The following is a 53,052-nucleotide window of genomic DNA, read 5'->3' as shown; positions in this document are numbered from 1 at the left end:
CTGGTGGTACACTGACTGATAAATAGTATCGCTCAAAAAGATGACTTGACACCATACCTTTGGCCTATACTCGAGTCGATGGCGATACTTTTTGATATTTAACACATATCAGTGAGAGAATAAGGATCAAAGTCAAATGGCGTTCTAAAAGTTTTAATCATCTGTCGAAAGATGGCAGTGAATTGACTGTGACTACAATTGACTTTGGTAATACGCCTCTATTTTTGGTATTTGCTATAAAAAGGGACCATATTGTCGATGGCGCTTACGCCATTATTAACGATGCTCCGGTATATAGTTGGTCAAGCTAATCTTGTCAGTAAATAAGAACAAAAAATATTATACTCATCCTTTTCTTTTGGGTGCTGGTACTAGTGTAAGACAAAGATAGTATGATTCTCTCTGTCTATGTTTGAAATGAGACAGTCCTTTGACAAACTATAAATACAATGCCGCGCGGCGCTGTGCGGCGTAAGCGCCATCGACAATAAGGTCCCTTTTCATAGAAAATGTCCCATTTAAAAATCTCTGCTACGCGTTACGCCGTAGCACTCGTAGCAAGCTACGCGCGCTACATAAGCGAGCGTAGCGAAAAGTGTGCATACGGACATCCTACGGACCGAAATATTGCAAGAATTCAGTTCAAATATGACATTGATTTGATATGAACCTCAGTGTATCTCTTTCGCACTGATGTACCCTTATACAGGGAGTGATGAACGAGATTAATTACAAATTAGTATAAACTTTTTCAAATCTGAAAGTGCCTAAAAATAGGACGAATTGAGAAGTGAATTTTATTTTATTTGTTGATATAAAGATAAAATATAAAATTGAGAAGTTGACTATTAGGTACTTACACATCAAAATAACGATCTATTCCCATTTGGGGCCCTACATAAGGCGGGGACAAATGGGAATAATTTATATGAAGCGCCCATTCCTACCTGTGCCTGGCAGGGAAAAATGGAAAAATACACCAAAAAAACGTTGTGAAGTCACATTAAAAAAGAATGGAGTCAAAATAACTAATTATTTCCATAGTCGGTTAAAAAGCTAAAACGTACCACGGTTCAAATCCCTAGTACGTTAAGCACCCTTAGAAAAAACCAGAGCATACGGCGGCCCAAAATCAAAATGTCACAATTCCATATGAATCTGTAAGCGACTTACATCCTTTCGACATAGGAAGGAGAACAAGGATCCCTTTAAAAACTTCTAGTGCCCTGCACTGGAAACTCGGAAGTAAAGGTCGTAACTACACATGTGTGGTTTTGAAGGAAGAGGGACCTTATTGAGTTTGGCGCTTAGTGGCCTTACAGACGTCACCGACGATACCTAATTGTATTTGTGTGTTTATGTTTTCGAGTGAAGGTAAAGAATTTTAGTAAAGTATCTTATTTGGAAAGTAATTTAGCTAGGTACATATGTATATACTACGTTCTAGCATAGAGTAACTTATACTAGAGCGGTACTGTCATAGTAAATTTTGTAACCCCAGTAAATTCACTGCCATCTATCGACACACTTTAAAACTAAAAATGAAGATTTATAAAAATACGATAAAATGTATTTAAATATGGATAAATGATTTTTTTTATTTGCATTAATTATTTTTATGATTTTGACCCATGTTCTTTCACTGATATGCGTTAAAATTGTTAAATAACAAACGAAACCGTCAACGCCATCTATACGACAGTAGGCCAAAGCTAGTAGCGCTCTCTGAACGAGAATCAAATTTTCTTGATTTTCGAGGCACGTTTTTTCCTTAGACTGTATCCATCTATTACGGAGTTATATCTATCTTTGGTACATATGTATATACTACGTTCTAGTTTATAAACGCCGACAATCTTTGTCAATCTTTGGTACATAGCAATATCTGCGTCAAAGATATTCGCTATATTATGTGTCATTTCCAAGCAAAAAGTCCCACTTTGTCGCTTGCCATAAAGACACTGACAGGTTATTCGTATAAACTTACAAGCAAATCTCGTCCTTCTGGTAACTGACAAAGTGGTACCTTTGACTAGACTTCGACACAAAATGTTGCCGAAGCGAACTGAAATTTAAGCACTATATGCGGCCACGACGAACCTTTTTCCTTAAGACCGACACAACTGCCGGTTAAGGCCTTTATTTAGGGGCTGTAAAAACACTCTCTATGTTTCAGTTAAAGATACTCTATAAAATATTATTATTATTTCATTTTAGACAGGCAGCTGATGCTGGTACGTCTAAATCATAGTTCACTTAGCACAGTTAGCATAGTTTGTCTAGTCTATTTTTTTTTTTAATATGCATGGTAAATTATAATATAATCTTTACTGAAGCGAACTGCAAACCCTTGATCCCTTTTTACTAATACCGACACAAATGTCGGTTAATACCTTTAGTTAGGGGATGTAAAACATCATCCCCTACTGCTCCAGTTTCGGATGCAGGGAAAACAGTCATTCAGCGAGTTACTACGTCATCCCGAGTGAGATAAATTCGAGAAATTAGTGAGTTTATTATTCAGTACTAGCCGCCCCGACTTTTGACGGGTAGTACAAAACCTTAACAAATTATGCACCTAAACCTTCCTCGAGAATCACTCTATTGATAGGTATGTGAAAACAGATGAAAATCTGTTCAGTTTTTGAGTTTATCGTGAACATACAGACAGATAGACGCGGCGGCAGACTTTGTTTTGTAGATATAACTCCGTAATAGATGGATACAGTTTAAGGAAAAAACGTGCCTCGAAAATCAAGAAAATTTGATTCTCGTTCAGAGGGCGCTACTAGTTTTGGCCTACAGTCGTATAGATGGCGTTGACGGTTTCGTTTGTTATTTAACAATTTTAACGCATATCAGTGAAAGAACATGGGTCAAAATCATAAAAATAATTAATGCAAATAAAAAAAAAACATTTATCTATATTTAAATACATTCTATCGTATTTTTATAAATCTTTATTTTTAGTTTTAAAGTGTGTCGACAGATGGCAGTGAATTTACTGGGGTTACAAAATTTACTATGACAGTACCGCTCTAGTATAAGTTACTCTATGGTAGCGATCAAAACGCCACTGTCACTGTCGCACCAATATGGAAGAGTGATAGAGAGACATAAAACGTTTCGTTGTCGCAGCGATAGCGATTGTTACCTTGGCTAGGCAGGCTGTTCAGTTTTCAGTCCGACAAACGCGGCGGGTGACTTTGTTTTATAAGGTGTAGTGATATTGCCTTCCATATCGACCACCGAGACTGGGAGAGGCTCGCAGAACAGCGGACGGAATGGCGCAAACATGTTGTGGAAGGTCGCAAGTTTTGCAATGAGACCTGGTTCGCCGCACTTGCTGACAAGAGGAAAAAACGACAAGGCGTCTCAGTACCGTTTTCAGCAATTCTCTCTTGTCAGGCCTGTGGTAGACCTTGTCGGTCTCGCATCGGTCTATTCAGCCACCAAAAACGGTGTCTCTCCGGTGTTACACCATAAATCGTCTGCAATATACGCAAAGGCCAATGATGAGTGATATTCACTATAATATAGAATAGAATAGAATAGAATAGAACATTTTTATTCAACATCACATGAAATGGCAGAGTTAACAGATAGCGTAGTACATTTTTTACAGATAAACCTTAAATTTAGACTTACAAAACTAAGAAATTGAGTTGCACATCAGAGAAAAATATTCATGCGTGTTAAATAGGAGCTTGCCTCAGCATAATGTTGCAGTGTATTTACTACAACGCTGGTTTTCAGGCAGACCCTTGATACATTATCCCTTACTCGCTGTTAGTCGAAAACTAAATGGCTTAGAATTATGTTAACATGTATGTATGAGTGTAAACTATGTTTTAGAAATTGGACAGAACAATTGCTGGTATAGTGTGTAAGCAGAATTTAATAGTTACATATGTATTAAATGAAGTATATAAGCTTATGATAGATAGATATGAGTGCAAAAATACTTAATATAGATAAGAATAAATAAAGACATAAGGTGCATAGATATAATCATTTTATATATGACGGCGTGGGTCTAGTACCAAGAGAGGTAGCGAGTTTTGTATTGCTAAAAGATATTGTTTAAACCGCAATTTAAAACTACTTATTGTATTTAAGTTTTTGAGGGGTGGAGGTATATTATTCCAGCATTTCGTTGCTGTATATTTGAAGCTACCTCGAAATGCAGCAGTATGGTGACGTGGTAATACCAACTCGTCACAAATATAGTGAATTATACATCCCACTGCCGGGCACAGGCGTCCACTCATGCGCAAGAGGGCTTGGACTATAGACCCCACGCTAGCCCAATGCGGATTGGGGACTTCACATACACCTTTAAATTTGCAGATGTATGCAGGTTTCCTCACGATGTTTTCTTTTACTAAAAAAGCTAGTGGTAAATATTAAATGATATTCCGTTGGTAGGTACATCAATTCAGAAATATCCGTAGCAAGGGTTCAAACCCGTGACCTCCGAGTTGAAAGGCGGACGTCAGATCCACTCAGCCTTATTGCTCTAAAAGTTTAGTAATTCTAAAGTTAACGTAAGTGAGGAATACCTTAATCGTTTTTTCTTTCAAATGAGGCTTAAATCTTTGTAGCCTATTCCAATTTTTTATAAATATTTTTTTGGCGTAGGTAACTTTTCATATTAACACCAACTAACACCAAATGATGCGTTTGAACCATAGAGTAACTTATACTAGAGCGGTACTGTCATAGTAAATTTTGTAACCCCAGTAAATTCACTGCCATCTGTCGACACACTTTAAAACTAAAAATGAAGATTATAAAAATACGATAAAATTTATTTAAATATAGATAAATGATTTTTTTTATTTGCATTAATTATTTTTATGATTTTGACCCATGTTCTTTCACTGATATGCGTTAAAATTGTTAAATAACAAACGTAACAAACGAAACCGTCAACGCCATCTATACGACAGTTGGCCAAAACTAGTAGCGCCCTCTTAACGAGAATCAAATTTTCTTGATTTTCGAGGCACGTTTTTTCCTTAGACTGTATCCATCTATTACGGAGTTATATCTATCTTTGGTTTGAACATTACGCAGTGTTGAAATAAAACTATGAAAACGGATTATATCGCGTATATTGAATTTATAATCCGTTTTCATAGTTTTATTTAATGAGTAACTATCACGGTAACCGAAGACAATATTATTACGCAGTGTTATTAAATTTTTAATTGCTATTTAGTAAATTAGTATTAACCACGCAAGGTACGTTATTTATGTTACTTACACACATATAATGATTTTGTAAAATACATAGGAATAAACTTGAATTTACAAAAAAACTCGCAAATACCACTACCGTCCACAACACAAACACCCTTAGTAACACTTCATCAGTCAACCCTACCAAGGGGTGGCTGCCCCTCGGATCCTTCCCCTGTCTCCCTCGCACCCTCTACCGCCCCATCTACCCGTCTCCCTTTAAAACCCGACGGACACGAACGAAACCGGAAAATCGATTTCCCGACATTTTCAGTTTTCACTGTTAACCCCGCGTGCTAGACATCCACATGTTTTTTATATAAAAACAAATGCTTGAAATTATTTCGTAAGTAAAAACAGTGAAAAGTGTGTGTGTGAATTTGGGATTGACTTAGCGAATCGGAGCAGTAAGTATTTAAAAAATAATTGTTTTGAGTAGCGATATAAGTAAAAATACTGCGAATAAATATAATAACGAGAACTTATCAAAGGCAAAATTGCGAAAATACGTCTAGAATAATCATTGCAAGGGAATTCTTAAAATTAGTAACAATAGTAGAAATATAATTAAGTTAAAACCAAAATTATATGCGCAATAGGCGCGATACGCATTATAAGAGTGAAATCTATAAATATACTCATCGTGACCTTATGAAGATAACATAGGTACATTTCAGAAAATATTTATGGCATTGTATTTCCGTGTAACGAAAATGCTTGGTAGACAGTACGTACAATACTTCGTATTTAGCGCTGAATGGATTAATGGGTGAACCTTTAAAAAAACCCTCTCAGCGGTTTCCCATTTACCTATATGAAGCTTGTTGTTTTTACACGACTGTCAAAAAAAGGAGTATCGTTTTGAGCGTTCATATTTGTATGATGATGTTAGTTTCTTTATTTATCTCCTCGCAGAAAGGTGCATTATTTCGATTTTAAGATAAAAGGTGAATAGGTTCTTTCTTTTCTTGATGGACTTGAGGGCGGTGTTGCCCGTAGCCAATGCCACGTAAAAGGGTAGGAACAAAATAAATGCTCTTAGAGCACGACGCTGTTCGGTGGTTGTTGTAGTTGTCTCGTAAAACCGATAGCTGGATTTTACGAGAAGCACGTGGACTACCGGCCGTTGACTCCAAAATGGTGGTTAAACACGCTTTGAGATTAATTCTCCATTCACTGCACACTACCACATTAGATTATTGTATAATAAAGCTATCGATATTACACTTTAAACAATAATAATGAGCAAAAAACAAAGGAATTAATCACGAGGTTACTATCAAGATGGCGTTCGAACCGGAAATCCGGTGAATAGGTTGAGTTCTATCCTGTACATATCCCTAACAATATGTGTGTAGTTCCTATGTATTTTGTATCATGTACCTACTTTTGTATTATATTTTTCTTGAAATGAAATATTCTGTTAGGTTAAGTTTCTCGGCGCATTGGTATTTGCTGTAATGCCGTTTAACCATAATTGTATTGTATTCAAATATAAGCGCAATTTCATCGTATGTCTTAAAAATCTTCCACTGAGTTACGAAAAAGTATGGTACTTATTTTCGGAACAGCGTAACATTGTGATTTCGTACCTATTTATTCCGCCCAGAATGAGCAGCATTTCAAACAAGCCATCAGTCTTCTAAGGGGGCAAAGTTGTTGTTTAATTCCTCGTGCTAAATATTGATACACGAGCAAGCGAGATTCTAAAATTGAACTATGAGCGTAGTGAGTGGTTCGAAAAGTGGAATCTTAAGCGTTACTAGGGTTTCAAGGCACGAGTTAAACAGACTTTGCTCCCGACTGAAACACAATGAAAATAATAACTAAAACAATACGGATCATATTTAAATGGACGTTATTAAATAAGTATTTATCATGCAAAATCATCCCTTAAAAGTACACAAATTTTATTTAGATCAGTACGGTTTCACTCACTATTATTTTTAGAAATATGAAATATATCTCACGATAGTTTAATTTCGATTAAATAAATTATATCAGCCAACTTGAGCAAACAACTCAAAATATGCATCAGATTACTTTGCCACACATGTGGATAAAATGCAACTTTCTCATCAGTCTTTAAACAATCAAGATAACCTCTACTAGCTGGTGTGTGGAAAAAAACCGGACAAGTGCAAGTCGGACTCGCCCACAGAGGGCTCCGTACTTTTTAGTATTTGTTATAGCGGCAACAGAAATACATCATTTGTGAAAATTTCAACTGTCTAGGTATCACAGTTCATGAGATACTGCCTGGTGACAGACAGACGGACAGACAGACAGAGGAGTCTTAGTAATATGGTCCCGTTTTTACCCTTTGGGTACGGAACCCTAATAAAATTGGCCCTTACAGCAACATGTAACACCCACTCGCTCATTTAAAAATAGGCAGATGACTCGGATATGAGCCGCAGATAGGCAATATCCGTTTACTGAACTTGTAAGACTACAGAAAATTAGTCTTCCTATAGCTTTCGTTGTATCTAGTTCTTTAATTTTAATGTTTATGATCTAAATACGTAACCACACGGGGGTTTCTTTCTTTGTTTGCTAGTTATAATTCTGAAACCGTTAACTTTTCAGGATTTTCGTAAGGTTATCCTATAGATTAGGTTAGGTTTGTTTTATGGCAATCCTGAAAAGTTACTCGTTTCTGAGAAAAACCAAATTATGACTAACGAAAATGTGGACAAATTATGACTTAAAACTTTATGGGAAACAATTATAGAGACCCAACCACAAGACACTTAGACATTAACTGCGTGTTTCTTTAAGTGTGGTTTAAGACCTTTCCGGGTTATGGCTAAAAAGTTTGAGTGGCATCAACGTGAGGCACTTCATTCGGTTCTTGTCTGTTTGTCTGATTTAATATCTTGTCTTTTTATTAATTATATAACAATTCAAGTCTTGGAGACCCTTTACATCTCTGGATAATTTGATGATCTTTTTTATTATTATATACATTTTATCTCTGACACCTAGAGACTTTTACATCTCTAAACAATTTTAGTACTTCTGTTATTTGTATAGCTTTTATTAGATTTTTTTTTCTTGTGTAATTTAACATTTATATTTAGAATAAGAATAAGAATAAGAAATATTTATTAGCACAAAAAAAACAACTAAAAACAACATAAAATAACATTCATTTAGAATATAAACTAACAGAATTGTGCTAAAAGGTCCTCACTCAGCTTAATGTCCCGAAGTGAATCATAGGACTCACTACGTGACGCTGATTTTCAGTGAGGCCTGATAAAACTAAAACTAAAACTAGAACTAAAACTAACTAGGTGGCAGAAATAAGTATAAAATTAAGTATGTAACAAATTAATGAATTGCCTGTTAATTGGTGTTAGCAATTAAGCATATTCTAAAAATTATTGTCATTACATTTTATCCAGCCGCTATACATAGTCTAACTGTTGGAACTTATTTCCACGCAGACGAAGTCGCGGGAAAAAGCTAGTCAATTAATAAAAGTTAGAAAAAAGAAATCTAAAGAACACGTCGAACACGAACGGGTGTGTATGTGTTTGTGTGTGTGCGAGTGTGACTGAGTGTGTGAGAGTGTGAGTTGTGTGTGAGTGTGCACGGTTGCATAAGTGCTACAATTTTTGTTTGTTTAGTAGAAAATTCCGGAGTTTAACTTTAAAAGAGGTGACCGATAAACAATTTCGTACTGGTGGTGGCAAGTCGTTCCAGCACTTTGTGGCAGCAAAACGGAAGCTGCCACGAAAGGCAGCCGTGCAATGTGTTGTGCGGTGTATAAGGCGTGTTGCATCTCTCATAGGACGCTGAGAAAAATTTATTTTGTCATAAAGATAAGAGGGTTGTCTATTTTTTATAATACCAAAAAGTAAGGTCGCAAAATGGAGAGATCTACGGGAGGCCATATTCATCAGATTGTATCGATTTAAAAAAGGAGTGATGTGAGCACGTCGAGGAATGGGAAAACAGAAACGGGCACAAGCATTTTGAATTCGTTGCAGCATTTTCTTAGTCCGACCCAGTAAGCGTCCACTGAGGACTACATCTGCGTAATTAAGTTTTGACAGTATGAGTGCCTCACTCAACTTAATGCGCATGTCAACAGAGAGACACTCACGGATTTTGTACAGCACCTTGAGACGGTAAAAACAGTTGCGCATTGTTTGCGAGATATGTTTCTCAAATCTCAAAGACTCATCCATTAATACACCTAAATTACGAGCCTCAACAACTCTCTCTAAAAGCGATCCATTTATTGCAACCTGTGGGTTATGTCCTGCAACTAATTCAATCTGTTTGTTTGTACCTAACAACATGAATTTAGATTTAGAAGAGTTTAATTGCAAATTATTCTGGAGACACCAGTTGACAATATTGGATAAATCATCGTTAAGTTTATTTACAGCTATACTTGTGTCATTAGTTTTGAAAGATATATATAACTGAGTGTCATCCGCGTATATGTGATACTTACAATTTTGTATGTTACTAATTACATCTGCACTATACAAACTAAATAGGATGGGTCCTAGAATCGAACCCTGTGGAACACCTCTAGTAACAGGTAATGTGTTTGAAACTAACTCAGTGCCATCCTCATGACAAATTTTGACATACTGCGTGCGATCGCTAAGGTAACTATGAAACCATCTCAGAGCCAAGGTGTCAAAACCATAGAAGGCTAGTTTAGATAAAAGTAGAGTCGTGTCAATCGTATCAAATGCGCGAGAGAAGTCAAGTAACACCAGTATTGTTGCTTCACCAGCGTCTTGTGCAACTAGAACATCATCAACCACATCTATAAGCGCAGTGGTAGTGCTGCGGAGCTTTCTGAATCCTGATTGTTTTTTTGGCAGGATGTTATTTGCCTCAAGAAACGCCGTCATTTGAACGCAAACAATTTTTTCTAATACTTTTGATATCACGGGAAGTATGCTGATAGGACGAAGTTCTTTGAATTCACTAGGATTTGAGGTTTTAGGAATGGGTTTAACCACCGCGACTTTCCACTCGTCAGGGAATATACCAGTCTCTAGAGATTTGTTGACTATAGCAGTTATTGTAGAAAGTGTTGTTGGAAGAGTCATTGAAACCATATTTATATTGAGTCCATCGTTGCCCTGTGCATGGGTTGTAATGGATTTTATTATATTAAATACTGTTAATTCATTAACGGGCTCTAATTTAAAAATATTATTGCTAAATTTGTGAAATTCAAAGTATGTCAGAATAGATATGCTAATGCAGTTAGTAATAGGGAGCTTCAAGAAGTATTCGTTTATTTTATCAGCATTACACAGGGATTTAGGTAATTGAAAATCAGATTTCTTAAAGTTAGCCACGTTTCGTTTAATGTTTTTCCATAGATTGCGGGGATTTTTTATAAGATTGATGTTACGATTGAAATAGGCGGTTTTTTCATGTTGCAATGCTGTGTTGACTATATTTTTCAGATCCTTATAGTACGTTTTATGAGAGTCAAGTTTGGTCAGTCTATATCTGGAATAAGCTTCATCGCGTATTTTCATCATTTCCTTAATGGTGTAAGTGATCCATGGGTACGAGCAGTCTTTTACGTAAGTCTGTCTGACAGGTGCATGAATGTTGAATAACATGATTAAGCCATGGTTAAATTGCTTAACCATGTCATTCACATTTCCGGTCAAGAAATTATGTAACGCCAAGGAATGTATGTCGCTATTTAAATTATCCTGTACTATATCCTTGAGTGGCCTGTAAGTCAGAAGTTTGCGAGGAATTCGTTGTTTCTTTACGTGTATTTCACACGTGAGGAACGCGTGACTACTTAGAGTCGGGATATGATTTACTTTAATATTGCTTACGGGCATGTTGGAACAGATAACATCAATTAATGTTTCACTGTGATCAGTGAAGTGAGTTGGCTGAGCTACATGTTGTGTAAGATTCATATAGTTTAAGAACTCTAACATTTTCTTAGAGCTAGCATTATGGACGTCCAAAATATTGATATTAAAATCGCCAAGTAGTATCAAGTTGTCAATCTCACCAATGGAAGCAATACTTTCGGTCAGGGTATCAAAAAATAAGTCAGGGTTGAGCCACGGTGGTCGGTAGGCGGTGCCAATAGCGAACTTAGTACCATTGATGCTAAAGCTTAACCACATTTGTTCTACTGAATGTGCTGGCGGGTGAGAAATGACTCGCGTAGTAACTCGGTTGCGGATATAGAATCCAACTCCCCCTCCACGCGTTCGTACGTCCGCAGGGCGCGGGATGTGGCGCAGGCGGTAGCCGGGGGGCGCTGGCGCGCGGCCTTCCTCGCCCGTGCGCAGCCATGTTTCGTTAATCGCCATTATATCGACATTATACCTCGACATAGCAATAAGAAACTCATCATGACGCGTGCCAAGAGAACCTGGGTTAAGCAGTCCAATAATCATGTTTTTGTTTTTAACGAATTGAATTTTGAAAGAAAAAGTAATATGGATGTGCTTGCTATTATTTAGCAGCTTACAGAGTAATGTCACGTGGCGCCTGCCTAAGGTAATTATCGTGTTGTGCGAGTAAGATATTGTGAAATGAGATGCAAGTTTATAAATTAGTTTTGAGTAGTAAGTTTCACATGAGCGGTCGTTTGGTATGAGTTTGTCGTACCATAACATATTTTGGTATACGAGTACTAGAAAGAGTAAACTGTTTTTACACACATTGAGATAAAATATGTAAATAGGAGTAGCTGAAGAACTGATTGGCTTATAAAACAATATAGAAAGAATTTTAAAATTTGCATAATACACTACATCATGAATTTTTAAAATAGCTAAGTGAACAAACAATATCAGTAACCAAAAAATTTCGAGATATCCGCCTCAATGCGCAACCGCCGCCGTGGGGCTCCTTCTTCCTTGCGCACGTAAATACACCCATCGCGCGTCCATACGAACTTCCAGTGGCAACGCGAGGCCTCGGCGCGTGCTTTATAAAAAAGCTGGCGATTGTGACGCGTCAATCTTTCGTTGACATAAAAGGTCTTTACAGATGACAACAAACCCATGTAAGCCGTGGTGACGCCTCGCCGGGTCCGTGCCGCAGCCAATAACTGGTCACGCAGCGAGCGGCGTGCCAGCCGCACGACGATCGGACGGGGCCGAGGAGTTCTGCCGTCCTGCGTTTCGCTGCGGTGCGCTACTCCGGCGCGCTCTGCATTTACAATATCACGCTCTTCCAGTTGTACACCTAATTTTTTAGACACGATGTGAGCAAGATGTAACGTACTCTCGTTGTCTTCCTCCGGGATGCCGACTACTTCGACGTCGTTACACAGCATTTCCTGATCACGGTCATTGAGATCCATCTTCAGACTGGCGATCGTTTCTTCAAGGTGGTTGTTTTTAATGCTTATATTATCCCGCTGGACGGGCTCAACAGCGTCCATACGGGCTGAAAGCTCTTCAACTCTTTTATTGCTCATTGCAAGGTCAGCTGAAAGCTCGTCAACTCTTTTATTGCTCATTGCAAGGTCAGCTGAAAGCTCTTCAACTCTTTTATTGCTCATTGCTAGGTCAGCAGTAAGCCTCGATACGGAAGTTCTAAATTCCTGCATTTCCGTTCGCGAAGCTTTGATTTCTTCTCGAAGTAGTCGGATTTCTATTATTAGTTCGGAGGACATTACCGCCGCTTCACCAGTGTGCTCAGGCGGTGAAGATACTTGCGGTGATAGTTGAGATTTAGGTAAAGCCTTGTTTCGTAAGGTCACATTTGAACTCCTCAGATCGTCAACTAAATCTGTTTTGACCGGGGTCTCAGTGTTGTCAGACTTGTGTTTTTTGGTTACACAATCATAACATTTCCAGTTCTTTTTGCTTTGAGCCGACATTATATTGTACCGTTTTTCAGCATTAGTGCAAGCAAGGTCATAGCACTTCGAACACATGCTGCATTTCAGATAATGCCTCGAATTTATTCTTTCCAAACATTTTCCACAGTGTAAATATATTGGTGTCGCCATCTTTTAAAGAAGTAAATGCACTTTTAATTTATATTTATTATCCTTTGATTTAATTTTAATTATCTACGCTGATTCCGAGTCAAAAATATAGTCTAGAAATCACCAACTCGTTATGTTTGATATCTACACTTTTTCGCACACATTTTACGTAGATAGCATTTATACAACGTTATTGAAAATTCCGAAACTGATCCATGATAAAATTAGCACTAAAACTGTAATATTACATTGATTTTTATCAAAATATTATGTGATAGAAAATAAATATGTTTGACGTTGACGTAGTATATAGTATATAGTATATAGTATAGTATATTATATATTTATGTAATTGTTTTTTGAAATTTTGGATTAATTTTATTGTTTGTAAAAATTGACATGTAAAAGTGCCCCTGTGGCCTATTTGCTGAATAAATGTTTGATGTTTCGAAATTATAGACTAACTTAATCCGTAATAATTTTTGGGCATTTATAATTAGGTAAAAAATTGATTTTCTATTGTATGTATAAATAACACTTTCCAAAAAGTTGAAATTTCAAGAATATTTCACAGGAAACAAAGGAAACTTTAATTCTGGAAATAGAAAATTTCAATTCTCATACAAAAATATGAGCAATTTCCGAAAAGTTTCCATGTGGTGATTTTGCAGTTTTGGACACTTTCCGCCTCATCAGTGTTGCCAAAGATAGATATAACTCCGTAATAGATGGAGACAGTCTAAGGAGAAAACGTGCCTCGAAAATCACGAAAATTTGATTCTCGATCAGATGGCGCCACTACCTTTTGCCTACTCGCGTATAGAGGGCGTTGACGGTTTCGTTTGTTATTTAACAATTTTAACACATATCAGTGAAAGAACATTGGTCAAATTCATATAAAAATAATTAATGCAAATATATAAAAAACATTTATCCATATTTAAATACATTTTATCGTATTTTATACATCTTCATTTTTAGTTTTAAAGTGTGCCGATAGATGGCAGTGAATAAACTGTGGTTACAAAATTTACTATGACAGTACCGCTCTATTCTATTATATCCTCTTTGGTGTTGCTGACTGTACATTATAGTTATCGAGACTGACTAAACCAGCCTGACGTTACGAATGTAAGCAGTCTGGTTTAGGGGTCCCTCGCTATCAAAACATTTACCGCTCCCCTCGCGAAATTAAAGGAATCAACCCCTAGGGGCGCAATCCCCAAGACTTATCATAGCCTGCGGGATTACTTTGTATGGTGGTCGCGCTTTATCGTGTCTTTATACCCGTCACGTTCTAAATGTAAGTGCAAGAGCGAGTCAGACTGACTAAAAACGCGCCATCACATCCTTATTGGAGTTGCATTACGCTGACAAGATATTCCCTATTTAGGTAGGATCAAAATTCTTTTCGTGGTCTTGTTTTTCGTCCACATTCGCGGACACGAATACTAATAGCATTCGCGTGGTTTTTTGTTTCCTTTGGCCTATGACACATGACGTCATTAACCGTCCGCGACGAACGTGTTAAAAAACCGGCCAAGTGCGAGTCGGACTCGCGCACGAAGGGTTCCGTACCATTACGCAAAAAAATGACAAAAAAATCACGTTTGTTGTATGGGAGCCGCACTAAAATATTTATTCTATTCTGTTTTTAGTATTTGTTGTTATAGCGGCAACAGAAATACATCTGTGAAAATTTTCGAATTTATAGGTAAGTTCACTACTTGTTCAAAAAGTTAGCCGGCACCTATAAGTATGGCAAAAGAGAATTAAGAAGACATAGAGTACTCACTCTATACATAGGTTTTGTTACCAAACAGACTGTTATTTTCGTAATCTCAGCGGAACTCTCAGTACTGCTACTTGACAATAGATGTCGCGGCAAAGTAAAACTCTCTTTAGTCCTTCCTTTAGCCCCCTTATGTCACCCTCGTCGGGAAAAGCACAGTCTCAGTTTCAACTGTATAAACACAAAGACAACAAAGCAACGATTATACCATTGCAAACAGCATGATGACACAGAATAAACAGCACATTTCAGACAGCATAAAGAGTTTATGCTGTCTGCAATTACGACGCGAAATTGAACCCTATCAGTCAGAAATAAAGTTCAAAATTATTGTGGGAAATATATTTCCTCTGCCTCGTCATCTTCGTCGCGTTATCCCGGCATTTTGCCACGGCTCATGGGAGCCTGGGAGCTTGACAACTAATTCTAAGAATTGACGTAGGCACTAGTTTTTACGAAAGTGACTGACATGTGACCTTCTAACCCAGGGGGAACTAGGCCTTGTTAGGATTAGTCCGGTTTCCTCACGATGTTTTCCTTCACCAAAAAGCGAGCGACTGGTAAATATCAACTCAAAAACACGAGATGTAAAATAACTTTGCTCTCGTGTTGCACACATAATTTTTCACCTCAGTAGTGAGAACATATTAAAGGTTAAAATGTATTTCGAATTACACAGAATAAACAGAAAAAAAAAAGTATTATAATATGTACGATACGATAAGATACGATATACCGTACCGTACCGTACCGTAGTATGAAGTTCATGGCCTTCACTAAATTAAAAAGCTACATTGTTTCACTCCCTGGAGTGAGGAACGTCGCACTTTCCTCACTCCAGGGAGTGACGAAAGTAGGCTTGTTCGAGCTGCTGAGGTGAAAATGATATTTCGTACATAAGTTCCTAAAAACTCATTGGTACGAGCCGGGGTTTGAACCCGCGACCTCCGGATTGAAAGTCACACGCTCTTACCGCTAGGCCACCAGCGCTTCATATAGGGAATAGATGACTCTAATATAAAGATTTAGCTGAACCGATTTCCAATAGGGAATATCACGCGAAACTCTGCTCAGGGGGCTCCACTACCACAATCCATCACAATCTGAGGGTCTACCGCGAAACAAGAAAATCGAAGTTTCGTTATCTAACCTCTCTATCACTATTGCACGAGCGATAAAGAGGCAGATAACTAAATTTCGATTTTCGCGTTACCCGGAAGGCCCTTTGTAAACAAACCGCTTTGATGCATCAATGTCATATTTTATTGTCTGTGAAAATGTTTAAGGCACTGTTAAGGCATGGTATGTATAAGTTACTCTATACTTTACTAAACGGGCTTGTGATGCACTCTGGCGGCAGAACATTGCATTAATACCCCCTATTACTTGAACATGTATTTAAGGTTTCCGTAGTCAACAAGGATATTTTATAGTTTCGCTCGCTCTGTCCGTCTGTTTGCAAAACTCCTGAAAAATATGTTTTTATTTTACATTTTTATCTATTTCTAAAAAGTTTGCCAACCCACCTAAGATGACCGTTTACTACGCGGTCAATGTTTGCATAGAAAAAACACATAAACACGCGTTGATCGTTTTTCCCGAAGTCATTATCCTGCTCATACCTACATTGTGCGCTCCATTCTCATTAAAAAATTTCAAAAGCGCGTCGCTTTATATTTTCCCTGCGTTTCCCTTTGACACGCATCCCTGCTGCCCCATTGAGCGGCGAGAGGGTTAAAGGAGGCTTAACCCGTGCGATGCTACACTCAAAGGTAAAGCGAGTGGAAATGTAAGTAATGGGATTTGTTGGTACACATTTATTACGAGTGACACTTGGTTGTATTTTTCTCGTACAGGGGCCCGTTTCTCAAAAGCTTGTAACTTGTAATACAAGCGGATGTCACTTTTTGACAGCTTTTGTTAGAAAGGGACTTCCACTTGTATTACAAGCTATGGATGGTATAGAAAGGATGCCAATCTCTTATGGCAGAATTGTTGCAAAAGTGACCGCTTTCAGCTTTAAATAATAGTTCCTAATCTCTCCGGTGGCGCTAGTTAGGCTCTGGGACATGAGTATAACATGAACCATATAAGGCAACAAATAACCCGACCAAGTTACGTAGGTTGTTTTTGGTAGTATTTCGGTGTATGGTGGCGCCGCCTAATTACTGTTTTTTGATGGACACTTTTCATACATAAAGATTTGTCTCCTTTATATAGTCTCCATGCTACAAGCTTTTGAGAAACGGGCCCTGTAGCTGTGTCTTGCTATTTCAGTCAGTCTCGGTACAAACAGTACTGACATTGGCTGAACTAGCATGACAAATACGAACGTTTCCGACTTCCGTGAAAATACGATGGAAATCAATTATGCACTAAAGCTTGACCAGGATTACCAGGAATATGATCACGCACCATGTTGCGGAATTTCACTGGAACTAATTTTTTAATACTATACTGAACTGGCACCCTATACATGAAAATAACAGCGCCCTCTTGACAATGATCATATATATTACTGGCCAGGCTTTATTATATCTGTATCAATTCATGATGTTTTCTGATAGACTTTATTTTTAACAATATTGATGAAAGTCATGTTGAATTGTATTGTATAATAAAATCTGGTTCGATAGATAGAAAATTAGCAAATATCACAGTAAATTGGATACAACCGAAATAGGGAAATTATAAAAAAATATAAGACCTATAAATGTTAAACATTTCAGTTATTTTTTGACTTCCAAAATTGGCACCTGTGGAAGAGCGATGCTCTCACGAGTAACTTAAAAACAGGCACCAGCACAGCTATTATTGCAAACTCTATCTTGGTATCTGAATGCCTCTACGTTTGACTTTTCTCGATTTTTTTAATATTGTAAAACTTAGGAACGAGAAACAGTTTTCATACAAATTTTTAAATGCTCCTAACTACGTTTGTATGTAAAGGCGATTTCACGCGGGTCCTCTACGTGTGTCCTCGTTCCAGGTTGCGGTAGGCATGCCGGTCCCGGCGTGAGATGGACGGCATTCAGATGGAGCCCGTCGGCAAATACAAGCCCGACCGCAACGGCTCAGCGAAGGGTATGTGTCAGCCTTTATACCAGCCTTCAACGTACCCTGCCATGGTCGCCATGTGACGGGCGACAGATGGAGTCGGTAACAAGCCCGACCGCAACGGCTCAGCGAAGGGTATGTGTCAGCCTTTATACCAGCCTTCAACGTACGCTGTCATGGTCGCCATGTGACGGGCGGCAGATGGAGTCGGTAACAAGCCCGACCGCAACGGCTCAGCGAAGGGTATGTGTCAGCCTTTATACCAGCCTTCAACGTACGCTGCCATGGTCGCCATGTGACGGGCGACAGATGGAGTCGGTAACAAGCCTGACCGCAACGGCTCAGCGAAGGGTATGTGTCAGCCTTTATACTAGCCTTCAACGTACGCTGCCATGGTCGCCATGTGACGGGCGACAGATGGAGTCGGTAACAATCCCGACCGCAACGGCTCAGCGAAGGGTATGTGTGAGCCTTTATACTAGCCTTCAACGTACGCTGCCATGGTCGCCATGTGACGGGCGACAGATGGAGTCGGTAACAAGCCCGACCGCATCGGCTCAGCGAAGGGTATGTGTCAGCCTTTATAACAGCCTTCAAAGTGCGCTGCCATGGTCGCCATGTGACGGGCGACCGCAAGGGTTCCACTTAAGGCAGATATCACCAGTTTTACCTTATCTTATCATAAGTTAGTGTTCACGTCGGAAGATTTTCTTATCTTATCTTGATTAGATATTCTCAGGGTCCATGTGGAGCTACCCAGACTTTGTAATATCTATAATACCATCGTTGCAATAAAGAAATATGAATATGAAGAAGGATGGAGAACTATAGTCCGACAAGAAATTATAGAAAATAAATGAGAGCGCCACTTATGCTTAAACATGGCAACAATTTAGTATGGAAATTTGTTAGTTCTATTTTATTTAAATTCTACTATTTTGTGTCGCACTATAATCACAAGATGCAATCATCAGTAAAATAGTCTGAAAAAATAAATAGGTAAATTATGAATATTCGCCTCGTACTTATTGGCACGGGGTAATCTGCTGCTGACTGTCAAAGTTATGTCAAAATGAGCTCTACAACCATGGAGACTACATAAAGGAGCCAAATCTCTATGTATGAAAAGTATCCATCAAAAAACAGTAATTAGGCGGCGCCACCATACACCGAAATACTACCAAAACAACCTACGTAATTTGGTCGGGTTATTTGTTGCCTTATGTCCCAGAGCCTAACTAGCGCCACCGGAGAGATTAGGAACTATTATTTAAAGCTAAAAGCGATCACTTTTGCAACAATTCTGCCTTAAGAGATTGGCATCCTTTCTATACCATCCATATCTACAACTACTGAAAGTTCAGTATATATGTAAGTTCCTTGTCTAATTACAAAATATGTTGCTTTCAGCAGCTGCCTGGCGAAACATGGTGGATCAAGACTTAGACGATGTCGCGTTCCTGGCCGGTAAGTTTCAATTAATATTAACGGTCTTTATTTAACAAGTGTGTCATGAAACGAGCCACCCTGTGGCCTCCCTTACATTACCGACTACTAAGGTAAACTGCATTCAAAATTTTGATTAGATACCGCAATGAAAATTGCATGCAAGTTCTTTGCTAGTCTAAACCTCGCTATAAGCGAGTATGCGGTATCTGATCGAACTTTTGAATGTAGTTTATTTACCTCAGTAGTCGGCAATGTAACGTAAATTGCATGCAAGTTCTTGCTAGTCTAAACCTAAACCTCGCTAAGGAATTTAAAAGACCCTGCAACAAATCGCAAGCCAGTTACACTACATTGCGGCATTTGATCGATCAATTGAATTCGTTGGATCTACACGTAGTTGGCAATGTGTCGAAAATCGCATGCAATTAGTTGCAAGGTAACCTAGATTCCTCTAGATATTTTGTATATTTGCGTACATAATCTCCAAATTAAGCTTTTTAATAAAACTAGTGGCGTAAATGTCGCGAATTTTAAATATTATCCGATTTATTATCGAACCTGGGCAAATTTCCAGGCAAAAATTCGCAAATTGCGGGCATTTTTCTCTGTACCTATGCCTTAATTGGAGTAAAAAAAGAAAGATGCCCACAATTTGCGAACTTCGGTGTTCGCGGTAGGCCCTCTGCTCACAAAATTTTACGGTTATCGATTGAATCGAACAGCCGGATATGTCAAAACCAAGCTGAAATCAATTACTTTAAGATACGTATTACAAACATTAGTATTTGTTCAATTAATTCCAGATACAGACAAAGCGCGCGAAGCACGCGAGCTGCGCGAGGCACCTGTCGCGGTGTGTTCACAGCGGCGCGCGCTTTGCCTCGCAGCCGTTGTGCTAGGGGCTATGTTCGCAAGCGCTCTGATTGTTGTATACGCTAGCCCCCAACCAGGTAAGTCTTTAGGTAGATACAGAACGACCACTTCGAATCTAAATTCGAAGAAAGTCTGTATACTTCTATCATTCTCGCAATATTCTGTTATATGGACGCAGGTAGACATCTTTTTTATTTTCTCGCGACCGTCGTGCTCGGAGCCATGTTAGCGAGCGCTCTGATTGGTGAGTCTCTAATGAGGCATCGCTCTGATTGGACGAACCAAGCTTCGTGAGGCAATGTGCGATCTGCCTCACGGCCGTTGTCCTCGGAGCTATGGAAGCGAGGCGAGTCCTCAGCCGGGTCCTCATAGCTTTGCGTTTATTGCAGATTATCAGTGGTCGTTGTTATGGGACCTATCTTTTTTTTCTTCCTGTTATGGCTTTTGTTAGGTTAGCCAATGTCAGGTGGGACTTATCTTTGCGAGTACAGATGTAGTGCATAATTATTTTCCATCGTATTTTCACGGAAACGTACGAACGTGTCTTGCTATTTCAGTCAGTCTCGGTACACAAAGTACTGGGGTTGACTGAAGTAGCATGACAAATACGAACGTCTCCGAAAAAATACGATGGAAGACAATTTTGCACTACATCTGTACTCTGATTGTTGTAGTCCTCAACTAGCTAAGACAATGCTAGGGGCAATATGTGCGAGGCAGTCACGGTGAGATGTTATAAAAAACTCATATTTTCGTTTTACAGATTGTCCCTGCCTTGGAGAGAATCCCCTGATTCCCGGGTCGCCCACCGCAGGATCCGATGCTAATGCTGCCGCTGCTAACAAGTTAGTTACTTAAGTACTAAAAGTCGCCTAGATGCTAGATTAGTTTAAGTTAGCTTAAGTTACTTTTAAGAATTGCCATGCCCTAACGGGGCTCATTTTTGATACTTTTATCTTATAAGAACCTCTGTACAACAACATGAAAGCAAATAAACTACTTGAATACTTGATGCGTCCACATCTGCTAAACCTGCCTAGAATTGTGAAAACGCTTCCAGAGGCGCTTTTTATGAAGCAAACTCTATCACATGGTTCGTTTTTACGCGCTACACGGCTTGCAAAGAGTGCCTGGCGTCCGTTGGCTCATTGGGTGGGCTCATTCGGAAGATTGCTGGTCACTTCTGGATGAGATTGGCTCAGGACCGGGATAAGTGGCGTATACTCGAAGAGAGGCCTAATGCTCAAGGGCGATAAAAGGCTGATATGATGATGATGATACGTGGTATGATCAACTCAGATGCAGTGTTGCTCTTGCACTGCTTGCGATCATTCTACGCTTGATTCCTCAAACCCGAGTCCTCTCCTAGCTTATGTGAAGTGCCAGAACTGGACACTGTCCCAATAGTTACCAAATTCAATATTTCTTCCAAGCGACACTGGTGACAAAACTGCCAAAGGGGCTTCCAACTCTTGCAATTAATTTCATGGGCTATATTACGAGTGAAACCCCTTTGTCATGTTTCAGAGACCGCATAGCGACTAACGGCGCCATTTTTCCGTGGCGCGGCGCCCGGCTGCCCACGTTCCTGATCCCGAAGCACTACAGCCTGTGGCTGCACCCCAACCTGACTACCGGCGAGCTGAGAGGTAAGAGGCCCTACCACAAGAGGTACGGCACCCCACTAGGCAACGAGCACCTACGTCGACCTTACTTGCCAATTTATAAAGCAGTACATACTCGTGTTGCACCGACTTCGGCCGTACCGTAACCAGCAGAAGTTGCTGAGCGGGCGAAGTGTTCATAATTTACCTTGACATCGCTCTTATTCTCTTAACAATAATGACGCGTCAAGATCATTTTGAACACCTCGCCCGCTTAGCAACTTCTGCTGATGACTGTACCCGTAATTTATCATCATCCTGTATTGTCGCGGCAAATTCCCAAATAGAGTGCCATTTGATCTAACAACCTAGAGGGATGAGTCAGATTTCTTTTTTTACACTACGTCAGTGGCAAACAAGCATACGGCCCGCCTGATGGTAAGCGGTCACCGTAGCCTATAGACGTTTGCAACTCCAGAGGTGTTACATGCGCGTTGCCGACACTAACACTCCGCACCCTTGTTGAGCTCTGGCAACCTTACTCACCGGCAGGAACACAACACTATGAGTAGAGTCTAGTGTTATTTGGCTGCGGTTTTCTGTAAGGTGGAGGTACTTCCTAAGTTGGGCTCTGCTGCAATGACATCCGCTGTGCCGTACCCTACTACACAAAGCGAGATTAGCAGATGATATTTACAGTGCCCCTATACCTGTATAGAATAGAATAGAATATCATTTATTTCAGTATAAGTACACAGTTATACAATATGTACAGAGAAAGAAAGAAAAAAAAAGACTTATAACTAACTTGTACACTGTATATAATTACACTGAAAAAGGTGAAGAAGCATAATGCCAGGCAAAGAAGTTAGTTTCTTAAAAGGTGGTGGCAGGTTGTTCCAGCATTTTGTGGCGGTGTACTTAAAACTGCCACTAAATGCTGCAGTTTTGTATTTGGGACACATGAGAAGAGCAGATAATCTCTGGCGCTGCAAAAACCGGAGCTTCTCATGCAGGTAACGAGGTGCTTGGGATTTCACAATCCCGAACAGTAGGCAAGCAAAGTGGAGAGAGCGCCTAGATTACATGTTCATTAGGTCGCTTCTGTTAAGATATGGAGTTACGTGCCTACGTGGGTTCTTGGTGGAATTATAAAACAATAACGTGCACAGGCATTTTGGACTCGCTGAATCACTTTCTTTGTGTGAGATAAGAGGCAGGGCCCTACAACTGTGTCAGCATAATTAAGTTTTGATAGTATCAGTGATTCGCGTAGAGTAATTCTGAGCTCTATGGATAAGTAATTCCGAACTTGATATAAAATCTTAAGCCTATAAAAACAGTTTTTAGCAACATCAGAAACGTGATTATGGAATCTTAAGTTTTCATCCATGATCACTCCTAGATTTTTAGCTTCTGTAACTTGTAACTGTCTTTTCTTTCGGGCGTAGGTACATAGTTTAAGGACATACCCGGATCAAAGTGTCAACATCAAGGTATCTTTGAAAAGTGACTACCTAGTATAAATTATACCTAATATAAAAGTAATTCTATTTTTTATTGATTTTAATTTTAATGTTTTCTTTTTTTTTCTAATTTTATTGAGGGATTGTTGTTTGCGTAAATAGTTGTAATTATGGATCATGTATCTGAAATAAATGAATTTATTATTATTATTATTGTTTGTCCTTTCCATATCTCAGGACCAAGGGGTCCCGGACTTTTGGGAGGCATGCGTGGGGCCGAAGCCAACATACATAATGTTTCGTACATAAGTTCCCAAAAACCCGAATCTATTATTAGACAGCCTATTCATTCCCCATTTTCTTTCACAGGCGAAGTATCAATCGACTTCAAAGTGGACCCGGACACTACATTCGTGGTCCTGAACGTGAGAGACATGAACGTCACAGAGCGAGCGTTGTTCAAAACTGGGGGCTCTTTGGGGCCCAAGGTCGCTAAAGTGCTGGATTATCCGCCTGCGGAACAGACTTATATTGAGTTCAAGGTAAGATATATTACTAAACTTTCGAATGATGAAGCATGAAATTGGAGTCGGTATTAACAACAGCCGAACCATTTAAGATCTTTGGGGCTCAAGGTATGTATCGCATGGTATTGTATTATATTGTAAAATCGTAAAGTATACGGCACGTCGCTGCGATTCCGTACGGTCACCGTTTTTTAAGCAGCGGTGTGGTCGCACCTTATGTATTTGTAAGAAAACCGGCCAAGTGCGACTCGGACTCGCGCACGAAGGGTTCGTACCATTACGCAAAAAACGGCAAAAAAAATCACGTGAGCCCCACTTAAATCATCTGTGTAAATTTCAACTGTCTATCACGGTTCATGAGATACAGCCTGGTGACAGACAGATGGACAGACGGACAGACAAACGGACAGCGAAGTCTTAGTAATAGGGTCCCGTTTTTACTCTTTGGGTACGGAACCCTAAAAAGGGATAAAACATAAATTATCTAATTGAGGCTTATAATTTTATGAATAAGGGGGTTAGTATTTAAATTCTAATTCACTTTAGATATGATATGTGTGCGTAGTTACTGTGTAGGTACTTGTGTAGATCTTTTCTCATTGTACGTTCGCAGGAGAAACTCCGGCGCAAGTTCAACTACACGCTCAGCCTCCGCTTTATCACGAAACTGGAGAGGAACGATAAGCAGCGCGGGTTCTTCTTGGCTGGCAACAACAGACAGTGAGTTTCTATCACCTATACTAGTGGCTCTGTGAGCTGTAGACCTCGCCACAGAACAAGTAATAGTATTATCATACAGAACGGTCACGCACCGCCCCGCCCTGACTCGAATTACCTCGCCCCGCGACACCATTGACGAGTTTTTGCCGAACGCTCGGGCCTCGTAGCGAACGAAACGCAAATGTCACTGACACACTAATATGGAAGAGTGATAGAGAGACACAAAGCGATTCGATGGCGAAGCGATAGTGTTACGTATGCTACTGTATGCATGTACTTATAATAAGGTGTCATGGCGAATAAACGTCAGTGCGTATCTAAGCAGCATTTGTTTCACTCGTCCCGTTCCGATACACAACAGTGGCGACGATCTACCCGCGTGTTCAAAAAAAGTGACAAGTGGCGGACATGAATTCGTCTCAAATCGGGATTTTGACGAATTTTGACCACAACACACAAACGTGGAAAGTGTATAAAGCGCGTATACAACAGTGGTTCATAGCTAATGGCATCGATGAAAAAAGTGACGCGACCGGAACGAAGCGACGGGCGGTATTGCTGAGCGCACTCAGCGATGCCACTTACAAGTTGGCATCAGATTTGGCATTGCCAAAAGAGCTCCAAGTTGTTCCATATGCCGACATATGTTCGCTTTTGGACAATCATTTTACGCCAACAACTTGTGGGTTTCACGAGAGATTTAAATTTTATTCGGCGATGCAAAATGAAGGGGAGACCTACCCCCAATTTGCGGCAAGACTTCGCGGCCTAACAGCAGAATGCGGGTTTCTAAACGTGGAGGAGGCATTGAAAGACCGATTTGTAATGGGAATGCTTCCAGGATCGGAGCGAGAAAAATTATTCGCTCAGAACCCAGCTGATTTGACTCTTTCTAAGGCGGTGGAACTGGCAGAAAGCCGAAGATGTGCGCGCGCGGGGGCAACCAAGGTCACCGGGCAGGAGCCCTCGAGCGCTAGTCAAATGTTCAAGGTTGCATCGAAAGATCAAAAAAGTGCTAAAGTGTTGTGTTCCGTTTGTGGTTTTAACAATCACACGGCCGAAAAGTGTCGTTTTGCTAACCATAAGTGTCGAAAATGTCAGGTTAAAGGTCATTTGCGCCGTATGTGCAAAAAAATTAATTACGTAAGTGAGGTCTGCGGGGACGATGACGGCGATGACGGTGAGTGCCATTGCTATAATATTCGCTCATCATCAGGCGAGCCTATGACGACGAAGGTTCATGTCCATGGAGTGCCAATGAAGTTTGAGGTCGACACTGGCTCAGCGGTGACCGCAATATCAGAGCAAACTTATTTAAATAGTTTTAAAGATGTGGCATTGTCTAAAACCCATAAACGCTTGGTATCTTATTCGGGTGGTAAAATGCATTGTTTAGGTATCGTGCGGTTACCATTTACGTATGCAGGAAATACCTACGTATTAAACGTGCACGTGATTCGCGGCGGGGCAGGGCCCTTATTAGGTAGGGATTTTATATCGCAAAATAATTTGGAATTGGTACAGGTTAATTTCTGTGAACAATCAAGTAATTTTATGGATCAATTGCATTCGAAATTTCCTTCTGTTTTCTCTGACAAGCTGGGAACGTTTAATAAATATAAAGTAAAACTCAATTTAATGAAGGATGCTCAACCGATTTTTTTTAAAGCACGACCAGTGGCTTTTGCTTTACGCGATAAGATTGATAAGGAGTTGGACCGGCTCGTTAGCGTAGGCATATTAAAACCGGTTGAACATTCGTTATATGCATCCCCCATCGTGCCCGTTTTGAAGCGAGACGGGTCGCTGCGCCTGTGTGCGGACTACTCAGTGTCTATCAACAAACAATTAATAGTGGAACAATACCCGTTGCCCACCGCGCATGAGTTGTTCGCTAGGTTGCACGGAGGTCAACAGTCCTCTAAGTTAGACCTTTCTCAGGCGTATGCGCAGTGTGTTTTAGATGACGAATCACAAAAAGTTACGTGTATTAATACACATAGGGGGTTGTTTTTATATACACGTCTCGTGTTTGGCCTGGCTAGCGCCCCAGCGATATTTCAAAGGGTAATGGAAGGGGTTTTAGCCGGTATGGAGGGCGTCCTATGTATGTTGGACGACGTTTTAATAACCGGTAGTGATAAGTCTGAACATTTAGCTAGATTGAATGCAGTTTTAAAACGGTTGCAGGACGCGGGGTTAACACTTCAAAAAACTAAATGCGAGTTTTTTAAGGATGAAGTGGAATATTTAGGCTATGTAATTAGCAAAGAGGGGTTAAAAAAGTCACCCGCTAAAGTAAGCGCCATTCTAAATGCACCAGTACCAAATAATGTAAATAAGCTACAATCCTTCCTGGGCCTCGTTAATTACTATAGGAATTTTGTCCCGGGGGCATCTACGGTACTTAGTCCGCTGTACAACTTATTGCAAAAAGGTAGTAAGTGGCATTGGAATGCGGAACACAATAATGCGTTTAAGCTAATCAAACAACACTTGGCTTCAGATCAAGTGTTAGCGCATTTTAACCCCAATGCAAAAATCGTGGTCACTTCAGATGCGTCCCCAACTGGCCTTGGGGCTATTTTGAGTGTTATTGGGGATGACGGGTTGGAACGTCCGGTTTCGTACGCTTCGCGCACGTTAAACGCGGCTGAAAAAAATTACTCCCAATTACAAAAAGAAGCAACAGCGATTATATTTGCGGTACGCCGTTTTCATCAATACCTCTATGGTAGGACGGTGCCGTTCGTTCTTCGCACGGACCATAAGCCACTAACCACGATTTTTGGGCCTCACCGTGGTATTCCAGAGGTATCAGCTAATAGGCTCCAGCGCTATGCGATGTTTTTAAGTGCCTATAACTACACTATTGAGTACATTCGCAGCGCTGATAACAGTGCTGATTATCTGTCGCGGGCGAGCGTAAACAATGATGACTCATCTGCCGGCGCGGGCCACACTAAGGGCGGGGCACCAGTGTCTATCGACGATAGGGCATCGTACATAAATTTTGTTGCCGACAACAGCTTACCCGTGACGTCTAAGGTGTTGCGTGAGGAAACCGAGAAAGATCCTTTATTAAACCAAGTCATAAAATTCATCATAAACGGATGGCCAAAAAAAGTTACAGTTCAGGGTATTCAACCATATCTACTCTGTAAAAACGAATTAGCCGGAAACTTTAAAATCAAAAATTTTGTCGGAGTTACATAAGTCGCACTTGGGTATTGTTAAGTGCAAAGCAGAACTAGGAGTAGGGTATGGTTTCCAGGTATTGATAATGCTATTGAAACTATGATAGCAAGTTGTGACATTTGTAACCAGTTGAGACCATCTCCGCCGCGCGTCCCGCTTGCAGTGTGGCCATACCCTAAGCAGGCATTTTATAGGGTGCATATAGATTTCCTGGGCCCAATAAATAATAGGTCATATTTAGTAGTAGTGGACGCGTACTCGAAATGGGTTGAGGTGTATAGTGTTAGTTCGACTTCAACGTCTGTTGTTATATCAAAACTATATGAATTTATGTCACGATTCGGATTAATTCACACGCTAGTTAGTGACAATGCCACATGTTTTTTGTCTGACGAATTCCGTACGTTTTGCGCTGCGAATGGAATATCGCACGTAACTTCCCCCGCCTACCATGCGGCCAGTAATGGGCAGGCGGAATCTTACGTGAAGGTAGCAAAAAAAGGCATACGTTCTTGTCTAATGGTTAGTACTAATCAGAGGAAAGTAGATGAAAACCTGTCCAAATACCTATTCGATTATAGGAATTCCGTACATGTCACCACGGGGACTTCACCTGCCCAGATCGTATTCGGCCGCAAACTTCGTTCGCGCTGAGACTTGTTATATTCCCCGACACTATCGCCGTCCTCGTCCCACGACGCTCATGTTAAAACAGTGGAGCGTAAACAGTGTTCACAGAGTAAATCCTTTGGTGGAAAAAAACGCCCATTTTTTAAGCCTGGTGATTATGTAATGTATAAAAAAAATTATGGCAACAAAAAATTTACTTGGAACAAAGGCATAATAGTAAAACAAATTGGTAGAACAATATACTTAGTTAAGGATCATGTTACGTTAGTGCAAGTAAAAAAGCATGTAAATCAACTTGTACCGATTAAAGGAATGGACGTCAACAGATTCCGTTACCCCAGTCATCAGAGTTTAGATGAAACAGAAGAACCCTCTGTCAACGACAGTTGTGCTACCAATGAGATCGAGTATTCCTCACCGGTGGCAAGCGGCAGTCATGAGCCTGAGCCTGCCTCGTCTTCGCCAGCTGAAATGGGAGAGGAAGATGGTACCTCGGACGGGTCCACCCAGGTTGCTACTTCAGGCGGAGAAGTTGAGGAATTTTTTGAGACCTCTGATGACAATGTTCAGTCGCAGCAGGTAGCTACCCCCGCTGACCAGAGTTCAAGGGGCGGGTTGTCAGACATGTTGTTGCGTCCACTTCCCCGAACGGATTATAAACCTTTTTATTGTATGAATTATACGAACTGTAACTTAGATTAAGAAGCTTACTCTCTATTAAAAACGGGGAGAAATGTTACGTATGCTACTGTATGCATGTACTTATAATAAGGTGTCATGGCGAATAAACGTCAGTGCGTATCTAAGCAGCATTTGTTTCACTCGTCCCGTTCCGATACACAACAGATAGCGATTGTCACCTTGGCAACGGACACAATGACGCATGACGCGTGTACAGAGTGCCGTTCACACATAGAAACGCAAATCAAATTATTTTTGATGTATGGCGTATCCACGCTGTGACCTCGCGATAGGCTTAATTTTTATATTAGCCTACTTTGGTGTCCCACTGCTGGGCAAAGGCCTCCTCTCGTTTTCTCTACTCGACCCTGTCCAATGCGTCCAAGTCATCCCGCCATCACCTTTTCGGTTTGCCTGAACCTATTTCAACCATAATTACTTCTTTGAGCCATTATCACAGCGAAACTCATAATGGTCTTGAACGCCATAGACCCTACTGACTGACCTTTATGCCAATTTCCGCCATTTTGAACTTTTTCAAAATCTAAATATCGAGCATGCTCACAAAATATCACGATAATCGGTCGAGAAATGCGACATGCAGAGGAGCAACATTTTTGCCCAACCTGAAACAGAGACCTTCCCTAACGCTCGGTCAATTAGGCCTCTATTGATCTTGGAACAAATCGCATGCGATTTTCGATACATCGCAGATTTTGATCGATTGAATTCGTTGTAACTGTTTTTCAGTCGCTGCGCCGTGTCACGATTCTGGTTGACGCATGCGCGCTCCGCGTTCCCCTGCCTCGACGAGCCACATCTACGAGCTACTTTCCGACTCACCATCGTCAGAGATAGGTATTTAAATAAATAAATAAAAAGTCATTTATTGTCGCAGTAAAAAAAACAGTAATTTATGGACGTGGGGTACCTTTTCTCTGCAGCTGACTGTACAATAAGCTTAACTTACAGCAGTATTATACAAGTAGGAACTAACTATATATATTTGACATTTAGAATTATAGTTAACTTATATTATAAATGCTATTTGCGACGATAGGCTCGGGACTCAGCTTGTGCCGCGAGTCTGGCGACTGCACAGCGCTGTTCTTCAGCCCGCACCTACATAACTTAACTACATGTAACTATGTAAAATTTAATGAAAATTCTTCTTCAGAACGTAGTAAAACTAATTTTAGGACCAATACAGTAAGTTTTTTGTGTAAGACATAAATAAGTACAATAATATGTACCGATTTGTCCGATTTGAGCAAACAAAAATCTGTCTTGCTAAAGTGGGTTGTGGATAAATCTGTCAATATCTATCTTGTGGATAAATGTGGCACAGATTTTTCCCAGACAGAGCAGACGAAAAATCTGTACATAATCCTTAACTGTTGTTGGTGTTATAAAGGAAGGAATTGCTAAGGGAGGATACTCGAATTTAAACTGTCGTGAATCATACTAACAATAAGCAAATTTTACGGATTAAACTCACGTATTTTTAGTCACTCGCGCGACATGTTTCGGAGACCCTCGGTCTCCATTTTCGAGCTCTAACAGTGCATCGTGTATAACATCGCGCATGTAACCAAAAATACGTGAGTCAAGCCGTAAAATATATTAACTTAATGGAGGATACCGTTTCTGTTTACAGATTCCACGTATCCTTGACGAACATGCCAATAGTGGCGACGGAAGAAGCTGGATTCTATTTAGGACATCGATTGGTACGTAAATGGAAATTTTGAATAAATCTGGCTATTTAACTAGCATGACTTACGTAGTCGCGTCTTCATATGTCAAGCCGAACTTTTAAGGTGGAGTCGCGCGCTTTCATGCTAGAGGAATATAGTTCGTTCGTGTTAAGATTGCAGTCAAATAATTATTGCCAACACGTCAATCGCTAACGCTCCGTAGCGATCGAAACGCAACTGTCACTGTCGCACTAATATGGAAGAGTGATAGAGAGACACAAAGCGTTTCGTTGTCGAAGCGATAGCGATTGTCCCCCGGCTGGTCACTGTGCACTTGACTTTCTAATTAGGAACGATTGATTGTTTACGGGCGTGGCTAGGCCAGCGGAGAATGAAAATGAAAATGAAAATGAAAAATGATTTATTTGTGTATCAAAAATGCAGCTTATTACAAAGTAGAATTACATTTTTAGGAGTATTCTATTCTATTGTTAGACAGCCTAGGAATAGTGTCCTGAGCCCTAAACTAGGTAAACCTGTCTTATAGGGATCAGGGAATAAACCACCGCCAGTTCTAGCAATGCAGCAAAGGTTGGTTGAGAACACAAGTTAAAAACAGATACAGATGGTCAGATCGCTGTTACTTATACAATTTTAAAGTTTAGCAAGGATGATATGATATGACATTATCAGCTATAGTATATTCATCTGTATTATATATGTTTACTATTTGTCTATTACAATTATTTATTATACTGCTAAGATAATTACTTAAAAGTGTGTGTGTGTGTGTGTGTGTGTGTGTGTGTGAGTGTGTGTGTGTGTGTGTATACGTGCGTGCTTGTACGATGAACTATACCATGAAATATTATTAAATGCAATTATTCTAGCCAATCACCTAACAATTTCAAGGAGTTTTTGAGAATGATGATTATACTGCATTAGTAACGCGAGATATTCATGCTAGAGGTTCGAATCCATGTTCGTTCATTTAGTTGCTATGTTGGAGAACGAATCGAAATCGAAAATTGAAGTGACCTAAGAATGGTTAATCTCTTCAATAAAATATCTAACCGTAAGTATTTGTTTAACTCCTCGTTTTCCGCCGACGCAATATCGGGCAAACTTTGTACCCTGGGAATCCCGGGAGTTAAAGAGTTACCAACGAGCTATAATCGAATAAATAATAGTACAGAAGGTTCACTCCCTAACAAAACGCGTCTATTATGACAGATATGACCGCTAGGTGGCACAAGCGCGAACAGGCGTCCGTTCCGTAGCGGTACGCGGCAATTACTATGGCTAGACCCCAGAATTGGGGGCGGCCGCATGTACTTGTAGCGGCGCGACGATATCGCGGAGTGAGTCACGCCTGGCTATAGTAACATCAGGCCGCGTAGCCAACACGCCAATCGCTAACGCTCCGTCAACGCAACTGTCACTGTCGCACGAATATGGAAGAGTGATAGAGAGACACAAAGCGTTTCGTTGTCGAAGCGATAGCGATTGTCACCTTAGCTAGGCCGGCAGAGCCCTGTTCACGTACATTTGTCACGTTCCAGCTCCAAGACGAGTTCGCGCAGTCCCCCCCGATGCCCCCGCACATGATGTCGCTGGCGGTGTGCCGCCTGCAGCGCCGCGCGCAGCCCGCCCTGGCCACTGAGCCCCCCGAACCCACCCCCTCTACTGACGTAGCTACGTCTAGTACCGAGACACCTGATGAGGAGGATTTCGTGATGCCTCCACCGGAAATAAGTCTCTACAGCGATCAGCAAGTTATCTTGGATGAAGCAGGGTAAGATTTTCCATATTTATATGACACTCCCCATCGCAGCGCCAGAACCCACCCCTTCTACATACGCAGTAACTAGAGGGGGGCAGAGGGGGCAAGTGCCCCGGGCGCCATCCAAGGGGGGCGCCAAAATGGGCAAAAGGCAGCAGCAGGGAAACTTTTGTCAGTCGTCAGGGGGCGCAAATTTGGTGACTGCCCCGGGCGCCATATTCTCTAGCTACGCCCCTGTAACATACCGGCCGCCATCTAGTGCAGAGACGCCTGATGAAGAGGCTTTTGTGATGCCTCCACCGGAAATTTGTCTACAGCGATCAACAAGTGACTTTAGCTGAGGCTGGGTAAGTATTCCGCCTATATTTGTAACTAAAATTATGTAGCGTGGTGCTATTTCCTTCCTCCCCGCTGAGGCACCTGCCCCCACCCCCTCTAGTGGCTACGTCCAGTACGGAGAGGCCTGATGATGATTTCTTGTTGCATCCGCCTGAGATTAGTCTTTATCATGTCTTTATAGTGATCAGCAAGTCATTTTAGATGAAATAAAGCTGATCAGATCATCTACTTGTAGTGCTTTTTGCTGTTTGAACCTACACCCTCTCCTGAACTAGCTACATTAAATATGATAAAACTTCCGTGAGACACAGACATATTAAATATATTAATAACGGGTCACTCACGTGTTTTAAGTCGAAAAACGCTCAACATGTTTCACTCCGTACCGAGAAGTGTCATCAGACTGCGGGCCGCAGCGCTCCGCGCCCGATGACTCGGCGGCGGGTTTTTCGACTTAAAATACGTGAGTGACCCGTTATTAATATATTTAATGCATCAAATATGGTTCACTTGATGAAGATACTTAATTTCTGTTTGAAATCATGCCTGAGTGATGACTGTTTTGTTCAGACATTAAAAAATAAAAAGCAGCCTGTTTCAGAATATGCTTGGTTCTTTGACCGGAAAACATTTATGACAATTCGTAACTAATAGAAATCGGTGTGACTTATTTGTTGTTGTAATTTTTATTTATTTTCTGGATTGTTCTGTGTACCTATGTCATTTCTGTATTTGAATATTTTGTGTGTATTGTGGCAAACAAATAAACAGTTTATCTATCTATCTATCTATCTATCTAATAGACTAATAGTACATTGTGCAACATAGGGCGTAAGTTAAATATTGCAAACGAGAGTATAGTTAAATCGCGACGGCTTGCCGGAGCGATTTATAGACCCGAGTTTGCACTATTATTACGCCCTGAGTTACACACAATGTTTTTCATCGCACTTGCAATACAAAATTGAAGTATAAAGACAAAAAACTGTTAATTATAATACTAGAAACTTTATAACTCCCTAGGGATAACGCTTTTTCTATAGTTCCCGCTACGCCTGCGTGCAATTCCACATTTACTGAGCGAGTGTGATGAAAAAGAGTTAAACGTTGTTAATACCAAGAATGTCTTAAAAGGAAACACGCCATAAGACTAAATGAAAATATCAGTTAACTAATCTCTAAATTTTCTTTCACAGACCTCTCCTAGAATGGGTGCAGAAAACCATTCAACAGTTTGCCTACGAGCTGAACACTTCCTACCCCCTCCCCAAACTTGACGTAGTGGTGGTAGAAGGGGGAGGGCTGTACTCCGAGGGGTGGGGGCTCATCTCCCTGTCTCCGAGCACCCTCACTGACACGAAGACTATAGCGCGTCTGCTCGCACAACAGGTACTAGCTTCTAGCTAGTGAATTTTGAATTAACGGTTTAAAAAATATAATTGAATTAGTTCTGTTTCGAATTGTATAATTTCACTGTCTTGGGTGTGTTGGGTTGGGTGGTGGGTAGTTGGGTAATGGGTGGTCATGAGTTCAAGTCCCACCCAAGACAGTGAATATTTTCACTTTTAATTTTTTTCTAAGCTTAGCATCGTTCGCAGACGTTTCTGCTTGATACAAAACGATTTGTATGTCTGTTCCTCAGTGGTTTGGCGGGCTGGTCTCACCTCGGTGGTGGAGCGCGCAGTGGCTGATGGAGGCGCTCACATCCGTGCTCGGCCAGAAGGCTCCACCTTTTGAAGGTGGCGCTGAACGGCAACAAGATAGCCTGCTTTTAGATCACGTTCTGCCTGCCTTAAGGTCAGTTCAACAACTGGATTAATGGTACTAAAATTATTTTAAAACGGGTCACTCACGTATTATTAAGCCGAGTAGCTCGACATGTTTCGATCCATTTTACGAGGATCTTCTTAACGGAGCAACGAGACGTCTTCACTGATCGAGGGCGCGCCGTATACTGAAACATGTCGAGCTATTCGACTTAATAATACGTGAGTGACCCGTTTTAAAATAATTTTAATATGTTTGAGTCTTATGTCAGTGTAACTCTGGCAGTTGTCATCGCTAGGACTGACATTCGTGACTCCAATTTCTGGTAGCCTACCCAAGATTCACGAAGAATCCTAAGAAGAATAACTATTCAAACCTACGCTTAAACTGTTGCTTGTTTACTAGATTATGCAGAAGCTTCAGTCATTTAAGACTCAACAACAAGGACTCGCCTTAGTTTGACGAGACTCATGACTTTGAAGGCGTCCTAGTTGAGTCATGAGTCTGAGTCGCTTTTTGAGTCATGTAGAGCTTTGCACTCAAAGAGTCCCTGTTTAAAGTGTATTGTTTGTGTCCAGGTTAGACTCGAGTACATCAGTGCGTGCGGTGGCGTCTCCGCGGCTTGAGCGCGCTGACATAGAATCCGCCGCTGATGAATTATCTTTGCATAAGGTTAGTTATCACGTTCAATTGTTTCACAAAATTAAACCGTTTTCAAAATCTCAAAATTAATAAGGTTGTAGAGTAAACCTATAGGAAAGGTGATTGCATTCTGATTATCATCATCATCATCATCATCATGTCAGCCGATAGACGTCCACTGCTGGACATAGGCCTCCCCCAAGGCTCGCCACTCCGACCGATCCTGTGCCGCTCGCATCCACCGAATTCCTGCGACCTTCACCAGGTCGTCGCTCCATCTCGTTGGAGGCCTACCGGCAGTTCGTCTTCCGGTACGCGGACGCCACTCCAGAACCTTCCGGCCCCACCGGCCATCAGTTCTGCGAGCAATGTGCCCCGCCCACTGCCACTTAAGGTTTGCAATTCTGCGAGATATGTCGGTGACCCTAGTTCTACTGCGGATATCATCATTTCTGATTCTATCACGTTGATATCTGATTCTATAATATAATATACGCATTCTGATTATATATTATAATAATATAATTATGATCACATATTTTGGCGACCTGTCTGGCCTAGTGGGTAGTGACTACTAGTGACCCTGCCTGTGAAGGCGATGGTTCTGCGTTCAAATCCCGGTAAGGGCTATTATTCAGTGATGAACACGGATATTTGTTCCTGAGTCATGGGTGTTTTCTTTGTATTTAAGTAATTATATATTATGTATATCGTTGTCTAAGTACCCACAACACAAGCTTTATTGTGCTTACCGTGGGACTTAGTCAATTTGTGTAATAATGTATATTATGTACCTATATGTATGTATATGGTTTACATTTATAGTTAGGTACTTCTCTCGTATCGTACCTATATATGAAATCTAGAAGAGTTTAACAAATTAAAACACCAATTTTCGTCATGTAGGTACAATATATTAAACATATTAATAACGGGTCACTCACGTATTTTAAGTCGAAAACGCTCGACATGTTTCACTCCGTACCGAGTAGCGTCATCAGGAGCTTGCGTCGACGGTGACGGATATGTTTAATATGTCTGTGTCTCACGGAAGTTTTGTAAGGTACAATAATGTATTGTAAGTGTAGGTCGTAAATAGTTGCCTAGGTTCTAATCATTTGGCTAGATACTTATTAAAGATACTTATATAATTTAATATAATTTAATTTAAGATGTGTAATTTAATTTAATTTAATTTAATTGGTTCATTTTATCCAATCAATTTAAAAAAAAAATTAATTATTTATTTTAATTCTATTTTAATTGTAATTTTATATTTAAACAATGCTATAATTTTAATTCTAATTTTAAATTTTATATCTAAGTTTTTAAAAGTTGATTGTATTTTAATTTTAATTCTAATTTTAATTTTAATACACTGATTTAAACTTTCACGATTTTTACTCATTATTATTTACAACGACGGGACTTTAATTTTAATATTTTAATATTTGATATGTAAATTGTATATGGATTCCGAATTGTCCGAAGTAAATGAATTTTTATTTTATTTTTTTATTTTATTAAAATGTGACCGTTGTTGCAGGGAGCGGCTATAGTGAGCATGGCGATCGAGGCCGCGGGCGAGGCGGCGGGCCGCGCTGCTCTGGCGAGGTTGCTCAGAGATCATCGCAGCGCTAGTGCTGATGCCAGGTCAGACCTAAACTTCTAACCCTATTACCACTAAAGGTCACAGACGCGCATGGTTACAGTTTGACATTAACTTAATTTTAACGTCCGTGGTATAGGTCAATTAAATTAGATTAAAAAACCGTTTTGAGGAATTCCCAGCAAGCTGGAAATCGTTTTTAGGATTCCGTACCCAAAGGGTAAAAACGGGACCCTATTACTAAGACTCGGCTGTCCGTCTGTCACCAGGCTGTATTTCATGAACCGTGATAGCTAGACATTATGAAATTTTCACAGATGTATTTCTGTAGCCGCTATAACAACAAATACTAAAAAGTACGGAACCCCCGACTCGCACTTGGCCGGTTTTTTTTTTAATACTACGTCGGTGGCAAACAAGCATACGGCCGACCTGATGGTAAGCGGTCACCTTAGCCCATGAACGCCTGCAACAGAGGTGTTACATGCGCGTTGTCGACTCTAACACTCCGCACCCTCGTTAAGATCTGGCGACTTTAATTACCGGCAGGAACACAACACTATGAGTAGGGTCTAGTGTTATTTGGCTGCAGTTTTCTGTAAGGTGGAGTCCTTCCCCTGTTGTGGTCTACTCTACATCTGGAATGACATGTGCTGTGCTGTGCTGTGCCTGTGCCCTACCACACAAAGCGAGATGACATTCACAATGCCCCTACAGCTTTTGGACGTAGTTTAAAGATATACCCGGGTCCTTTAATACCTTCATTTGAGCGTCGGACAGCAAGTTGGAAATAATTTGGCTTTCCTATTTCTCATGGGCTGCAGGAATCTAGTATATAATAGTCCTTACTGTCGGAAAATTTGGGTAACTGGCCCCGTAGACAACATGCCAATCGCTAACGCTCCGTAGCGAACGAAACGCAACTGTCACTGTCACACTAATATGGAAGAGTGATAGAGAGACACAAAGCGATTCGATGGCGAAGCGACAGCGATTGTCACCTTGGCTAGGCCTCCTGATAGTAATATAGTACATTTTACAACTAGTGTAAAAAGACATTTCACACGTGTTGTAAACGACGTTTTTTAATACAATTGCGAAAAAATAATAAATTAATATATCGTTAGTAGCATCATACCACCAAACCAAACCAAAACCAAAAGTACGTATACAGCCCTTGATAGTTGAGCTGCCGCAGCCCGCGATACCTTCATACTCGTGCGCGCCCCGGCCGCGGCCGCCGCGGGCCCGGCGCGGGTTGCTCAACGACACCGAGGAGTAACGAGTGAGGCCCCAGTACCTGCTCAAGCTAAATTACATAAAAACTGCGTTTCGAAACTATAGTTTGGAACTAAAAAGTAAAAAGCACTAGTTCGAGAAATTGAGCTTCTCGCACGCTACGCAGCCACAAAAGTACCACTTTTTGAGCAACTGTATTAAAAAAACTCTTTGGACGTTCTGGCACTGGTAAATGATTAAATTAATTTACAGAGATTTGTGGCGTGCACTCCAACGGCCCGGCGCGGGCGGGGCGCCGCCGCACGCGTGGGACGGCTGGTGCGAGAAGGCTGGATACCCTTTATTAGCCGCTGTTAATACAGCGACAGGCGATGTACTGCTTAAGCAGGAACGGTGTGTATAACCCTTTACCATTGACAAAAAAGCTCTTTAGAAAAAAAAAAAAACGTTTATTCAAAAAACTTACGTACACCTAAATACATATTTACTTATGCCAAACCACACAGTGGTTTGTTGGCAGACGAGGCTCCTTTGTGTTCGTGTTAGCGGTTGATATGTAACTTAACTTTATCTTAAACCTAAACATACCTACTTAACCCTTTACTGCATGCGCAGCCTTATATGGCTGTTATGTTTTTAGCTATTAAAGTTTATTTTTAACCAAATACTTTTTTATTTTTTAAATGAAGTAAGGGGTTAACTTTCTAATCTAAGAGTACAGTATACAAATGTAATGTATTAAAAGCGTTGTATTTGACCTTTTATTTTATTTAATAATTATAAAGAGCGTGAGGTACAATTACAAATTGCTTACGTTAGAAAGAACAATTTAATGGAACCAGCACTACTGTAAAAGGAGTGCTCAAGTGGCAGGGAGCCTCGAGGGTCAGCCCCAAGTGTGGGACTGTGTGGGACGGCTGGTGTGAAAAGGCTTCATACCCTTTATTAGCCGCTGTTAATACAGCTACAGGCGATGTACTGCTTAAGCAGGAACGGTGTGTACACCCTACACTTTCAATCTGACGCCCATCCGGCTCCAAGGACTGTTTTTGACTATTTTTTTTGTTTGTTTTTATAGTTTATTGAAGTTTTTACAAATTACTTAAAGTTTAATAAATTAAACTATACTTAACCAAAGATAGATATAACTCCGTCATAGATGGATACAGTCTAAGGAAAAAACGTGCCTCGAAAATCAAGAAAATTTAATTCTCGTTCAGAGGGAGCTACTAGTTTTGGCCTACAGTCGTATAGATGGCGTTGACGGTTTCGTTTGTTATTTAACAATTTTAACGCATATCAGTGAAAGAACATGGGTCAAAATCATAAAAATAATTAATGCAAATAAAAAAAGTCATTTATCTATATTTAAATACATTCTATCGTATTTTTATAAATCTTCATTTTTAGTTTTAAAGTGTGTCGACAGATGGCAGTGAATTTACTGGGGTTACAAAATTTACTATGACAGTACCGCTCTAGTATAAGTTACTCTATGACATAACTATACGGTCAACCTCAATACTTTTTGTACTTAGATAATACTTTTTGTACTTGTGTATTAGCATAACACGTTCGTAAGATTCCGTGAAAATACGATGATAAAGAATTATTCAGAATAGAATAGAATAGAATAGAATAGAATAGAAATCATTTATTCAGACAACACATCAATACAACACATATATAGCAAATACAAGACAAAGATAAACGAAACAGTAGAAATAGAGATGTGAAGCCGAAATGGTCTCCACTCAGCAATGCAGCTGGCACGACTAGCGCTAGCGTGGTCAACGGCGCTGGTTTTCTGTGGAGCCAGCGGAGTGTACGGGACGGGGCACGTTGTGGACGACGTGACATAATAATATTGAGTACTACTAATATAAATATATACATCGAATTTATATACATATACAAATATACATAACTTAACTGGTGAATAACTAAATTTTTCAATTCACTACATTTGTACCGGCTCAAATGTGATCAGTAGGGTCGAAGTTAAAATATCAATAATTTGTTGCAGTTTCGTAATGACAGCGGATCCGCCGGACCCTGAGCCGCCTATGATCAATTCCCTTCTGACCCTGGACCTGCGGGCTGACCTTGAAGAACTATTTTATGTACCAGGTAACCTTGGCTCGTTGATGCATCCCTTAATATTATCATTAGCTGTAAGACATTACATACATTGGAGGTTGGTTACAGAGGAATTTCCTTGCGCGAACACCTCAGTCACATGGTAGCAAAATTATTTCCACCCTGGGCAATTATTTCTACTTGAATTCCTCACTACGCTTAGAATTCTATTTTAGAATCCTTCGCTTCTTTCAGGATTCAATGTACGTCCTCGCCTTAAATATGTCATTTTGCTCCCTTGTGACACAATCTACTATTTTGTCGAGGTTGTTTCGAATAACTGTAGGTTCTTCAAGGAGTGTAGATTTTTAATGGATTAGCAATGCGCTCTTATCCGGAGTTGCTAAAGTCCACAGGCTACAGGAACCGCTTACTAGATAGGCGCCGGGTGTCGGACGAATGCTGTTTGTCATCGTGGTTATACACAAACAACTTTCCGATGTTAATTTCATAAATGCAGGTTGAGGGCTACCGCGTTTAATTTGGCTGCTAGGGGCGCTAGTGTAGAGGTATTTTCCAAATGTCAAATGCATAGAAGTTTTGGGGGTTTCAAGCTTTTTTATCGGGAATTTTCACTCCTTACTCATAATTGTGGTAAATCTTTGTCCATCTTTGATTAATCATAGTAAACACTAGATATAATATAGCTCAATAAATGTTAGTGGTTTAATAAAAGTGCCAACTCAAATATATGCAAAATACAGGTTGAAAAAATGGCACATTTAGACGTTAAAATACCTTTGTGTATATTAGAACGTATTGATTTTATAAAAATAAGCATAGAAGAATTTTGAGATCTGTTTTTCTGGACCTACATCTACAGTGGCGCCAACTGGTGAGCACAAAAACGGTAGCCCTCATTGAAGCATCACAATATAATCATAATTAATATTATGCCTCCAGAGAAATTTTAACCATTGTCTAAACACGCCTGGATTCCAAATGCTTTGTGATCTTCCAGAGAACTTCACGGACACGATTGAAGACGAGAACGCGACCACCACCACCCCCGCCCCCACCACGCGTCGCCCCGCGCCCCGCACCACCAAGCCCCCTCCAGCCCCTAAATGGGTCATCCCAGTCACCTTCTCCGTGGGACCTCTAGAACCGGGCTTCGAGAATGACACGAAGATCATTAAGAATATCACGGATAGTGTGCTACAGAATGGGACTTGGTAAGTTTCTGAGATATTTTAACTAGATGCAGAGAGAGGTGACCCCCCCTGCATAGAAATTTGTTTGTGGGGGGGGGGGGGAGGGCGTCACCTCTCTCTGTAGCTGACGTACCTAAATCCAAGATCGTCTTCATTGCCAGAACGTTGCGTCTCAGGTCTCAGTTGGTAATGTCGACCACCAACCAGTTGGTTTTACATTGCGTTGCCATCATTTATCTGAATGAAAAAGACCTCTAAAACTTTACCTTTTTTAGGGTTCCGTACCCAAAGGGTAAAAACGCGACCCTATTACTAAGACTCCGCTGTCTGTCTGTCCGTCTGTCACCAGGCTGTATTTTATGAACAGTGACAGCTAGACAGTTGAAATTTTCACAGATGATGTATTTCTGTTGCCGCTGAATTTTGTTGTTCTTCTGTATAACAAAAAATACAAAAAAACTGAAAAAAAAATTTTTTTAGTGGGGCTCCCATACAACAAACGTGATTTTTTTGCTGTTTTTTGCGTAATGATACGGAACCCTTCGTGCGCGAGTCCGATTCGCACTTGGCCGGTTTTTTTTTAGTAGTTACTTCGTAAAGGCAAAGAGGATATAATAAGATAGAGCGGTACTGTCATAGTAAACTTTGTAACCACTGTAAATTCACTGCCATCTATCGACATACTTTAAAACTAAAAATGAAGATTTATAAAAATACGTTAAAATGTATTTAAATATGGATAAATGATGTTTTTATTCGCATTAATTATTTTTATATGATTTTGATCCATGTTCCTTTACTGATATGCATTAAAATTATAAATAACAAACGAAACCGTCAACGCCCTCTATACGAGAGTAGGCCAAAACTAGTGGCGCCATCTGATCGAGAATCAAATTTTCGTGATTTTCGAGGTACGTTTTTTCCTTAGACTGTATCCATCTATTAAGTGTAATACATTTTTTTTATAGGTACGACGTGGGTAACGAAACGAAGATAGCCCATGGTTCGCGCTGGGCGGAGAACGTCACGCATTTAATATGGATGAACGACACTGAAAGTAAGTCACTCAACATCCATAGTCTTTCTTGTCTTGCGTGGTAAGCATTGGTCAATAACGGATATATCCGAACCGCAGGTCCAACGCCAAAGACGGTTTAATCCGTCATAGACCACAGAGCAACATAGACCTACGTGCATATGCATAAAGCTCATTTTGTCTGTCTGGGACAGATTTTCATGACCAATCGCCTCCCAGGCGATAACTCGTATAGTGGTTAATGGCTATGTATGATGAAACCTTGTGGATGTCAGCTGTCGCTCCGTTGGTGGGTTGAGGAATGGCAGCCACCGAAACACGTTAAAAAAATTGTCATCGCCTCCCGTTTGATACTTTGTCAGATGATAGTTTAGATGCTATTGTGAATTGACCTGGAACGAGCTCAACGTGCACTGTTAAAAGTCATGTTTTTCAAAAAAAATAGATACCCTACCGACTTGTTATTCCAAACCAGTGGCCTACTTTCGGTCAGGAAGTTATACATACTACAAACAACACTAAAAACACACAAATTATTACCATATAACCCTAACTACAAAAATAATAGACGTATTATCTATGTAGCTAAGACTTCACGTACAAAAATAAAAAAATAGGCAAACGGACAGAACAGTATCACACACACACACACAACACACACACACACACACACACACACACACACACACACACACACACACACACACACACACAAACACACACACACACACACGCACGCACGCACGCACGCACGCACACACACACACACACACACACACACACACACACACACACACGCACACACACACGTTTTTCATGCATTTATAGTTATTATTATAAATTATTTAAGTTACAATATCATAAGTTTGTTAAAATTTAGTGTAAGTTAAATGGTCATTTTTGTTGTTTTGGTTTTAGAAATTAATCTTTAGATTTTAAATTTTTATTTGTACAAATAGTTTGCTTTAACCTAGGGAAGAGCGGTGCCTCCCGACACAGGCATATTTTTGCTTACCGGGCGGCTCCATCAGCTAAATCATGGCAATTTGTGTTTAAAACAAATAAAGATTTTTGTATTTTTTTTTTTATTCAAAAAATCGTCAGCCAGTTGTATCGCGCTGGAAAGAACGTCAGCTGGTCGCATGAACGTGTCTAAAAGAAGCGCTTTTACCATTACGGTTTAATTTGGAGTGCGGCGAAACGTGCAGTCTCTGCCCGCTGCCTGCTTATTGATACATGTGAAAGCTTGTCTAAGATAAGATAAGATACATTTATTGATAAAATTGTACAAATTTTACACGTCTTATGTTGTTATATGTATTCGTTTCAGTGTTGGTACCAGATTTAGGCAAGCACAAGTGGGTGCGATACAATGTGGGGGCGAGAGGGCTGTACCGAGTCGCGCCCCAGAATCCATCCGCTGGAGAGGTAAGATTATTTAAAGAAAATATATTGAAATATTGTAAGAAAGTGTAACGGAACCCCGGACCGGTTTTTACAACCTTTTAGAGTTAGACCAAGCTAAAGTTGGCAGCGATTTTGATAGCCCAGATTGTGTAAGTGCTATTTAAACGTAATAATTTCTATTTGCGTGTTGAAAGAAAAGTACAGTCAGCGATAAAAGCTTGTATCAATAGTTATTTGTGCAACAAGAGAGGAAAGTTGGTTTTTCTTGCGAGTGTTTATTTTGAGTCCCGAGAAAGCGAAAGATTCTATAATTGATTCACGAGCGAAGCGAGTGATTCTAAGTTAGAATCTTGAGCGTAGCGAGGGACTCAAAAACACGAGATGTAAAATAACTTTGCTCTCGTGTTGCACACATAATTTTTCACCTCAGTAGTGAGAACAAATTAAAGGTTAAAATGTATTTCGAATTACACAGAGAATTTTTTTTTATAAAAATATGAATTGGCAGTTCATGGCTTTAACTAAATTAAAAAGCTACTTTGTTTCACTCCCTAGAGTGAGGAAAGTCGCACTTTCCTCACTCCAGGGAGTGACGAAAGTAGGCTTGTTCGAGCTACTGAGGTGAAAAAATAATATAAGTTATAAACGTTGCAGGCGGCAGAGGCGGCCGCCGCGCGCGCGTCCGCGCTGTACCTGGGCGGGGCGCCGGCCGAGCGCGCGCTCCTGTTGGACGACGCTTTCGTACTGAGCCGCGCGCGCCGTCTGCCCGCCTCGCGCGCCGTTGCGGCTGCAGGTAGGCAATGCCAGCAGCCCAGAGGCCTTTCTAAAGGACAACATTTGTTTTTGAAGGTTTCGAATTCAAAAACAAAACAAAAGGATTTTGCGATCCAGAAGAATATTATAAGAGGCAGAGCAATATTTTTAGGATTAATAAATATTTTGTTTAAAAACGTACCCACACTTTCTTATGAAACTAACAACTGTTGATACCTGTTGATATATTTAATACCTTTATGTACCTACACAGTTTACAATAAATAAATTACTTACTTACTAAACTAATATAAGTCTAAATTACGTTCTTCGGATGGGAGCGTGGGCCAAAGGGGGATAGGGTTATCAACCAGATAACATTTTGAAGTCCTTTAAAAATTAACTAATTAGACAGATAAAAATGTAATGTAAGTAAGTAAGTAAATTTTCTTTATTGCACCAAAAATTATACATTTTACATACATAAATAATGTAATGTTCTCAAATATAATACAAAAATGGCCCTTTAACCTGTTATAGTTACGTACGTTTATTAACATTCAAGTATTAAGTGCTGATATTATTTTCCATGTCTTCGGAAAGGTGTTACAGGTAAAAAAGGCACTTCACATCACTATGTGTTTCAGAATGTGCCTTGTGCCGCAAGCAATAATCACTAAATTTGCTCACTTGTGGCTTTCTCACTGTAATCTTATTGCACATTTAGGCACTTTATTGTGGTATAATTAGTAACAAAATACTTTTTCTAAAATATGGCAAAAACTACAAAAGTTTGTCGCCTACTTTGGTTATCGGTTTACGTTTATTTCTTAATTGTGTTGATTAATTTTGATTTAAAGTTCTTTTTAACATTTTATCGTATTTCCCGCAGCCCGCCTAAATAAGGAGACGCACTGGGCCCCATGGCGCGTGGTCCTCAACCACTTATCCTGGTGGAAAGAGCTACTTCGTCTTACTTCGTCCGGCCCGCCTCTAGCCAAACTGCTGGTCACCCTACACCCTGATACTGTGACCATATACACCAGTCAGGAGATGGAGACGCTGAATGAAGACCAATTGTAAGTGTTAGTTAATAGTACACTAACCTCAGCAGTGGTTGGTCCCATAGTAAAAGTTGCCCAGTATAATCCCAAAATCTTCCTGGCAACGGGAATGCAATTATGTTTTGGCCACCCTGTATATTTGTGTTAGTCACGTCAAATATTGATAACGAAGGTCTAGCCTTCTACCTTATATTTTAAATATTTTTGTGACAGATGGCTAAGCGGCGCGCTGCTCACAGCCGGTGTGGAGTGGGAAAACGAGAAAGTGACGAAACAGGCGGTACGTCTGTTCGATTCCTGGCGTAACGCCAACAAGACCATACCGGAGATATACCAGGAGGTGAGCACAAATTTCCAGTCTACCACTTGGTGGTCTAAATCGAAAACGTGACCAATTATGCGTCTTTTCATTAACTAAAAATTGTAAAAAAAACCCCAACGCAATAAAACGGATGAACCGATCTCAATAAAATCGTCTAAAAACCAGTGCTAGAAAACCTGCTTTCAAATAAATAAATAAAACCGCATCAACCGCATAGCGATCAAACTTGTTACACCCCTCTTTTTGCGTAGGGGGTTAATTCGAACGGAACCGCGGGCACAGCTAGTAATTAACAAATGTCATTTACAGGCGGCCTTCACAGCGGGCGTGCGCACTTACGGCCTTGTCGGCTGGCAGACCTGCTGGAAAGCTCTAACAGCATCCTACGCGGCCCCGCGTCCTTTATATAGCCACCGGGCGCTGCTTGCTGCGTTGGCGTCGCCGAAGGACGACTGGCTTTTCTACAGGTAGCACAGTGTTTGTCGGCTGGAAGATCTGCTGAAAGGCATTAACAGCATCCTACGCGGCCCCACTTCCTTTATATAGCCACGGCCCTGCTAGCTGCATTGGCTTCGCCGAAGGACGGCTGTTCTTCAGGTAGGACACTAGGCTTTGTAGGAGATATGATGGAAGACAATAACGGCATTCAACTCGCCGCCGTTTTCTTTGCACAGATATTGTGGCAAGCAAAATAAGTACCTAAGTAAGAATGTAATAGGTGTATAATATAAAGTAATGTATTTTTATTTGAAGATGGATGGAAGTTGTCATGATCAAACATGGCAAAAAGTTATGAAGATGGTTTTGAGCAAATTTTTCACTGGGATCAACCTCGAAATGGCAAAAAAAACAATCAGCTTTTCCATCTGTATAAAATCTCGAGAGCTCATATGAAAAAAAACTGACCAAGCGCGAGTCGGACTCGCGCACGAAGGGTTCCGTTAGTTCCGTACATTACGCAAAAAAAGAAAGAAAAAACACGTTTGTTGTATGGGAGCCCCACTTAAATATTTATTTTATTTTGGTTTTAGCATTTGTTGTTATAGCGGCAACAGAAATACATCATATGTGAAAATTTCAACTGTCTAGCTATCACGGTTCATGAGATACGGCCTGATGACAGACAGACAGACGGACGGACGGAGTTTTAGTAATAGGGTCCCGTTTTTTTCGTTATAGCTTAGAACGTTTTTTCTTCAGTTTGTCAATAGATGTCTCTATTTTAACCTAATTCGTGTTTGCAGATTTGCATTCACCGCGCTGTCGCCGGAGGCGCAACGTGGCCGCGAGTGGAAGCAATGGGTTACAGCGCTCTGCGCGGCCGCTTGCAGGTACATTGTCTATTTATTTCCATCATTTCATTCATTTCATTTATTTATTTCTTTAACAATAATGCATTGTGTTAGAAATCTTACGAACTAATTACATACATGCTTATAACTTAATTAAATTAAACTGAGTAATTATGGGACATGTCAGCAAATAAATATATTTTTAATAATAAAATTAAATAAATTAAATAACAAGTGAAAAACAAATAAAATAAAATTCATAATTTGTAATAACTACATACAATTTAATTAATTATTGGGCGTTCTTGGGCGTAACACACTTGAATCCCTCACTACGCTCAGGATTCTACTTTAGAATCCCTCGTTACTCTCGGGATTCTATTATGGAATCCTTCGCTTCGTTTAGGATTCAATGTACGCCCTCGCCGTAAATACGTCATTTTGCTCCCTTGTAACACAATCTACTATTATCACACTTGGGAGAAAAAAAGGGAAATATATAAAACTTTGCCTAATTTTGTACGCACGTTACAGCCCTAGGTCGAAATTTAGGATTTACGGACCGCCTAGCCTGTTTGTTGAAAACAATTTTTGAAAAAATAAAATCGCCTATAAATAATTAAATAATTATAAATGGTTAAGTGCAGTTGACTATAAAGCTACTGAAGATATAATTCGTAAATAAAAACTTAAAATATAACGACACACACACACACACACACACACACACACACACACACACACACACACACACACACACGCATGCACTCACACGATGATTAAAATAAATATGTAAGAATAATTTTAGGAATAAGTACCTATGTAAATATGTAAAATTAATAAATGTAAATGTAGTTGTTAATTTGGCAAACTAGTTAATTCATTATAAATTTATAATGTTAATGTTAACTTTATTTACTTCTCTTAGTATAGATTAAAAAGAAGAGCGAGGTCTCCTGATACAGGTACTTCATACCTAATAGGAGGACTCGACCACTATGTATTTACCAACTAAGATTGAAATGAAATAAATTATTATCTTATCTTATCTTATCTATCTATCTTATATATAATTTTTTTTAAGCATCAAGAGCCGCAGTTAGCCGATCTTTACTTTTGGGTGATAAGGCATCATAATTGACGGGCGTACCGGAATGCGACCTTGGTACTGTCCGAGGCCGGTTCGATCGAATGGAAAGTGGTTCGTTCGTTAAGGTGGTTCGGTACGTCCATTAAGGCCGGAACACACCGTAGCACCGCACCAAGGTCATTGTGCGACGCATCCATAAGTAAGAGCGAGAAAGCGATATCTCATTCTCGCTCTTACTTATGGGTGCATGACCTTGGTGCGGTGCGATGGTGTGTTACGGCCATTAAGAAGGCGGCTATAAGTGGCTATAAGCGAGAGCGAGAAAGGACCAAGCTTGCGGTCGGTACGCTCGTCCATGAGTGTTATTGAGATGGTATCTCTGCTTTTTGTCACTAGATGGCGCGGCGCGGCGAGCACCTGGCGCGTGCTCCGCGCGGCGCCCGCGCCCGCGCCCGCGCCCGCCCCGCCGCCTCCCGCGCTGCTCGCCGCCGCGCGCTGTCTCCATCAGCCACACGACTACTACCGGGTATGGGCTGACTAGTTCACAGATTATGAGCGTTTTCACGTTGTTCGATCCGATATCGGATGTAGGATCCTACATCCGTGTAGCCGCCGCGGGCGCGCCGTCTTTAGCGGTTACGTACACTACAATAACCATTATGCCTACACATACGCACACAAACGTATATTATCGGTCCGACAGCTGACGGGGAGCACGCGTCAATAGTTATTTGTGCAACAAAAGAGGAAAGTTGGTTTTTCTTGCGTTTATTTTGAGTCCCGAGAAAGCGAAAGATTCTAAGTTAGAATCTCGAGCGTAGCGAGGGGCTCAAAAACACGAGATGTAGAATAACTTTGCTCTCGTGTTGCACATATAATTTTTCACCTCAGTAGAGAGAACATATTAAAGGTTAAAATGTATTTCAAATTACACAGAATAATACAGATAAACAAAAAAAAAACAATTTGTAATAGAAGTATGAAATGGCAGTTCATGGCCTTCACTAAATTAAAAAGCTACTTTGTTTCACTCCCTGGAGTGAGGAAAGTCGCACTTTCCTCACTCCAGGGAGTGACGAAAGTAGGCTTGTTCGAGCTTCTGAGGTGAAAAATCATTTACAATAACCTTTACATACATTATACGTACATACGATAAAGTTAAGCTTTTACACACATCATTATTTGCAATGTATGGGGGAGGATAGGAAGTCCGCTAGACCTTCAGCAACCTTGCCCTCCTCGTCCATCGGCTGACGACGCCCATGACTATTGCATATATTTACATACCTACCAAATCTGATTTGTAAAAACAAAATTAAATTATTTGAATGTATTATTTCATGAAATAAAACTATGAAAACGGATTATATCGCGTATATTGAATTTATAATACATCCCGACGTTTCGAACTCTTTACAGCGTTCGTGGTCAACGGGCGGGTCCGTTTTCATAGTTTTATTTCATGAGTAACTATCGCGGTAACCGAAGACAATATTATGTATTATTTCAGTTTAAAGAATTATTCGGCGAGCTAAGGGGAGCTGTGGGCGCGTTGGACACCATCGCGCTGAATGCAGCGTGGGTAGCGCAGGCCGACATAGATCTCCAGCGGTATTTTAACGCCGTCAAACCGTAGGTCACAACTGACCATACCCAAGCCATGTGGAAAATACTCTACACCTCTGACCCGAGAAGATACTTGTGCAAGAAACTCGGCGTTAAACAAAGCCTTGAATTTCATTTTTCAACGCCCTTTTTTGTCGCTGTTACGTGATAAGCGGGAAAATAAAGTTTAAAAAATGTTATAAAACTATGAAAACGGATTATATCGCGTATATTGAATTTATAATACATCCCATCATACTTTTTTTTTTTTTTTTTTTTTTTTTTTTTTTTTTTTTTTTTTTTTTTTATCGCGTATATATATATATCTTTACTTGAAAAATAATTATAGTGTATAACTAGCCTTATGAACCGATTTTGCATGTACAACCAGCCTTAAAGTTTGTAGTCTATGATTGTTCATTATTTAAGTATGTGGGTATTTTTGCATTTTGTAATTTTTCCTCAGTCACCCGTTGACCACGAACGCTGTAAAGAGTTCGAAACGTCGGGATGTATTATAAATTCAATATACGCGATATAATCCGTTTTCATAGTTTTATTTCATGAGTAACTATCGCGGTAACCGAAGACAATATTTTAAAAAATGTTCTCTAAATTCTTACCTAATATGTCTACCCCTTAGGGCCAATACAGGTGGACCGCGATTCGACTGCAATTAGTATATGAACTGTAAACCAACTACAACTTCGGGTTGCAGTCCGCCTGTACCGGCCCTTAGGAGTACCTCTGGCGGTTGGTAGAAGTTGTGCCTTGATTTTGTTTTTTAGAAAGAGTAAATCTTGTTTAGGTATATATCGATATCCTAGTTCACTTCACACTCGTAATAATTACGCGGAAAATTTGGTTGCAAAGACTTTGTTAGTGCAATCCATACTATCCATACTTCCATACTAATATTATAAATGCGAAAGTCTGTCTGTCTGTCTGTCTGTGTGTTCCCTCTTCACGCTTAAACCGCTGAATCGATTTAGATGAAATTTGGCATAGAGATAGGTTGAGTCCCTGAGAAGGACATAGGATAGTTTTTATCCCGAAAATTGTCCCTTAAGAAAGTAAAAAGCGGGGTGGAATTGAAATAATTAATGAAGTGTCTTCTAATTTGTGTGCATAATATGCTCAAATTAAATAATTGCTATAAGACTTTCTCCAGGCGCTATTCTTACTCTAGCTGGGGTTACTAAGTCCACGCAGACGAAGTCGCGGGCAAAAGCTAGTAGGGTAATAATTACAAAATTTTCATCATAATTAATACAATTGTCAACTAGAGTATCGATTTTACATTTTTACTAAACTTAACATAAAACAAATCAGCTTCGTGCAGCCAAGCCTTCAGCAAGTTCAGCCGCTTCTTATCAACCGCCTCAGTTAGCCAGATAGGCCTATAGTTTATTTTATTGCAATAATTTGTAAGAACAAGTTAAGAGTCCCTGGCAAGCTCGGCCGAATTGCACCTGCCCATACAAACGTAGTTCCGCTCTCATTTTAAAATTACGTGTTGGATTGTAATGAAACTTTGCACATACAATGCCATGAGGTATATCTAGGTCTGAAATTAGTTTATATAGCTCTAGTTTATAAAACAAACGAAATAGAACAAAAACAAATTTTGTATGAAAAACTTAAATTCGCTGTATTTTTTTAACTATGGTATCTGAAGCTACATAAACTAATTACAGACCTAGATATACCTTATCCTATTGTAAGTACAAAGTTTCAGAATAATCTAGCTAGTCGTTTTAAAATGAGAGCGGAACTACGTTTGTTTGTATGGAAAACCGAGCTTGCCGGAGACCCTTAACACAGAATGTAGGTATTCATTAATTTTCTTATTACTTCAAAATATTTATCAGTACGGTTTTTACTCACTATTATTTTTAGTCGCTTTTGGCGACATGTTTCGGATTTTTTGGGAATCCATCCTCAGGCACGACGTACAACCGCCGCGGACACTCGTGCCTGAGGATGGATTCCCAAAGAATCCGAAACATGTCGCCATAAGCGACTAAAAATAATAGTGAGTTAAAACCGTACTGATAAATATTTTGAAATATGTCTCACGATAGTTTAAGTGCGATTATTTCTTATTACTTGTTGTAATATTTATTATATTCCGGTCCATTCATATGATTCCTGCCTATTTTGCTCAGTATTTCAATTATGTTATAATTAACTTATTTTTTTAGATATTTATTAGTACCTAATCTAAAATCGTAACCTGTAGTGTAGATAATTATTTTAGTGAAAATTTAATGTTTTTTTTTTGTTTTGTTGATTTAAACTAAAATATATGGTAACATTTTGAACCTTATCACTTTGTAATAAGCTGCAAAATATCAACATTATTGATGTACAGACACCATCAGATATATCAGTGCGGGTAATGTGCTTATAAATATCTGAACACACTTCTACTAACTAAAACTATAGCATAATTCAGATATTTAGAGCACCTAGGCCGCTCCAATATATCTTATGACGAGTGTATACAAAATACATTTTTTAATCAACTTATTTTATCTAAATTAATTTTTAACAAGCAGAAACGTCTGCGATCGATGTTATTAAGCTTAGAATAAATTTAAAAGTGGAAAAATTACTGCCTTGGGTGAGACTTGAACTTACGGCCTCTGGCTTTGGCTTTGGCTGGAGACCGTGAGTTCAAGTCTCACCCAAAGCAGTAATTATTCCACTTTTAAATTTATTTTATCTATTTCAACTGTCATTTTCTTTGTCATTCGCTCAATCCGAAGATGCGTAGTTTATTTTATCGCCGTCGGTATAAAGCATTCTTTTTCGCTCTAAGAAAGTCAGAAAGAGAACTATATAACATAAGAGAAAGAGATAAGACGATAAAATGGACTATTCAACTCGTATAATCCATAT

General features: G+C 40.0%; 2 protein-coding genes across 2 annotated transcripts; both read left to right on the top strand.

Moving 5' to 3' along the window:
- The first annotated feature begins 17,985 nt into the window (after window positions 1–17,985).
- Window positions 17,986–50,179, top strand: LOC134753039 (uncharacterized). Its single transcript, XM_063688799.1, has 26 exons — window positions 17,986–18,086; window positions 19,470–19,526; window positions 20,312–20,458; window positions 21,145–21,226; window positions 21,909–22,030; window positions 23,821–23,993; window positions 24,592–24,698; window positions 29,958–30,065; window positions 30,865–30,937; window positions 32,467–32,699; window positions 34,223–34,415; window positions 34,669–34,823; window positions 35,372–35,465; window positions 36,982–37,088; window positions 38,536–38,676; window positions 40,310–40,413; window positions 41,384–41,597; window positions 42,548–42,636; window positions 43,946–44,043; window positions 44,677–44,815; window positions 45,668–45,854; window positions 46,053–46,179; window positions 46,471–46,628; window positions 47,406–47,492; window positions 48,940–49,069; window positions 50,054–50,179. The coding sequence occupies exons 1-26, from the start codon at window positions 18,023–18,025 to the stop codon at window positions 50,177–50,179; spliced, it is 3,315 nt and encodes a 1,104-aa protein (XP_063544869.1). The 5' UTR covers window positions 17,986–18,022.
- Window positions 24,950–29,335, top strand: LOC134753317 (uncharacterized). Its single transcript, XM_063689168.1, has 2 exons — window positions 24,950–25,878; window positions 28,626–29,335. Exons 1-2 carry the CDS (start codon window positions 25,107–25,109, stop codon window positions 28,637–28,639), a joined length of 786 nt encoding a protein of 261 aa, XP_063545238.1. The 5' UTR covers window positions 24,950–25,106; the 3' UTR covers window positions 28,640–29,335.
- Window positions 50,180–53,052: the final 2,873 nt, after the last annotated feature.

Source organism: Cydia strobilella, chromosome 26, assembly GCF_947568885.1.
Source record: "Cydia strobilella chromosome 26, ilCydStro3.1, whole genome shotgun sequence".
NCBI lineage: Eukaryota > Metazoa > Arthropoda > Insecta > Lepidoptera > Tortricidae > Cydia > Cydia strobilella.
Note: the sequence above shows the minus strand (reverse complement) of the source record. Positions and strands in the feature narration are given on the sequence as shown.

Bases quoted from the DNA above. Each gene is read 5' to 3' on its own strand.
- LOC134753039 (XM_063688799.1), top strand. From the start codon at position 18,023: ATGGACGGCATTCAGATGGAGCCCGTCGGCAAATACAAGCCCGACCGC. The intron at 41,598-42,547 runs GTAAGTTTCTGA...TTTTTTTTATAG, and splicing joins GTGCTACAGAATGGGACTTG to GTACGACGTGGGTAACGAAA. The intron at 44,816-45,667 runs GTAGGCAATGCC...TATTTCCCGCAG, and splicing joins GCGCGCCGTTGCGGCTGCAG to CCCGCCTAAATAAGGAGACG.
- LOC134753317 (XM_063689168.1), top strand. From the start codon at position 25,107: ATGAATTCGTCTCAAATCGGGATTTTGACGAATTTTGACCACAACACA.